We start from the raw sequence: 72,089 nt of genomic DNA, 5'->3' as shown, positions 1-72,089 counted from the left end.
CTGACACACTCCCTCTGGGCAGCGCATGTGACAGCTTTGCAAGCTGTGAGCTACAGTGGCTGCTGAACTCAAGGACACACACACTGCTGAGGCAATGAAACTCAGCTGAGGGATTTCTAAACTGTTTCTTTTTGTAGGCAACAAAGCGATAACAAATCTATGCAAAAGACTGAGGAGTATGGCCCAAGCGTAGTCTGCTGACGAAATGGAGAGGTCGTGCAAGACTGGAGAACAGGATGAAGCATAGGCCCAGTAACCATCCTCAGGTCAAACTGCCCCAGCTGTGTAGATTAAACGAGGCTGTGGCTACGACTGTCACTCCACTCACCTCCAACCACCTCTACCCACCTTATCTATGCCTAACAATGTGTGGACCAGTGCCCATGTCAATGGCCTGAGCTATAATCAGAAGTTGTCAAGGAAAAGAGAATGTGGCAGCTTTGGCAAAACACAGAGCGCATAAAACTACGTGAAGATTAACATATAAACAAACCCTCACATTTTTGGGAATTGAAAACAAGGTCTTAAGGAACCAAAGGAAGTTCCTCTGCTTTGTTGCAAGATCATGTGTTTTTCATATCCTTGCCTATATCTTAGTTTGCATACTTTATAACAGTTCAGTTCCCCCTTGCTTATCATGGCAAACCACACGTATAAAGGGTATTAAAAATCAGGACACTCGAAGACAGCTTTTGGAGACCCCCTCAGCTGGCCTGAGACCTCCCCATTATGCATACGCCCACCCCCCATCCCATTGCCCTTTAGTCACCAGCTCATGACAGACGCATTGACAAGACAGGTTGTATAACCCTTCCTACACTAATTTACCTTGCCCAGAATTTGTATAACCTTACCCAACCTAATTTACCCTTACCTACCCTAATTTAAGCCTCCCCATCTGGGATACCGATTAGATACAGGCTAATACATTGGTTGCTTAAAATACATGTGATCATAGATCATATCTACAACAGCTTGCTCAGAATACGTTTATTAAACTGTTTTGGTGCACCTGATCTGTGTCACTGAAGCATGACTTAGTCACTGTCTTCTCACTGGGCAAAATAAGCCAGGGAATGGGGTGGGACAAAGACCTAGATTCAAATTCCATCTGCAATTTCCTCACCACTCTCATATCTGATGCGTGCCCTTTTGGAATTACAGATATCTCCTCCCAGGCTTTTGTTCCTCTGAAAGAGTCTTCCGCATGTCCAAGGTTATGGCTTGACTTATCTTAGCACTGTGTTCCCTTAACCAAATCTCCTTGGCCAGTCCATACCATCCCGGAAAGTATTTGTGGCAAGGTGGCGGAGAGAAAGGAGCCCACAGGTAGCAGGAGTCAGCACTACACATCAGCAGTCACACTAAGCACACTGCACTGCTGAGCCTCAACCTCAGCAAAGCCCACTTCAACCCTTCATCGTGTCCACTCCCCTCCCAGCTATGAGCACGGCTCTGGCCTCCCAAGAGCTCAGCCACTGCAGCTTTGAAGAATTTTTGTTCTCTCTTATTTTTCAGCTTTTATCCTGCTACAAAGATGGTGAAGGGTCTGGAAGGCAAAGTGTATGAGGAGCGGCTGAGGCCCCTGGCTTGCTCAGCCCAGAGCAGAGGAGCTGAGGGCAGTCCTTCACGGCAGCTGCAGCTCCTCACAGGGAGCAGAGGGGCAGCGCTGAGCTCCGCTCTCTGGTGACAGCTACAGGGCCCGAGGGAACGGCATGGAGCTGTGTCAGGGGAGGGGCAGCTGGGGGCTAGGGACAGGTTCTGCACCAGAGGGCGGTGGGTGTGGAACAGGCTGCCCAGGGCAGCAGGCGCGCCCCGGGTGCCAGAGTTGAAGGAGTGTCTGGACACCACCCTCAGACACAGGGTTTGATTTTGGATGGTCCTGTGTGGAGCCAGGGGTTGGCCTCCATGATCCCTACGGGTCTCTTTCAAGTTGGGATATTCTATGATTTGTCACAAGTGAGAGAAAGCAGGCTTTACACAGGTTGCATCTCCATACCAAGGATCATTAGCAGATGGCCAGGCCTAACAGTGGTGATGTAACCACCCCATGCAGGAGCAGTGTCCAGGCCTCACTCCCCTCTACTTTACTATACACGGAAAAACAAAAAAAGAAAAAACACACACATGCAAAATACTGTTCCCCTTACACTCACAGCAGGATGAAGACCTACCGCAGGAAGTACAGACCTACCTGAACGCATACTGAGTATATACTTCACTGATCCACTAAACAAGTTGTAATTCCTTTAGATAAAAAGAAAGTATTTCCTTGCCCCCATGTCTTCGCGTGAAAGAATAAAAATACCTGAGCAGGTCTACTGAGTGTGTAACTTAAGCTCAGCATGTTCTCATTTAAAACTAACCCATTTAATGACACTAATTAGCAGGCAATGCCTTACCTTTGTAGAAAAACAGATTACAATGTGAACTTGAAGAGACTGACCAGAGTAAGTCTGTATCCCACAATAAATCACATATTTCAGTCTCAAAGGAAGCATGGACAGCAGGTCATAAGAGGTGATTGTCCCCCTCTACTTTGCTCTCATGGGACTCCACCTGGAGTACTGTATTCAGCTCCATGGCCCCAGCACCAGAAGGACGCGGAGCTGTTGGAGTATGTTCAGAGGAGGACCGCTCCTAAGGAGACAGGCTGAGGGAGCCTGGCTTATACAGCCTAGAGAAGATACATCTCTGGGGAGACCTAAATGCAGCCTTCCAGTACCTAAAGGAGCCTACAGGAAAAATGGGGAGGGGCTCTCCATCAGGGAGTACAGCAATAGGACAAAGAGTAATGGCTTTAAAATAAAAGGAAGCAAGTTTAGATTCGACCTTACAAGGAAATTCTTTACTCAGAGGGTGGTGAGGCACTGGCACAGCTGCCCAGATAAGCTGTGGTGCCCCATCCCTGGAGGCGCTCAAGGCCAGGTTGGATGGGGCCCTGGGCAGCCTGAGCTGGTGGGGGGCAGCTCTGCTCATGGCAGGCAGCTGGAACTGGGCTTTAAGGTCCCTTCCAACTCAAATGGTTTCTCAATTCTGTGAAATAAATACCTTTAAAAAAAAAAGCACAACACAATTTAAAAGCGTATTGTCTAGCTTTTTCTATAATGCACTGAATGAAAGGTCTTTAACACATGTCTATTACAGAGCCTTAAATTCCACAGTACTATCCCCAGCCATTTCTTCCTACAGTGTTCTAAGGACATGTCAGAAGCATGTTAAAAGTTCATGCCTCTGTTGCCTTAATATTTAAGGCTAAGAAAAACAAAACAGAAAAACCACAACTTCCTGCCTACTGAATGCCATCCAACAGGCATCAACTGTAGTAACAGAGACGTTTGCCACTTAATCTCAAGTCACAAAAGCAGAAAGTGAAAGAAAACCCTTATATACTCAGAAGCCCTGCAGAATCAGGGACGACACGCACAGGTGCTGCTGCCAGGGACCTGGACAACCAGAACTGTGCTCACCAGAAAGACCAGCCCTGCTGGAAGGCTCCCAGGACATTTCCTCCTTCCCTACAGAGCCCACTTCCACTCCGGACAGAAAGAGAACCCAGCCCGTGTTGCCTCCCGACAGGTGAACGCCCATGAGGCCCATCTCATTACACCACAGGCGGAGGGAAAGTTGGTGCGAGCACTCTTACAAAAGCACTGGCAGAAATACCAGTTATTTTGCTAACGGCAGATGTGGAGGAGTATGCACACGGACACTCATTAAGACAGCTGTTTATCAGGGTAACAGGGCGTGCCACCAAGGGAAGTTAATTAATTCAGCTCACCTCATCAACACCAATATTAAAATAATACCTAAAATAATCCTAGCAGTCTCACATAGGGGAAAGATGAAAACATGGGGGAAAGTCTTAGTCACCATGTCCTCCATCCCCTGTGCCCAGCTCCGGATCTCAGATTGCCACAACCTGGCTTCTGTCACCAGCACCCTCCCACACCTCTGCCCTTCTCGTCCTCCTCCTCCTCCCCGTGAGGTTCCTGGGGCCTCTCACACTTAGGCAAACTTCGTCGAAAGGTTCCGTCTCTTCTTGAGGCCCACAAACACGCGAGGTAAGCAGGTAAGGAGAATCTCCCTGCCACCTGAGGAGCCTTTGTTTTAAACCCTGGGGAATGTGAGCTCCGTTTAGAAGTGACTCAGGGCACTTCAAGAGCGCAGTGACCGGGGCACTCCTGGTACGGACAGCGGTGAGCAACGCGGGGACCGTTACTGCTTGTGGTTGCTCCCCTCCAACCTACCGGCGTGCTGTGCCCCGAGATGAGGATGAATAACCGCGGAACACAACGCACGACATCAGTCAGATCGGTACCGATTCACTTTCCTCCGGCCCGACTCGAGCCCCGGGGTGCAGGCGCTCGGCCTGGGGACAGCTCCGCGCCGAGCCCTCGGCACACGCTCCCGTGCATTACACGCGCTTATACGGGCGGACACACGCACGCCGGCGAGGGGGCAGGCACCGTGCAGGCCGCGCAGCCGCCAGCGCAGCGATGCCCGCTGACCGCCCGTCCCCTTCACGCCGCGCCGCCCCCACCTGCGGGACGGACGCCAACGCTCGCCCCTCGCGGCCGCCCCGAGGCCGGGCCGTCCCGCGGAGCAGCCGCAGCTGCGTCCCCACCCCGCGCGGGCCGGGCCCGGTAGCGGCAACGACACCGTACAGCGCCCGGCGCGGCCCTGACCGCCCCACCGGGCCTGCCCAGGCCCCGCCGCCGCACTCACCGCCCGCCGAGCCGCTTCCGGAGCCGCCGCCGCTCCGCCACCTCGGCCTCCTGCCGCCGCTCCTCCGGCCACCGCCGCTCCGCCCCGAGCAGGTGCCCGGCGAGGAGGCGGGGCGGGTCCCGGCGGCAGCGCCGGCCGCAGCTGCTCCCCACGGGCGCGGCGGAGAGAAAGGGCGGGCGGCCCGGAAGGGGAGGGACGGGACGGGATGGGGCGGGCGGTGCTCCTCCTCGTTCTCCTCCTCCTCCGTCTCCTCCCGTAGCCGCCTCGCGGATCGATTTGCCCTCGGGCATAGCTCTGCTGCCAGAAAGCTCACGGAGGCCTCGCAGGCCGAAGGCGCCGTGACGAAGGTCGTGGAGCCATATTGGTTCCTATGGTGGGGCCGCACGACCTCGGGCTGATGAAGCCTGGATGTGCAGGCACGGAGGTGTCACGGCCATGGCTTGCTTGTCGCATACTGCAAGGCTCGATCCGGGTGCATCCTGTGCCTGCATTCACTCCTCTCTGCTTCTTGGAGTGCCCAAGTGCATGCCCAGCTCTCTGCTTCTCCAGAGAGAGAATCGAGCCCAGCAACATGAGTGCTCTCCTTCCTGGGCTGTCGGGATACACTCCTCATGTTGGTCACAGTCCTGGCTGTCCAAACAGGTTTGGTGTTGGAGCGAGTGCTTCCTTCAGGAGCGGAACACAATGGTGCACACACTGGCATATAAGGAAGCCTTTCAAAATGCAATAACTTCTGTTGATTGTAAAGCACAAAAATAGATTGAACACGGTGCAAAACAATGTGTAAAATGAGATAGCGACATTATCTACTTTAGACTGTTCAGCAACTGAGGCTGTTGGTTGAGGGCTGTGAGTACCATTTTGGTGCACTGTCAGACCTTAACAGAAAATGAATTGAGATCAGGCACAAGCATTAGCCTTATTCTAAGCACAAGGTTGATGCTGTGTTTTGTTTTCCCATGAAAGGTTTTCCCTGCAGGAAGGTGGGCGATACCCGATACAGCCTTGTTACTGCTGCACAGGCAGGTGACATCTGATCTGGTGCAGAGCTCGCCAAAACCAAGCCAGCTTGTCACCATTTTTAAAAAAGAAACAAGGCAGAAAACGAGCCAGAGTTAGTACTCTGTGTTGTGTCCTCCTCACATTTCTGATCCAGCTCAGCCAAGGTACCGTGTTTAACATCAAACCATGGCCTAGCAGTGTGAAGTTACATGTTTGTGTTCCCTGGGTAAAGACATTACTTCCTCTCCATAAGCTCCTGATTAGATGTAGCTCAGAGAAGTGGTCCCAATTCCCTCATGTTCCCAGTACCAGCGTGGACTGCTGACTTTTGCAATCCGTCAACTTTTGGCAGCTGGCTGACATCTTCCTGCCAGCCCCTTACAGGCACAGATCCTTTAGCAGAGTGTTATCTTCATATCCGCATCTTCTTGACCTTGGCAGAATTGCTACTCTTGGGACTGAGGGCTCCCTCTTCACAGCTTCAGTCCTTTATACACCCACTCAAACACAAGGATAGGGGATGACGTGCTGCAGAGGAGCTCTGTGCAGAAGGACCTGGAGGTCCTGGTGGACAGCAGGGTGGGCATGAGCCAGCAGTGTGCCCTCGTGGCGAAGAAGGCCAGTGGTATCTTGGGGTGCCTTAAAAAGAGTGTGGCCAGCAGGTTGAGGGAGGTGATCCTCCCCCTCTATTCTGCCCTGATGAGGCCACATTTAGAATACTGTGTCCAGTTCTGGGTTTCCCAGTTCAAAAAAGACAGAGATCTCCTAGAAGGAGTCCAGTGGAGGGCCACAAAGATGATTAAGCGCCTTGAGCATCTCCCATATGAGGAAAGGCTGAGTAACCTGAGTCTGCTCAGCCTGGGGAAAAGAAGGCTGAGAGGGGATCTGATAAATGTTTACAAATATCTAAAGGGAGTTGGGAAGCAAATGGATGAGGCCAGGCTCTTCTTGGTGGTGTGTAGCAATAGGACAGTAATGGAATGGAACAGAGGAAGTTCTGTACTAACATGCGGAACGACTTCTTTACAGTATAGGTGACAGAGCCCTGGAACAGACTGCCCAGAGAAGTTGTGGAGTCTCCTTCTATGGAGATATTCAAGACCCAGGTGGACACTGACATGTGCCACCTATTGTAGGGTACCTGCTTTAGTAGGGGGGTTGGACTCAATCTCTTGAGATCCCTTCCAACCTCTGCAATTCTGTGCAAACCACATGCAATTCTCATACAAAATAATTTCCTGTATCTTCAACAAAAAGCTTGGAAAATCTCATGTGAAAAGCAGATCGAATTCTTTTTAAATTTACTAGTAGCCTTCCCAATTAAAAAGGATTGCAGATTTACTGAAGCATATGATAAAGAAGTGCAGTCATAAGCCGCACAAAGCAATGCCTGTTTCTAATTAACCTGTTGGTATTTTTGTTAATAGGAGCTTGAGTTGGTCTTAAAATCTTAGAACACAGAACATCCCGAGTTGGAAGAGACCCACAAGGATCATGGAGGCTAACTCCTGGCTCCACACAGCAACACCCAAAATCAAACCTGATGTCTGAGAGCAGTGTCCAGCCGCTCCTTCAACTCCAGCACTCGAGACCGTGCCCAGTGCCCTGGGCAGCCTGTTCCACACCCACCACCCTCTGGTGCAGACTCTTTCCCTAACTCCCAGCTGCCCCTCCCCTGACACAGCTCCATGCCGTTCCCTCGGGCCCTGTCGCTGTCACCAGAGAGCAGAACTCAGCGCTGCCCCTCCGCTCCCTGTGAGGAGCTGCAGCCGCCATGAGGCCTCCCCTCAGCTCCTCTGCTCTGCGCTGAGTGAACACAGGGACCTCAGCCGATCCTCACACGTCTTGCCCTGTAGACCCTTCACCATCTTTGTAGCTCTCCTTTGAATGCTCTCTAATACGTTTATGTCCTCCTTATACTGTGAAGCCCCAAGCTGCACAGAGTGCTTGGGTTGAGGCTGCACCAGCTGGAGAAACTGAGACTGGAGAAAGTGAGACCAGGAAAACAGGACTAACAGAAAAAGAGTTGGTCTTATTTCCAGCTGCAGCTGGTGGAATGGTTTGCCTGTTCCCTACAAGCAGGGAGGCGAGTACTGCCTTGAAACATAAAAGTAAGCAGACACCTCACTTGAAGCAATTTGGTTCAAAGGAATAAGAATAGCCAACCCACCTCTGTGGGCATGTGATAAACTTATCCATCACATACACTAACTGATACTTCACGTTTCTTTGAATTCTGCTCAGTTGCTCTGGAGTCAACACACACTTACCCTGATCGGTAACATGAGGCGTATCCACCAGGGTTTCCATGCACATAGTCTAAGAAAACATAAATTTAAACACACATTACAAATTAAATTAATATTCAAACCAGTGCCTGTTAGTAGTTCCTCAGCTTCATTATTCTCCATCCCCAAAGTGTGAAGACTATTCTATTGCACAAGGCTTGAGAATTACTACTTATTAAGACTAATTATTTTAATCTATTTCCATGTTTTTTCTAATTATGTATCATTAGAATAGAGAATAGCTTTCATATCCCTTTAATGTTTAATTTAGTAAACATTCCCTTCGGAAATAGCATGGCTGTGGTTTGCATGCTAAACATTTGGAAATTATGGATGGAAGCAAGCTAGAATTCAGACAGAAACTGGTATGAGATAGCAGATGGATCTTATCTATCTTTCAAGCAGGCATTTTGTTTTCTACATCAAACATTGCTATTGGAGCTAGACTTTGCTAAACCATGTCGAATTACTTAAAAAAGAAAAAAAAAAAAGGAAATAAAACTTTCCTTGATCCTGGCATGGTCAGGACGAGAAGCATGGACGTTCTGGCACTGTCAGGCTTACCACCACTTCTACATATCTTCTCCACCAAGGTGAACAACGTAAATGAAATTAGAAGCTCTTCGCAGGGAGTGGTTCAGCATGGTTGCCACACACAATTTTATGTGTGTAGACAGAGCCTGCAGATGGTAATAACTGAAGGAGAAAGTACATCAGGGTGGTGAGAGCTCATTGCTAACATCTAGGATGAGAGGTTATGGCCTCAAGTTGCACCTGGGGAGTTTCAGGTGGGATATCAGGAAAAAAATCTTCTCAGAAAGAGTGGTGAAGCATTGGCACAGGCTGCCCAGGGAGGCGGTGGAGTCACCGTCCCTGGAGGCGTTCAAGAACCATGGAAATGTTGCACTGAGGGACATGGTTAGTGGGCATGGTGTCATGGGTTGGGAGTTGGACTAGGTGATCTTAGTGGTCTTTTCCAATCTTAATGATTCTGTGATCTGCAAAAGGCAGACCTATCACCAGGAACTGCTGTCAAAGGGTAACGATGGTTTTATCAGCCACCGTCTCTCAATTCCCCATAGGGAAATGTTTCATTTGTACTTCGCTAGTTTATTATGCTTCCTGATAAGACTTGCATGGCTTCATTAACTTTGATCTCTGCTTTTAGAGGAGTTTCACATTCATGTTTGCTTTTTCACTTCTCATCCACCCCTATATCCCTTAGTGCAACCATTCCTTTTTTTCTTGCACTGTCTCAAAATGTTTTTGCCAAACCACAAATCACGTCTACTGCCTTGAAACAGGAGTGAGCTGCCTAAGTCTTTGCAGGCACACAACACAGTTTCTGCTTTTAATACAAAAAGAAAGTGTTTCTGTCACTCAGTAGAACACAATTAGCCAAACCTCTGAGCCCCCAGTGAAGCAGTGTCAGCTGTTTCTCATTATAAAACCATGAGACACCAGTGCTTAGATGAACTCCTGAGGTTACTTGTCAAAATAACTTTAAATCTGAAACACCTCATCCAGTCATCCAGACAAGGAAGAATTTGGTCCAGAATAAAGTAAAATAAATAAATAAATAAAAAATCAAAGTCGTAAGAGCTTTGGTCAACAGCATTCTTGTAGAACAGTGCTATTTTCTCAGTCGAGGCTCTGGGCAACAGATAACAGCTCCCTCTATAATTGAGGAAATAAGCCCCATGTTATTTAGCCTTGAAATTTAAGGAAAGCTGTAAAGCAATCATTTAATTAAAACCCAGGGGGAGGTGAGAGGCTGATGGAAGGAGCATGCCTGCGCTCCGATAGTATCACCAAATTATGCTTTAAAGAGTCCTTTAGTGAGCCTGCAATCTCCTGATGTACAGATGCCTGTGTGTTTTATGTACAAGGTTATCGTGGCTGTCCTGTCACAACTTGCCGAAGCCGTGCCATTGCCGCTAGGCATATGGCTTCTGTCAGCGGGGTTGGGTTTTTGCAACATAGCAGTGAAAACAGTCTCTGCGTACAAACTAATCCAGGCGTGTGACACAGATGAAGGTAACAGAAGATCCCACTTTCAGCCCTGAACAACACTGGCCCAAGCACAAAAGCGTAAACTAACTTTGTCCAAATTTAGGTTAGAAATGCAACTTTTGTGCCAAAAGGAAAGAAATGCTGACACAGCCTTCACCCAGGGAGGTCTGTCCAATTCTGACCAGGTCTGTATGGCTTCATTGCCTCTCACAGCGTCTTGTTGCTGCCTCAGACACATTGCTGCAGATACTCCATCTCCAAAACCCTCAGATCTTTTCTCTCTCTGCTAGCAATGGTGCGGATGGTCTTTGCCCAAGAACTGCAAGATCAAACTCCCAGCAGGATTTAAGTATTTGAACCGGTAAGAGGTTCAAATCAAGAAAAGGAGGAAAAAGGAAAGTGTGAAAGCTGTTGTTTCATTGATTCCTCACTCTGGGAAAATTGTGAGCAACTCCATAGAATTTATTGTTTTTAAGCCCCCATAGCTCTGCATGTTTACCATACTGATATTTCCAACAACGTTGCCATCTGTATTTTGAGAAGTTATTCTGAAAAAGGATGTGTGACCATTGTTAATATACACCTCTCTTTCAGTAAAGTGAACATCACACACCAATTCTCAGAGTGTTTATTCTGCTCCTGAGAATTGCAGCCTTCAGGTACTCCCAGAGCTCTCTAGTTTTAAAAACTACCTTGGTCTTGAATCATTAGAAATACTATCAAATGTGTACTTAAGCACTACAAACTGGAGAACAAACACGGCAACTGAGGCAAAAACAAGAGCCAAAAATTATTCACATGGTCAATAAAGCATTGTCTTGTAGTTCAGGTTATTATTTTAAGAGCCTAAGTGTCCTTTAGTGTTTCTGCACTGGAACAGGCTGCCCAGGGCAGCGGGCACAGCCCCAAGTACTGGAGTTCAAGGCGCATCTGGACACTGCTCTTGGACACAGGGTTTGATTTTGGGTGGTGCTGTGCAGAGCCAGGGGTTGGCCTCCATGATCCTCATGGGTCCCTTCCAACCCAGGATGTTCTGTGATTCTATGATTTTTCTTAAGATTAAAAAGGAAAACAGAAAATTACAATCACAATATACACTTCCCACATTTTAGCACAGCGGCCCAGCAATAGCAAATTTTTCAGAATTTAATATTAATACTGCAGAACAGTGACCCAAAGTGTCAGGCATCTGCCATTATGTATGTGTATTTACACAGAGGCAGTGCAGGCCAACCTCCGCTCTTCACATTAGCTTTGGAGGCAACCAGCAGCTCAAACAGCATCTTTCTAAAATGAGGGCAAAGGAAGAAAGTTTTTCAGTTTCTGCATTGTTCTTGTGCAGGGCGTCAGATAGGAGAGGGAATAAGATGCACACATTGCTGTGGCAGGAGAGGCAGTGTGTCCCCCTCGTCTGTGCACTCCTTAAAGGACAGCCTCACTCTTGTTTTTCCAGTGCAGCACATGGGTAGTGGCTTAGAGAAAACAAGAGTTAGACCCTACAGAGTAAGTCATCTTTAGCTCTTGAATATTCAACCGTTTGCATTGTTATACCCTGTCAGTGGGTAAGGAAACGAGCAGTTAAGTCACAGGAGTGATGTTACAGCTGCTCATGGAAAATCCTGCTCAATAGACACTGCTGTAAGAGAACAGGGTCCCTCTGCCAACAGAGGCATCTGCTCTCCTGCTGTCCTGAGAAATGCCTGAAACACAAGCCCAGTGGTGGCAGGGGCACCTGGAGCAGTCGGCCACTTGAATGAGCTGTATGCTATAGCAAATAAGCCTGGGAGCTAATGAGCAGGGAGTCCCTTTTTGAAGAGACGGGAGAGATCTGCGCTCCACCAGCCAGAGCAGCAGTCTGTGCTCTTTCTGATACAATCTGTGCAATCACAGGAGAGCGGATATCTTCCCCCTCCCTGGTCCTTTATCTCTCTAGATGAAAATGCAGCCTTGGGGTCCAGATCCACCCATTGCTGATGCTGCTCTTTTTGGAAATGAAGGTGCATGGAAGCTGGAAGGACTGCTTGAGGCCTCTGCGAGGCCTGAGACGAGCTTTGGGTATCACTTCCCAGAGCAACTCCAAGGAAATTGCTGATCCTAATCAGAGTTACCACAATGCCCCATTACCTTACATGCATTATTTATTTGTGCGTTAGAAACTTACTAATAGTTATTCTAGTGATTGAAAATAGATCTGGGAAAAGACGGTAGCAGTGCCAGATTGTTCTTGGTGCTTAAGATAGCTGCATTTGCATTACTCCATTGTGCTGTGTTAGCACTATGTATTACTAGCAAACATTACCCGCTAACCTAACTTTTTTAAGTAATGCAGTTCTCATGTTTTAGTCTGAGTTCTGCTTCCGTCATCCCCTCACTCCTGATCTGCAGTTCACTTTCTAAAAGTAACCTGAAAAAAAAAATCCTTTCACTCACTTATAAAAATCCACTTAAGGATCGTGGCTCCAGTCTGTTTTCCTGCTTTGTCCCACAGCGTGACTCATAAATGCTTTACAACAGAAAAACTCCACCAAGGATGCGTGAATCCCCAGCGATCCTTCACCAGTTTCAGGACCACCAGCAAATGAAAAACAAAGCTCTCTGGGCAGAGTTGAATCACAGCAGCAAACATTAATATTGATGCAGAGCAGTTGTGTCTAAAACAGAAGGTGGAAACGAATGACTCCCTCAACAAACAGCACTTGCTTCAGATATTCAACCAATTTTTTAAGGTTACGTGTGAAAGCAAATGTAAAAGGAAACACGCAAGGTCTTTCCTTACAAATACTGACTTACCCCGTTTCCTTTAATCTTAGTAAATAATTGAGCGGACAGATCACATGAATGATTTAAAAGCTGATAAGAGTGAGATGAACTGTTACCATGGAAAATATTATTATACTTTAAAATAAAATCAGACTTTATATGATTTTTAATTTTCAACAAAGTTATGATTAAAAAAAGGTATTTGCAGAAGATTTTTCCCAACATTTCAGTAGACTACAAATAGCAGCTCTAAGCTAGTTACTTTCTAGATACCGGTATATGCATTTAGCTTGAAGAGAACATCTGTGTTACAGACACCTTTACAGAAGAGACCTCATGCACTCAGTAGAACAGCAACCAATGGTCATGGCTCCCAAGTTCTCTTTCTCATTTTCCTTCCTATATAACAGCTCAGAGAGCTGAAGCTGAGGCTGCAAGCTGTTTCTTGTATCACCAATAGCATTTAGGATGCCATTGATTGGAAGCCCTCAGCTTACAGCTCTTCTGCTGCTGGTCTACATTTCTTCCATGTATAGGCAAGACCTGAGAGAGCAAATTGGAGCGTGGCAAAGGAAGCAACGTGAAATATTTTAAGGGTCTGAAAACCACTCCTTCATTCACTACTGCATATTTCTTCAGAAAAAATCTTGGAATAAATTAACACATTGCTACTTTTAAATTAGTCTTACTAGGAGTAAAAAAAGCTAAGAAACAACAGTTAGATTCATAAATGAAAATGTATTTCACCTTTGTACATGCTATACATGTCATGCAAATAAAGAAATCTACATGTTATACAATGACACCAGAATAAAATATCATGTGACATTTGTCAAACACAATGCACCACAGCAAAACAAACGGTTTGGTTTTGTTTCATTGGTTTATTATTTAAGAAATAAATGTAGGACTAATTTGGAAGACACGGTACCATGCTACAGCTTACTGCACAGTCAAAAGTAATCACTTTTTCTGAAGTACACCAACATAAATAGCCAGATTGCTGTAGGAATGCTTTCTTTATACATCGCATGTGATTTCATTGGTTACTTCCCCATTGCTGGCTTCAAAGAGCACAAGAATGGGTCTACAACTGAGCTCAAGCTACACTTGGAACTCCCCTACGTGTTAAAAAAATAACAACCAAACAAGCCAAGTTTCCACTTTTTTTTTTGTTAGTTTCCGAAGAGAGCAGTATTTATAATTTATTTTTATAAGGAACTGGACAAAAGTGTCCCCAAAGCAGCACATTATCTAGCATATAGTTATCATAGGTTACCAACAGAAATAAAGTTAACACTGTATGGCACGTAATGTTTACACATGATACAGCTCAATGTGGATTTTCCCATACAGATGCTTATAGGATATTAAGTAGGCTAGCAGTGCTCGCTGTGTGTCTCCCAGCCTTTGTATTTCTGCTGCAACTTTCATTACTTATTTTGCTGCTGACTGCATCTTGTTTTGTTGAGCCTGTAAGGAAGACAAAACACTTCTGCACGTGACAGAAAGCCTGCTGGTATTAACCAAGTGTCTGCATCTCCAAAGGTTAGCATGTTACCTGACCCCCTGACATACTCACTTGCATCTACTACAGTTATACTATATATATGAAGGGATTATACTTGGCATTGTGCCTGCATTGCTTACAGGTGTTACACAGGTATGTTTTTAAACACATAATTCATAATCGCTCCAGGACTATTAATATTAACCAGTTAAGTGCCACCAGTGACTAAAACTGTCAACATCACCATAACAAGGTAACTCCACACTCTGCAGTCAATAAGAAGGTTCTTTCACTTGCAGTAATTATCTAGTTTTAAGCCTTTTCAGCTATAGCTTTGAATTATACGCCTGCATAAAAGTTGCCAATAATTCCTTATTAAAAACAAAAGAAAAAGATAGGCACAGAACTAAAGTACAGCATAGTATTTCTTTTCAGTGCACTGTGGGCAAACTTCATAGCTATTTACAATAAAAAGATGGCTAAATAAACGTATGATAAAATTAAGGAGGAATGATCTTAAAATTAAATGCGCAAAATCACAGTGAAGTGTTCAGATGCATTTTAAATTAAAAGGAAAAAAAATAAGTGCTTCGCTAGCAGCTAAAGCTTGAATTCTAATGCATACTCAGTCTTCCCTGAAACCACTGAGGTTCTAGATCACTGTTTTCTACCAAAAGCGGTCAGTTAGTCAACATATTCCCTGGGAAGACAAAGTTTTATTCAGCTCTGATTATTTGAAATCCAGTGTTCAGGACTGCAGAAGCTTTTTCAAGTGCCAAGTTCATATTTTCCCGCCAGCAGTGTCACAAGGACATACATCCTCCACAGACTGCTACCTCTGTCAATTGGAAAAATGAGAGAAGAAAATCAAGTCAGCTACGCAAAGTTAGATGACCTCAAGTTCGTAGTTTAGAAAACACTTTTACTAAAATCAACTATAGCAACAAACTTTGAAAATGTCATGAAAGCCTACTTACCTGCCCCCCACCCCCTCCACCATATTGTTTCTCAGCTTTCCAGAAGTGATTTTACACTATGCTGCAAGTACCTACAGCAGCAGAAGAGAGTAAGCAGCTGCAAAACCCACCATTTTCCAGTTGGGCTCCACTTCTGTTTTCTTTATGTTAATGTACTCCAAAGATGTATAGCAAAGGTATTTTATTACCGAGGAAAACGAGCAGCTCTCTACTCACTGTATTCTGAGTACAGACAGGAAGAGTTTCAATTTACCAGGTACACTCAGTTGCTATGATAGCTCAGTAATACATAAGAGAAGAACTCATTGAGAGCAGCCCTACGGAGAAGGACTTGGGGGACCTGATGAACAAAAAACTGGACGTGAGCCAGCAGGGTGCTCTTGCAGCCCAGAAGGCATCAAAAGGGGTGGCAGCAGGGAGAGGGAGGGGATTTTCCCCCTCGAATCTGTGTCCTCAAGAGGCCTCATCTGGAGTACTGCATCCAGGCCTGGGGTCCCCAAAAGAAAAAAGAAGTGGAGCTGTTGGAGAGGGCCCAGAGGAGAGCCATGAAGATGATGAGAGGGCTGGAGCACCTCTCCTATGATGAAAAGCTGACAGAGCTGGGCTTGTTCAGCCTGGAGAGGAGAAGGCTCCAGGGACACCTCACTGCTTCCTTCCAATACTTGAGGGGAACTTACAAACAGGAGGGAGAGTGACTTTTTACATGGGTAGACAGTGACAGAACAGGGGGAGAATGGCTTTAAACTAAAAGGGGGGAAATTTAGGTTAGATGTTAGGGGGAAATGCTTTACTCATAGGGCGGTGAGGCACTGGCCCAGCTGCCCAGAGAAGCTGTGGTGCCCCATTCCTGAAGGCGCTCAAGGCCAGGTTGGATGGGGCCCTGGGCCCCCTGCGCGCTCCCCAGCTGGCTCCTATCCTCAGCACCACGGGGCACCCACCGGTGCCTGGGCAGCCTGAGGGGGGGGGGGGGGGGCAGCCCCACCCATAGCAGGGGTTGAGGCTGGGTGGGCTTTAGGGTCCCTTCCAAACCAAGCCATTCCGTGACTCTATGATATGATGCCCATTTAAAAAGAGCTGTAAATGTGAAAAATTATGCTACATTTAAATATCTAAGAGATCATATATGAAAAGAAGAAGAAAGCTGCTGTTTACAACGGCTATATTATTCTGGGAAGCTCATGAGTAATCACACATTTTATCACATCTAAAGATATTTATCCCACTACTGTACCTTTATCTGTTCTGCTGAAAAGCGAGGTTGTCAACAGATTGAATTAAGTGTATTTTCCTGTCCTGGGCTGTTAAATCCCTCAATCAAGTTTTTGTTACAGTCATCAATGCTAATAGTATCACTGGACGTCTTGGAATAAGTAGGTGGGCCTGTGAAATCCAACAGATCTTCAAGAGCCTTGGCATTACTTGTCCCATTTTGGTCAAAAGAAACACCAGGCATGAGTTCATTCATGGGTGAATATTCGGGGATGGAGATAAGTTCTTCCTTTGAAACGGGGCTATAAAAAGATATAGGAAAAGAAGATGCAGAATAACGGCTGTGTAAATTTTCATTAACCAACAAATTAATCTTCTGACCATCCAAGAAACAATACTTATCTTAAGACCAATTGCAGCAAGCTTTTACCTGGAATATGTCCCAAACCAAACAAAAAAAAAAGATTGTTCAGGAGGAAGGGTCATACTTAATCTGTATTTCTTAGAAATTAAGGTTTGTGGTACCTCTGTGGCATGAACATTCATCTCCTAAAAACCATATTTCTAATAGTTTATGGAACTGAATTAACTGACTTCCTTCAGCACCTGCACCTCTCCATTATCTAAACACTTAATTGCACCTTACAAATTATTGTCCTGAACCTGCAAGCATATACCTACAGCATTTGCATTTCACAAGTTAAATAAATAAATATTTCTTAATACTTTATGATATACTTCAGACACAGAAATTTAATTTAAGAAGCACTGCAAGCAGCTGATGCTTGCAGGCAAGGATGTTTCAGTTTGGAGAAGAAAAGTCAGAAGGAGATGCACCAAGATTTCTATGACCGTGTGGAGGCTGAGGTGAGTGCAGAACTATTGTGCATCAGCTCCATTAACACTGAACCTTGGTGGTGCACAGTGACACTAGTAAGAGATTGGGGTTAACACAGATCAAAGAATATAATCTATCTCAGAGGGGCTGAGCTGTAGAATCTGCTGCCAGATGAAGTTGTGGAAGCAAATAATATCAAGCAGGTTGAAAAAGGAGTTAGATAAACTCATGGAGAATAGGTCAATCAGCAGATATTAGGCAGGACAAGGCAGACATCTACCTACCAATATCCCTAATAGAACACTTCCGTGTGGTTTTGGAATGCACTAAGTGTTTGGGGGCTCAGGTGCTCTCCTCAACCACTTTTTTCCCACTGATGCTCGCTGAAACAGAACAATGGACTAAAAGAACTTTTGGTCTGTCCCAGTAGTGCTCTTCTTATGTATTTATGCATATTTACTGAAATACTTACACAGTATGAGAAGTTAATAGGTTAATTTGGCTTGTTGATTCAAGAAACGTGGTATAAAAATTCCACGCTTAAAATTCTGAGCTAACTTGCCCACAGCAGCTTTAAATCACCAATTTCCTTCTTTGCTGCAAATCCTTCCATCAAAACCCAACAGTTTTAGTTGGGTGCTAACAGACAGGTTAGTTAAATTTAGTTAAGTGCTTAACAGACAGGACGTTACTTACTGATTTCCATAGAGTTATTCCAGTTAAGCACAATTTTAATGGCCTAATTTTCTTTGTTCTGTTTGTAGGGACAGAAAAAAGCTTGTGCATCATAGCTATGCAGTCTTGGTACAAACAAAAATAAGCGGTGGCATCTGAACAATATCTACAGTAGCTACATCTGTACAATATCTATAGAAGCTATTTTCACAGTAGGGTATTTTGGATTCTGAGAATTATCTGAAAGGTTTGGACAAATTTGTATGGAATCTGTAAGTAAGAACTGTAGGAAGATTTTTAAGTCCCTCCCCCCAAATGTATGAAAGTGAGATGAAGTTCAGGCGATTGTCTGAAACAACCGCTTTGCATCTTGACAGATTCGGAACATACCACCATCGACCCCACATTGGTCCCCACGTGGCGGGGGTTGGGGAGAACTAAAGGAATACCAGCAAATGAAACAGGAAAGTGCGTGTGTCTACTATGAATTTCACAATTTCTATTGGTAGATACAGTCTGTACCTCACATCCATAGACTGAACCTCATCTGTTGAATCTTCCATGCTGTTAGATTTCCCATCTACAGCTTCCAGTTGAACAAGTCCTGGTACTGATTTTAGTCCATTAGCAACCACATCTTGGGAAGGTACTACAGAGGTATCACTCTCTAAGCTTTTACTTTTCAGGCATGTTGCCAGTCCATTGATCTCTATAAAACAAGGTTAGAAATTATGACAGTAGCAATATCTTTATTTAATCATTTTTAAAACAACACAAATGCTTTTAAATTACAGAGTAGAAAGGAGGACTGGCAATGCAGGAAGACTCAGTTTCATCTTTGACTCATTGTATTATACTTTAAATCCTCCTTTCCACTCTCAAACTGTGCTTTACGCTCCATCTTTTGAATTTAATGAAACAGGAGAAGGATGTATCATCTTTTTTGTCATGTGCTAAAAGCCTTAACCTAGGGAAGTAACCAAGGTATAGATAAATACTGCAGATATATTTTTTTAATTCATACTTAAAATACATATGCTGTTTTCATGAAATCAAATTAAATTTTATTTTTATCAAGTGAGATTCAGATCAATGCTATAAAAAGCTTGCAAGCTTGGTTGTGAGCCAAAAAAAATCTTTACCTAAAAACTCAAATGTAGGTTGCAGCAGGCAAGCCAATTAGCAGACTGGAACTTCTCATTTATAGAAATGCTATGTCAGGTACTAAATGGAGGACAATCATTCTTCTGCTTACATGGCAAAATGAAGTCTCTCACTGAGACTTTCACTGAGTCTCTAGTGTCTAATATTTGTGACTGACACAAACCTAACTATTCTTTTTTAGAGAAAAGCTAAGAGCACGGTGCTCTATCTGAGCAAAACTCTGAAAGGAATTAGTTATGAAAAAAGGTACGAAAAATATGGTAAGTTTTACCTGGCTGGTTAAGAACAAGGGCTTTTGGTTGTTTTTCCACATTCAAAGTTGATGGTATCTCCAGTTTTGGCTCTTCCTTCTGCAGACAAGTAACAAATCAAGTATATTGGACAAAGTAGTATAAACTTCATGGAACCGACTGTGCTCAAAATCTGTGGTGCTGCTCACGGCCAGAGCGTGGTCAAAGTTCATCAAGAGCAGCAGAGGATTTCTTTCATTTAATATTAGGCAGATGATTTTTTAATAATTATTTGTATTTTAACTTCAAAAAGAAAACCATCTCCGAAAGTAACTGAAGAAACTATTCAGAAGAAACAACTGCCTTGTTCCCAAAACCTACATTCCTGGTGAGCCTAACAGAGAGAGGTCAGTAACTACGTTCACTGGCTGGTACAAAGCTGAAGATATCACAGCAGCAAACACTACAGCTCTGGTATTCGGTACCACCAACACGGGATGGGCTCCTCGCACCCCACTGGGCATGGAAGCAGGTACACCTACAACAGCTGCATAAAAAGCTGTGTCACTGCTACACAGAGACACAACAATAGCAGCAAGTCATTCTCAGTTCTAAAATGCATCTAAAATCTGGGCGTAGAGAGTACCCAAGTACACCTACTGTAATGGAAAGTGCTAGGGTTTAATTTTCACATGTGAGTTATTAAAATAAAGACAAAGCAAATCCTGAAACCACACACAGTTTCATACCTTTATTTCTGGTGTTTCACTCCTCCTTGTTCTCTTCATTATTTCATCTATTCTCTAGAAATCAAAATAAATTGGAGGATGAGAAGGCAGGCAGAATATTTAACACAAGACTGATAAAGGAGAAAAAAAAAGTCAACAAAAGTCTTGTCATGACCTCACCCCCGTCTGTCCTGAAAAAGGGAGACTAAATAAGAAAGATAAACAAAACAGAAGAAAACAGCTAGGAGCTGGCTTTCACTATCAGCGCTCACAAAACATGACTTTCTCACTAGATGCAATTTACAAACATTTTAAATAAGATGTTGGACGTTTTGAGTTGTGCTCAGCTTTGGTACAAGAGATTTTTTAAAAAGCAACAGCTATTACTTTCATCTAGCTGCCTTTCCTATTTCCAAACAGTTGCTTTAAAAAACAGCTAGTTTTTTTTCGAATGGAGGAGCAGAATGAAGTATCTGAAATTACTCTTGCTGGAATTCTGTAAGGTGTTACCCTAAAATCCTTTTTTTCTTCTTTGTTCATTAAAAAACAACAACAACAAACTGCTCCAATAAGCCCTTGCTTCTTTGCACTACTGTGAAAGGAAACTATTTCACACTTAAAGACATTTTGCTTTGGTATTCCCATCTACAACAGCAACATGTTTCCAGCTCAGTGGTAAACAGTTAAAAATAACACATTGGAATAACATATAGGGAAGGACCTTCTAAAACTAGAAAGAGGCTCAGCAGCTCTGCAGCTGTTCTCTCTCTTGCCACAGAGCTGTAGGTAAAGCTATGCAGTTCCAGCCATTGCCTTGTGCAAAAATTGTGGCAGACAGCTCTGCTGCCTCTGCACAATGTAACCAGAGGCAAGCCAGGTGGGAGGAAACCTGTTTGTTAATCCCATTAACATTCTAAATTAAAAACACTGAGCTTTTGTTGAGTAAGTTTTAAAACAAAGTCACTCATGTTCCTCAAAAGCCTGTGATCTCCTGGGTTTGGTGGCAATGCGTATTTGCCTTGGCATGCCATTCTCTGTTTGTCTCAGGCATTTAACCTTGTGGGTACAGGCGAATTCTGTGTTTGTTCACTGCTGAGCACAAAGTCATTTGCCTTAGGCAGTTCCACTTTGTTACAAATACTGATGTAGATGTTCCCCTAACCTGAAAGAAGCAAATATGAAATTAATCATAAATATCAATTTGTAATCCCTTCAGATTATTATTTCTGGATACTACTAGGTACTTTCTGGGTTTTATATTTAAACAAGAAATGAAATAATCATCTTTAAATGAGACACAAATATCTACCTTCTTCCGCTCCAGTCTTTCTTGCTCAATTTGCTGCATGATTTGTTCCCTTTCAAGACGAAGTTGCTCAGCTGCCTCACGGGCTTTGATTTCTGCTTCTTCCCTCTAATCAGAATGTGTAAAATACAATAGGTCCATTATTTAATTCAGGTTGATTACTATATAGCATAAAATATTTATATGTATATATACATAAACATATACGTTTGTGTTTGAGATGATACCTGTTTCTCAAGTTTGGCTTGGAGCTCTTTTTCTTGCTTTTCTTTCAGCATTTGTTCTTCTTCAGCTTTTCTCTTGGCTTCCTCTTCTGCCTTTTTCCTAGCTGCTTCCTCTTCACGTCTTCTTTCCTCCTCTTTCTTACGAGCCTCTTCTTCGAGACGAAGTCGTTCCTCTTCTGCCTTTCTCTTCTGTTCTTCTCTTTCAAGCCTGCAAAAAGAAAATACCAGTATGTTTAAAAGGTTTCATCTTGTTTAGCATGAATCCTACTGTATGTATGATATACAAGGAGCATTAACTAATAATACATCAGTGCACATTTTCATGAAAAATAGCAAGAATACAACTAAGAGATTGAGCAAATGCCCAGAATTCAGGTTAATATCAAAGTTTTATTCCAATATTTTCTTTATTGCATAAAATACCTCATAGAAATTATACTTTCACTTAAAAAAATCCAATCTAATTTCCAATAGAATATAAACAATATCTGTAAGCTTCAATAAAAAAATATATAAATCCCTCTTCCTCTGTACTTAACTCTCAGAATACTGGAATCTATAAACAAGCATACACTTCTGTCCTTCATTTTAGCTCAAGATAAACAGATTAGATGAGTAGCAGCAAACAGAATCCACAAAACACAGTGATGTGCTCAAAAGAGTGAGTCTACCTATGCCACCTGTGCTGTTCATAGGCCTACTCAGGGACAGCTTCTTCACTATCAGATTCAAGAGCTGTTTTGACAACTGATCATTCTTATCCTTGCATACTGGAGATGTGGGAAAGATTTCCATCAGGCCAAGCTTGCAGACGCTTGTGATTTTTTTCCCCTACATTCTCAGTAAGAACAGACACAGTCCCACTTAGATATGCACAGTCAGTGCTTTAATATTAGGGAATGAAGCCATGATTTGTTGACATATGCAACCAGTGCTCAATATGAAGAACAACCCAAAGGCTTGCTCCTGAAACAGAGCCAGAAATTCACTGTTTAGACACAACAACCTTCAATGCGCCCACACTCTTAAAACCCTCACCTGCCTATGACAGGGTTGGGTAGGGAGAAAAACTTCAGGGTAATTTTTTGAATAATACAAGCCTGGCGGTATAAGACATATACTGTCACTTATATGTGAACCAGTAAAATTAAAACTACCTCATAGTATACTTTTGCAACTACTGCAAGTATACTTTTGCAATGTACTGCATACTGCGGAGTGGACATACCTAAGTATTGGATGGGTGATAGTTTCTTCAGGTTTCTCGAAGGGATGCAACTATTATTTTCAAACTTCCCTAGTCATAAGGACAGCAAATGACACTAATGAACTACGACTACAAATTCAAAGAAATTAACATTTAAGTGTAAGCTCCTGTCTTGATTCTAAAAATATCATTTTCGAGCAGCTTCAGTGATATAGGTTATATTATTAGCTAATAACTTTCACAAATCAATAGAGATACCTCTCCCGCTCTTCTCGTTCCTGTCTCTCCCTTTCCTCTTGTTCTTTTTGCAGGCGGGCCTGCCGTCTTTTTTCAGCTAGAATTTTCGCAGCTTCTTCTGCATCAGTTGTTCCTGCCGTGATCTTTCCTAGGAGAAGATGATCAAGCGTGGAAACTTAGAGAAGGAACTGAGAAAGTGTCCAGCACTTTACTCACTGGCACAGTGGCTAAAACAAGTCTGGTTCATGTTGTTATAGAATCATAGAATCACAGAATTAGCTAGGTTGGAAAAGACCCACAAGATCATCCAGTCCAACTATCCACCTACCATCAATAACCCCACTAAACCATGTCTCTCAACACAAAGTCTAAATGTTTCTTGAACACCTCCAGGGATGGTGACTCAACCACCTCCCTGGGCAGCCCATTCCAGCGCCTGACCACTCTTTCAGAAACGTAGTATTTCCTAATGTCCAGCCTAAATCTCCCCTGGCGCAACTTGAGGCCATTCCCCCTCGTCCTGTCACTAGTTACAAGAGAGAAGACGCCGACCCCCAGCTCACTACAACCTCCCTTCAGGTAGTTATAGAGAGCGATAAGGTCCCCCCTGAGCCTCCTCTTCTCCAGACTGAACAATCCCAGCTCCTTCAGCCGCTCCTCATAAGGCCTGTGCTCCAGACCCCTCACCAGCTTCGTCACCCTCCTCTGAACATGCTCCAGGACCTCAGTGTCTTTCTTGCAGTGAGGGGCCCAAAACTGGACACAGTACTCGAGGTGGGGCCTCACCAGGGCTGAGTACAGAGGGAGAATGACTTCCCTACTCCTCCTGGCAACACTGTTCCTGATACAAGCCAGGATGCCATTGGCCTTCTTGGCCACCTGGGCCCACTGCTGGCTCATGCTCAGCCAAGCATCGACTAATACCCCCAGCATCGACCAGTGCCCCCAAATACCACTTTTGCTTTTCAAATGCATACATCAGCATTTCCAGCAGACAGAAGATGGCATAGGTGAGAGCATCCCTGCACTTCAGTGTTTTCACATTCTGATTAACCAACATTTTTCATACATGGATAATCCAGGTGAAAACCATACATAGCTGCTTCCAGTATGTACTTTCACACATACTCACAAATCCATGGCTAAGGAGCTTCACAAAAAGAACAGTTCTTTGCTGTTTGAAATCCGCATGGGCCCACAATACCTCACAACATGTTCTCTTAGAAAAACTCACCTTCACTACTTTCGGGCTTTCCTGCAGCAGGCACGTGCTTTTCAGAAGCCACCTGGCCTGCCTCTTCGGTGCGTGCTCCTTGGGATTTCTGATGACTGACATTTTCTTTCTCTTTATCTGCTTTCTTTTTAGGAGTTTCCTGGTTGAGATTAGAAGTGGCACGATGCTTCACAGGAGAAGCTGGATACTGTTTGGCATTTTTAGGAGACTGAGGATAAGTCTTCGCAACTGTCCTGATGAGCAAAAACAAAAATGAGAACAGTCTATACACGGTGCAACTTGGAATCAAGTTCCATCTTTACAAATTTCATTCTTCTTCCTTCTTGTGTCTGACTACATTCGAGTATCAGTTTTTTTGCACACTGCTGTATAGCATCTACCCTGATGCAAGCAATCAGAATCTGAAATGCAGGGAACTGGCAAGCAAATTCAAATGATTACTGACTCACTTAATAGGACCAATCCAAGTTGCATGAAAGTAGTCACGGACAACCTAAAAACAATTACTTTCCTAACAGCCATCCCATAATCATCTTGTCGACTCTGCTGTATTCAGTAGCCCATCTCAATATTTAAAGTGAGCTATGACCAATTATCACCACGTACTGAGGTAAAGTTGAGTACTACAAGAGACAGAACTGACCGAACCTTTCCACAGTGCACTCCACTGGTTCAGCTGGTGCTTTCATCAGCACCAGAACAGTGGTCTCAAGTCTCAAAGCTGCGCTAGCGGTGATGGCAGGGCACAGCAGCAGTGCCGCCGACATCTCATTTGGCTCTGCGTACTTTAGATCGAGTGACAACCCTGAAATCAGTTCTGGCACAGTGAAAGGGTAAGGACAGTTGGTAATGTGCAAATATTTTCAGTGAATAAGAGATTACACGGAAACATGAAACCACACACAAACACCATTAATTATTTATATAATACCAGTAACAAGAACTAAATACTTCTAACATTTAGAAGAGCTAAGCCGCATGGCTTAATATTTGGAGGTTAAAGAGATTACGATCTGAAAAAAGTGATTTATGTGAGTCTCATTTGAAGAAACAATCTGACATTAAAGAAAGCATTACACAAGCAGTTTTAACCTTCCTTCTGAATATATAATTATGTAAGTGCATTATTTCTTATCACTTTTTTCATCTGCACACAGTTTCAGATACTATAGCGTATTTTCTGGACTGTACACTCACTCTGGTAGACCACATGCATGAAAAGTATGGACAATGGCTGAAAATTAATGCATGAGAGTGCAAAGTTTTGTTTAGATTATAGTATTGTGCAGCCAGAGACTATTACAACTGGAACATGATTTGCATTACAGAGCAGACAATAAAAATCACAAGTCTTTCAACTCTCTCTCAATTCATGAGTGCGGGAAAATAAAGGGCTCTTTTCCACTATATTAAAAGAGGCTGAGATAACAGAATATAGGGAACTCATTTAAAGGTGCCCAATTGGTGAGGAGGAAAAGTCTGCAGAGCACCGCACCGCCTGTACTCTGTTCCCGTGAAGAGCCCTTGGCCTGGTGGAACCTGTTCCGGGTGCTGTGGGATGGAGCCTAGTGTGTGAGGTCCCTGCTGCCACCAACAGCTCCTGGGTTGCCTTGCCTTGCGAGGCAGCCCGCTCCTGCTGCTCCTTGACAGAGACAGGCTTTGGAAGATAAAGAAAGATGAGTCAGTGTTTCCAGCTCTTGTAATGAATAGCAATGAGAGAAGCTGGTAACACTGGCTGATGTTAGCCTAGTCTGTCTTCATTCTTCTCTTTGGGATACAGATGGATTCTTAAGCTCTCCTAAAGACATAGGCACAGATTTCATAGTCCCTACCTATACGCATACATATAGGTCTCACATATGTACGTCACCATCACACCATTTCATTTCAGAAAAATATAACGCGTAAACAGAAAGCAAACTGCATTTTTTTTATCCTTCTCCAGAGCACAGAGAATGCTTCTTGCCAATCAGACAGGTTCTCAAAGCATAGTTCCTTCTTGTGGCCTTTTACATTCCTGACTTTACCACGTATTTCCTACACTGCTTTTTACTTAACTTGTTGTGAAAGGAAAAGCAAAATAGGCATAACTAAGGCTGACTCATTTTCAGTAGTAGCACAGACAAAATTGTTCTCTAATAAAGACGTGATGATCAAATTAAAGAAGCTGGTAGGAAGGAATCTAGCCACGACAGCTATGAGTCCCAGACTGCATAGGAATTAGAACACCGTACAACTTGCTGGTGGACTAGAAACGTGCTAGATGCATTGAGTAAAATACCTTTGAACTTTAAGACCTACAAGATTTTTTTCTTACAGCTCTTTGGCAATAGGAACAAGTATGACTTGACTTGTTTTAAAGCAAATGGAAGGGAGAAGCATTTAAAGCCAATTTACTGCAAGGACAGCAGCAAAGAAGCATGAAGAGTTAAAAGCTGAGAAAGCCCATTAGGAATAAAAATCTTTTTCTTTTTCCTTCAGAAATTTAATACCATCTACTCAACACCAGTAGAGATAATAAAATGAGCACTGTCTTTCTCCCCTGTATTTAAAAATATTGCCAACTTAACACCTTTAACATTCCCAAACACGGGCATAATTGTTACTGGAAGAAGCTTTCCTTCTACTAATATTCAGATTGATGTTACTTTGTACCAGAAGGGACATACCTGCTTGTGAAGACAAAAAATAGGATAATTAAGGCAAATGGACATACGCTTTTACAGGAGTCTAGTTAGGTTTCAGAAGTATTTTTGCCTCTGGATAAAAACAAGGGGATGTAATTAAATGCTAGAGGAATACAGGAAGCATGCATGATGAAGATTAATTAAAGGAGACTCCTCAAAATCCAAGAAGTGGCAGCACATCAGCTGTCAGAAAGTTAGCTCCTCTAAGTCACCAGATTTTACAGGTAGATACAGAAGAACAGGAAGCCTCTTCCTCCCAGCAAGAATTCTCAGCTTTCTCCTCTCATCCCCATGCTGATGGCAGCAGCTGGTAAGAAGCCATTCACATAATGACCCCTACACGCACTGCACAAATCTCTATTGGGTCTGAGGATCCTCTGGTGCTTAAATTACAGTGGCTTTTATTTCAATTAAAGAGAGGCAGCAGTAGCCCATACAGCAGAAGAATGTCTTAGGAATAGCAGAAGAGAAGTTCAGAGCTTACTTTAGCTAAGCACACAAAGTACACGGAGTACAACACGAGTCAGAAGTCACATCCAATTTTGTCCATAAGCAGCAAGACAGAGAACAGCATGCTTTCTTCAAAAGCCAGGTACGTGACAGGTCACCGGTTACAGCACTTAAGCAGGCTAACTTTAAATTAGAGAGCAGAAGCAATGCACTGCTGCATTTTTTTTCCCCCTATCAACCTATTAATTGACAAAAGCTCTGCTGGAACCATACGGAGGACTTTCATGTTCTCAAACTTCCTGAGATTGCTCTGATCAAAACACCATTCCTGAGTTGTGACGCCTTTGCTCTTTTTATCTGTGATATTTTCTCAAAAGCATTTTATTTTACTCTCAGTTTTCATCTTTTCTAGCCAGGGACAGATTCATTTCTCTTTTAGATTCCTTAAAAGAGCACAAACTCAGAACAGGTCTATTGAATATTGCTATTTTATTTGATAGTTGCATTACCAATGTTTTCAAAACCTCCAACTGTCCCATCCTGTAGGTCAGCTGCTAAACAAGAACTCAGTATAATCCAACATTTTATCATTGTTATCTTCCCAACACAAAACAAAGATTGAGAAAAATAAATGTAGTAGGTATCAAATAAAAATCTAAAGCTAGGTTAGTGGGGGACATAGAAGCTACTTCTACGAGGAGTTCACCACAAAAATACACGTCTTTCCAATAGGCCATTTAAAAAACTTTTAAAAATCTGGGCATTTTTGTTCTAATGTACACACCTATTAATCACTATTCTGTAATTTGATCGCACACATGTGTTTTGAAGTCAAAGCAGCATCCCAATGGCTGCAGTGGAACATTGCCCAAAAGAACCAAGATACGGGTTCAGTTAGTGCAACTGTTAGCAAAGGACAGTGGTACACACTGGGAGCTGGAAACAAATGAGGAGAAGCAGAGCTGCATTCCCATCTCCCTTCCCCCTCTCCCTTTTTCTCCTTCTCACATAAGTGAGATAATGGTTTGGCAAAATAACCTAATGTAGAGACTTGTCAGAGCTTTCAATTTTTATTCACTGTGGCTTATTTGAAGGCACTTAGAACTAAACCCTACTTCCTTGATTCAGTCAAGTCCCATTGATTTCAAAGGGAGTATTTACCCAAAGACACATGAAGGACATAGGCTTTATTGCTTTGCCAATCCATAAGACAGGACACTTACCTATCCCTCTGAGGGATGCTGCAAGAATAAACTGATTAGTGTATGGATCTTTGAAGGTGAAACAATCAGGAAAAAAAAAACCCACACAAAATCCTGGTATTATTGACCGAGTAAAAGCTCTGAAGAACAGAAGCATTTTATACCATCAGTATCCAACAGCAGTTGTTTACAATCAGTTTAATTTTAAAATTAAAGCACATTCTCTATTTTCCCAGCTCTAACCCACTAACAGCCATTATAATCAACTGATCTTTACTGCATTCAAAGCAATAGTTTCACATTTCTTTCTTATGTGGCATTTCTTGATAATAGTCAGATTTCGCTATCATTTCAATTCCTTCCTTGCTTATAAGTATTCCTACTCCTTAACATACGTATTTCTTTCTCTCTCCTTCTGAGGTCAGCATTTGCTTACACATATTTCTTGGATGTTATGTTTTGCACAGATTTTTTTTTTCCATCCTCTCCTCCTTCTTTCTCACTGAAATTTGTACCCTCACAAACATTTCTATTTATGTACTTCTGCAAATGTACCCTGCCACCAGTCACTGTCTCTGCTTAGGTTACAGCCTTATAGTCTTGTTTGAGCCTGTTCCAGTCACTCAACTATGACAAATAAAGCGTTTTAATTAATAAACAATGAACCAAGATATAAAGAAGACATGCAACTACCACTCACAAACCAAGATGACGACTGAAAATAACTAACAACTTAAACAATACCAAGGAAACTGGAATGTCAAGCCATACATTTTTAAGAAGAAAAAATGCATACACAGCTAATTACCACCTAAATCATTGCCCATGCTTGATTCTTTACTCAGCAGCTTTCAAAGTTAAGGCGCTATGCAGGAACACTAACTACTAATAGTGTTGAATACGTATTCTTATTTCTTCCACATGTAATTGCTGGCCACACGATGTGCTGGATGGAGAAAGACTAAACTTGTAAAAGACTGTTAGGTCTGCAATGAGAACGAATATTTGTCTAGATATTTAACTGCACTGAAATTATTCTTCAGCCCCACAGTTAAAGGAGAAGCTAAGGTAATACAATCTAAAAGGAGGTTCCTACATTTAAATCCACTGACCAGCCAGATCATCATCTCTACATAATATTCAAACATGGTGATCAGGATGCTTTTTTATTTTTTTTATTACTATTATTTCTGAGGGAAGTTTGAAGAGTGCTATAGCAGAAGTGTCCTTCTGCAATTGGTAACTAACACGGATTTAAACTCCATTTGCTGTAACTCTTGTAAGGTCAAGGAGGGCCTTCTAATTGGGCCACGTTAAGATTAAATGCTCAGTAATACATTTGTAGCAGTGGTCAGAATCAGATTCTCTTAAGGAGGAGAGGGAGGGGAAAAGGGGATAACTTTCCAGCTTACAATCACAGAGAAACCCATAGCAGGCATCTTAATTCCTCCATACAGCACCTGCTTCCTCCTCTAAAAAGCAGAGTCTATACTCCTTATATGCATGAAAATGTTTTCCTATAAAAAAGTTCACAGAATTTGCATCTCTGGGGGAAAAAAAAAATTGAAAAAGAAAAAACCTAAATCTTTCCCTAACCTTTTATGGAAATTAGCTCTGTAAATTAAGACTAGCCACGCCTTTTTCATGGAGCACTAAGCATCTGTTTATTTGACCACATCCTTTTTCCTCCTCTCCCATGAGGATGTCTCTAGAATGAGCTATGCCAGTGTTTTCAGCAACTGCCCACTGCTTCACCGTCAGCAATCCATTTCCCATCAATCACTTTGTTTTAATTTTACATGTTCTTTGCTATGTCTTTTATACTGGTTGACTGAACTGAAAAATGCATTCTGAACAGGGAACATCAACAACCTACAGAATTATACACATTTGTATAGCTTGAATGTTTCTCTGTACATTTTGGAGTGCCTATTTTATAATGATCTGCTCAAAATTTTAAAGACAAAGCTGACTGTCATTAACCTTCCGTACCATTACATTATTTACAAAATTTACGTAGTTCAGAATGTGATGACATTCTAGACATAATATTGAAAGTTTGAGCACTTGTGGCCCATAACATGAACCAAGAACTGCAATTTCACAGTTGCACACAAGGGGATGCCTAAAACAGAAAGAACACCCGGAGTGAGATTATTTCCCCCAGTTTGCCTCACACCAGAATCACACACAAAATCACTCCTCCATTAAATGACTGTGTACACAGAGCTGAGGCAAAGAAGGAACACTGGCTCGCTTTTGAAGCAGAATAAATTTATCAGAAGGATCAGAGTGGTTCAGAATATAGCCAGGTTCAAATAGAAAATAATACTCATAACCATGCAAAGGAGACCGTTTTCAACACAGGACCCGTGAACAGGGTCTAGAAAAAGAAACCACAGACAACTACTGTAGACAGTAAATACCTTAGAGAACTTCTGCGCTTGAGTCAGACTTAATATCCTGCTTTAAGAAAGCTGAAGAGGCATTTATTTAGACTGTGAGTTGCAAACTGCGGCGCACACACTCAGTTTGCAACTGAGGACTAAGAAAACCGGCTCATTAAGGCCAGTAAGGTCAGCTATGCCATAGGTCCACAATTCTACATGGGGTGGGGTGGGAGGAAGAGGTCTGTAAATGACCAAAGATTAGAACCAATGGTTTAGATGACACAATTAAGTTTACTGATGGATCCAGATGGTAGTACCAGCAATAGGAAATGCATACTTTAAATATTAAAACTTTTTGTCAGTATTCATGTTTCGTGCATTTGTTCAAAACCAAATAAAACGCATGCTTAAAATCAAATTCTAAATAAAATTTCACAGTAACTGAATTGGACAGCAATAATTTCAGAGGGATGAGAAAACAGTGAATGTCTCCAGAGACCACTAATGCAAATTTACATGCATCTCTTCTTCTACTCCTCCCTCCCTATGTGTATAACTAAAATTAACTGGAATTTATACAGCCCTACAAAGGAAGTTCTTCAGGAATCTATGTATCCTTTGTAGATAAAAAGAAGCTCAGAGCATATCAGCTCACTAATCTGAAAGGCATACTTAGGTGTGGCAGGTGAGGCAGATCTTCTGGACATAGCAGCAGGAGAATCAGACCTTCTGAGAGGAGATCCCATACCAGATGATGAACCAGGTGTGGTGGGTCGCTTCTCTTTCTTTATTTTCTCAGTCTAGAAACACCATTCATTTTAGTTTATGTAATTAGGAGCAATATTTCAAAATGTATTTGATAATTTTAGTAACAAAATGACATATAAACAGATTCACGTAACATACATTCTCAGCAATTTTTAAACAGCAGCTCACAAGTGAGGTGCATTGTTTTTTCCATATGCATTAAAAATAAGTCATGTCTTGCATCAATATAGTAAACGAGGAGCAAATAAGTAAAGTCATATCAGAGCATTCCTCTCCAAGGGTTCTTGGTGGAAGGCTGCGGAGAGAATTGGGCGGAGTTTTCTAAACCATCTAGATCTTACAGCACGGCCTCTCAGATACAGTCAGTAGTGCAAGCACGCATCTCACACAAATGCTGCCGGGTGTAACAGTGTGAATCATGCAAAACTTCAGCTCCCAGCTCTGGTCCCGCATCCAATTCAGATGGTACAAAACCCCCTACATTGGTATTAACTTCTGGAAGACACAGGATCTTATAAAACACAATTTCACAGCCCTAACATAAGTTTTCTAGAACTTGTCTTTCATCACGTAGACTGAGTGAAGGTGAACGCCTTCACTCTTCTGGAAACTGCAGTGGATCAATAACATGACTTTTACGCAAACAGTATCTAAAATGTCTACAGAGAGAGTTAAGCAATTTGTATAGAAAACAGGCATTGCCAATAATTTTGGAAAGTTTCCAAAATATGTGAAGCTTGTCGATTAACCAGCAAGACTGGACTGACTTATACGGAAAGATCTTGTTTATCATCCCCCATACCAAGAAGTTATAGTCCAGAAGTATGCACTTCTCAGTTCCCTGAAAATAAAGCTGCTGGTGTTCTAAATACCACTGCTTAACATTGACTTCCAGCAGGAGGAAGATATCAAAATGTTGCAAAGCCAGAGTGGAAAAGCAACAGATGCATGCAAGTCTTACTTTCTTACTGTTTCTTATAAAAGAGATGCTCGTAATAATAAAGTGATGCAAAGTGAAAGGTAACAACAAGAAGTCACATCAGTTTATCCAGAAGTAAAATCAAAAATATTCCAAACTGACCTGAGTCACTTCACCTGCAGCCGCCCCTTTGCCGGCATCAGAAGTGGAGGGTGAAGTCGCCTTCTTCCTGTCTGTGCTTCGGGTGGGGGAAGGCTTGTAGGGAGATTTTAGAGGACTAGCTGGTGCTACACGAGGACAGATATGGAATACTAAAGAGTTATAGCACAATAGCAAGAGCAAAAGGGAGCACAGACAGAGGAAGCAAGGGAGAGGAGAAAACAGCATACTTTTACGTTAAAATGTTCAAAGGTTGTTTTCAAGTTTTCCAATTTTCAAAAAAAGGTCACATGGTGCAATACATTCAGCATGGTCCCATATTTACTAAAAATGCCTCAACTGAAAGTAACATTTTACAGGGTTGTTTTGCTGTTTGTTTTTTAAATCGCCTCTAACACATCGCTTTCTTATCCATGCACTTTTTGAATCACTTCCCTATACTGCAATTCTTTTCTCTTCTGAAAACACTCAGTTCCTTTGCTTATGACAAAAAGAGTAATGATGTAATTCCAGCTAGATAACTTTTTAACAAGTAGTGCAAAACTGGAATGGTGACAGAAGCACAAGGATTGGTTTTGTTTGTTTGTTTTTAAAAAAGCTTAAAAATGGCAAAGCCTTCTAAACACCTCAACTGCTTTTCAGAATAATACCTTGAATTCTTGAAGAAACCCCTAAATAAATGCTGCTGTAGGTATTTCAGTTATTGATATTAGTGGTAGATACAGTTTAAAGGGCAACACTTCCTGGACATTTCTCCTTTATTAGCAATATGAACAGGATTTCAAAAAAAAAAAGGGATATTTCACTCCTGTTTTTTTTGTTGTTGTTGTTCATATTGCTAAAATGAAACTTTCACAAACATATAGAACTATCAACAGAACATATGCTTCATTAATAAGATAGACACAAATTGTAATCGTGTGACAGTGTTTATAGTCCTATTTTATTCAAATGAAGTCAAGAAGGATACTGCCTTGGAAAAATGTTAATTATGCTCAAATTTAATGGAAAGAAATTTATTATTATTACTGTTACTACTGAAGTTGGGAGCAGTGCTGTAAAATCTCTTACGATGCATTTTTGCGTGCATTCAAGTTTAACTGGGCCCATGTTTTCCTTGAATGACTTTCTAGCAACTTGGCAAAAGTTTGCTGAACGTTGAAAAAAATATTCAGAAACCTGACTGCTGCTTAAGGTATTTCTACTTCAACCATAAAAAAAAAAACCACCTGAATTATGAGAGTTCAATAAGAACTGTTTATCTGAATGTCTCGACTTAGAGTTACATTAATAACATGTTGCCTTAGGGAAAGAGCCTAAAGGTGAGGATCCTCGTTTCTAAACCTACAGAACACACAGGAGCAGAGCAATTTTGGCCCAAACACAATCACAAGAGCACATCACGTGATTATGAAAAGGGAGGACCCTGTTCCATGTTCAGGACACTACTTCTACTGAAAGAAGTACACCTCGAGTAAGAGATCCTCCCTCAACCTTTTTGCTGACAACTACTGACAAAACGATCAATGGAAACTCCAATTTCACTTTAGGGAAAAGGTGACCTGCAGGCCAAATGGCATCCCTGTTAGACATGCCAGCGTGCTGGTTTAAAGACCCTGCGATGAAGATGGAGATAAGGCTGTGAGTTTACAGGCAAGATGACCAGGGAAGGACAAAGAAAGTCCCTATTGATTTCTTCAATTTCAATCAAAGACAACACAGAAAGCAACATCTGTAGGTGGTCCTAGCAATTCACCTCAACGTTTTCAACAAAATATATTGATCTAAATTTGAACTGGCTTTTGTTCAGTCGTAGCAGTAGCTGCTCCCTCAACAATAAGTAAACCGGGAATTTTCTCATGGGGAAAGTATTGTGCGGCAACATTTCTGCTTCCTGCAGCTACAAGGGAAGTAATTTCAGAGTGGCTCCAGAACAATGTCCCTATGCACTGCAACAAAGAAGCATTGCACAAAGGAAAGTATCCTTACTGCCTGATTCATTTTTAAAAGGCCTTGCAACAAAGGCACAGATGCAAGACCTGAGCCTACTGCAATCACAACATACGAAAATACTGATCATCAAGATGATCAGTTTTGTACTGTCTGACCAGTTTTGTCTGAAAAAAAAAAAGTTTCCTTTTGCAAACAGGTGTTTGGGTGTTTGTTGTTTTGTTTTTGAACAGAAGCGCAGATAAAGCTACACATTTTTGTACCCATTTCTGCATATACCATGAGCAGGTATAACCTTTTAACCTGGAACTGCTCAAAGTCAGGTCCTTGCCTAAGCATTAGCAGGACTGGAAACATCAGTTTTGTAGTTGTTAATAAAACCCTCATTTTGCAAGACTGCCATTTACTGATAGGATCGGCAATTATCATCTCTATATTTTAGCTTCTTAAGAAGCTAAAAGAGGAATAACTTCTGGAACTGATACCTTCCAAATCAGCGAGTCAATTATTTTACTTTAAGTAAATATCATTTTGTATGTATTTTGTATGTATAGATACACGTGCAAAAAATACACGTACACACAGTTAAAGACAAAAAATGATTTAACAGTAAAGAACTGTAACCCCAGTAAAAATAGTTAAGGCTCAAACGGTACACTGGGAATTTTGTTCTACATTCTACTTGGGTATAAAAGGAGATGACTTGAATGTGTCAGCGAAATCCTTCTATTTTGCACTGAGAGGTGTCACACGCTGCTCTAAAAAACTGTTTCAGAATGAATATATTCAGTTTTCAGCTTATTACCGAAACTGAAACCAGCAGAATTTCTTAAATCATTTCATATATTTTTTTTAATTTTAAATCTGAATAACCACTATGTGTCTATGTTTTCCTTTTCTCCTAATGAGGCATTCAGAACAAGAAAGACAAGATGATGAGCTTTTTCAATACACCGCTATCAAGAACAGTCTATTTTGTGCTACCATACAAATTATCATTTGGTTCACAGTATTCCATTTCCGTAAGCAGCTACTCAAACGCAACCAAAAACATACCTTAATGGTTTCAAAGTGAGTAATTCACATTTTTACCTGGATTATTGTACTGCTCAGAAAGCATTAAGGTACTTCTGCTTCTGGCTAAAGATGACTGTGTGGGAGTCAGCAGTCGAGAAACAATAAAGTTTTCCATTGGACTAAGATGCATGCGGTGAGCTGAAGGATGGGAGCAAATAAAAATAAAATTTAAAATGCAACATAACAAAACTTTACGTTAAAATGAGAGAAACAAAACAATGGAATGACTAAATGAAAGAGCCTTAAGGTGTTTGAGATTTTAAGCATTTTAAGATAATTCTCATTCCCTTTGAAAAATGGTTTCTGGCTCCTTCATCACTTTAAATTAGTTTTCAACCTGTACAATAAATATAGTAAGGTTAAGCCTACGCTGCATTTTGTTCTTACAAAGTAGAATATTCCATTCTGCAAAATGGTGGCTTTCATGACTCAGCATGAGAAATGTTTGCTTTTTTACCTTGACAGAAAAGGTGAAATGTTTGGTCTAACAGCGCAGCTACTCACTAGCGTGCAAACCACGTTGGAACACATTTAAAATGTGCAGTCTCACTGCATTATATAAATCTTATACAATATGCCCGCATTCCCTTCTACTCCATGGAAAAAAAAAAGCATCAGTTATATAAGATATCTATAGATGTTCTTACTGCATGCGAATAAAGCCAGCAATTGCAATAATCTCAAAGCTATTGATGAGTTTTCAGTAAGTAGCTCAGAAATGAAATCAATTTTACTTTCTCTTTTCAGTTTAGAAATAGGCCTTTACTGTCATTTCCTACAGTCAGTATTTTTTTCTCAGTTAAAAAGAAGGTGATGGAAAAAAAAAAAACAAACAAAAAGATCCAAAAGAGTTTACAGTTGGATAAATCCCCCAGCTCCCTCACTAGTGTTCAGTAACCACTAATCCTGCAAGGCAATCATCTTTCGCTGAGCCTCTCATGCATCAGGGTTTCAAATCAAATTAAAGGGCTCAGGAACTCTGGTCACCAGGCTGAGGTCTCCCAAGAGGCTCATGGATGTACTGCTGCCAGTGGCGCAGCTCATACCTACTGTCCAACCATGTCTGCTTTGCTAGGTTTCATTATTTGGCTGGGAGATCACAAGCTGCACTATTACAGGAAATGCTGCAGTCACAGCAAGCACAACCCTGTTTGCTAGAGTGAAAAACCCCACAGCGTTTGTCTCTGACCTAGGATCTCCAGCGAGGCAGCACAGCCTTGGGACAGACTACTCAACTATTTGATTGTATTTCAGATTAATAATTCAACATACAACCCCCTAAATGTTTGATGTCTTTTGAATAATAGACATAAGAGAGTTGCACAGATAGTTGCAGAGAAGGATTGCTTTAAGCAGAAGGAGAGTTTATGCTGGCAGGAGACCAGCGTGTTCACTTGCCTCTGTCGGGGGAATGTGTTATTGCCGCTGTGGAGGAGGAGAGGCGCTTACTGATTGGCGATTCCATTTGCTTTGGCAGGTTCATTGTAGAAGCTGAAAGTTTGTCACATGCTGCAGAGAGACGCATTGAAGATATTTGTATTCGGATCACAGTGTTGATAATCAACTCCTAAAATTAACCTTGCATTTGTACTCATGGCCTTGCCGCTGATCACAGCGCTGAATGAGTAAGGCCTGAGGTACGCGTGTTCTGACTGCCAAAGGACCAGCATTTTGGGACAGACTTTGGAATGTGACTTTTCTGCTTGTGAATTTAACATTTCAGTTATACAACTGCCTATGTTTGACAGTGCCACAGGCAAATAACTGCATACCATGTCTGCTGAATGAAGCCATTCCAACAGAAGATAGTAACAGCACAAGCAGAAAGTTACCTACAAACCCAAACTGCATACATGGGGCGCTCTGATCCTCACCTTCCCTCCTCCACCCACTGCCTACTTTCAGTCTGGAAAAGCTGGGGTAGACTTCAGGTATTACTCTAATACAGAAATGAAATAATCAACATTTGTGCATTCACACAATGAGAACTCACTCACTCTTTTGGTTAGGCTTTTGTACTTGGGGAGAAGAAAAAACAAAAAACTAGCTCTTTGCTGCCACCCCAATTGCTTTCTTTTCTTCCTATTATTTTTTTTCTGAAATACTGTTTGACAGACTGTTTGAGCACAATGCCCATTTGTAATCTTGCCATTTATCCAACAGAATGACAGAAAAATGTTATTGAACTATTACTACAGTGCACCGCCCTATGATGATCACTGCATGATGCTCAGAAGAACAGAAAAGCAGAGGCTTTGTCCTTTGAATTTGAAATCTGTTTCTTTCAGACACAAAAATACTTTCAGCTAAAGGCATGTATGTGGCTCCAGACCTGCAGCCCCATAGCCACTGCATTCACTATGACATCCACAAAAACCTCGCCCCAGTGAGGTCCGCAGGATTTGCCTCCACCTACTACAATCAACAATACAATTCTCTACATTCCCTTTTTTAAAGTACAGGTACAATGTCACTATGATACAACAGCTGCAAATCCAAATCTCTTTGAAATTTTTGTACTAATTGTTGCTTGTGCATAATCTGTTTGCACAGAAAGAATAATTCTGTAAGAGCATGGGCCCAAGAACCAATAGGGTGCATACTGCAGGAGGAATATCCAAGCCCAGCTTCTCCTCCTGGAAGAGGAGGATCCTACTTCTTAAAGCACAGGCTGCATTATTTTTTTAAAATGCCAAGTACATTTGATATCAAAGCTAGAAATCCTACATGCAACTGATTCTTAACCCTGTAACACTCATCTGCTTCACAGTCCTTTTAGGAGAATGAAAAATAATTAGATAATGATAAAACGAAAAACACAAAAGAAAACAAAATATGATGGCCTATGCACAAAGTCAGCTATTTGAGTTTGTTATTAATACCAGCTTGACCAAAATCCACTGCAAGAGGCTGAAAACTCAGCACAGCTGCTTATATTGGGCTTGCTCTTTTTCAAAATATCGCAGAAAAAGGCCCTCAATACAAAAAAAAGGGGGCTGTTCTGATGAAATAGCATCTCTTTAACATATTTTTCTCACAGTGATTTTTTTAAAGAGTGCCTGCAAATGTACATTTCAACTGTAATACGTTTATACACCCATGCAAACACACAAGCAAACACAGAGCGCCCACAGAATTAACAAAAACGAGAATCTGAGTTGTAGAAGTCTACAGTTCGTGAGAAAATCATGAGATGCCTCTACTGTGGAATGAGAGGCATGCACTGCTCCACCATGGCAAAATTAAAAGCAAATTAAGAAGACACTTGGTCCATATCACTAAGGGTAATGATGTCGAGTATCAGACTGAAATAAGAAGAACGCTGTGGTTAGGAAGGACAGGATCAGTGACGATGAACTACAGTGATTAGAACAGTTATAAACGAGACAGGATGGTACTGTGATTCTCTGAAATACCATTGAAGGAATCAGCAGGAGCAGTAGAGGTCACAGGGTCTGGAGGAAGGGTGTTGGCAGCTAAACCTAGAACAGGGGGTGGGGTATTTTCTGATTCACCTACACAGCAGAGAGATCAGAGCAAAAAGAGGTGAAAGAATTACTGAATAAGTTGGGGGAGGTGGAATCAAGCACAAACTGCATCACAAAGACAATCTGGTTTCTTTCTCAATGCATGAAAGACTCCTTTCTTTTTAATCATATATATTTAATTTCCTGCAAAACAGTTTGCCATTTTAGAGTTAAACATATTTACATACTGTTTAAAACAGAGTAACTGTCATATTTTGTTATCACCCAACCACGGATATCTTTTCCTATGACTACAGTTTCTTCAAACCTGACCAATTTAAATAAATTCCATGATTTAAAGCAGAAAACACGCATACTTTTGAAATATAAAAGCAGCACATGACTGATTATGAAATAAAAATTATCTGTTCTGAAGCCAAATCAAAAAGCACGGCAGCACAAAACACGTAGAAGGCAAAAAAAAAAACCCCTCAAAACTATTTTAAACTGCAGATGCTGCATAGCCATGTAGAAATTCCCATCAGGTTTTTAGAAGTACCAAACAATAACAGATCATCTTTTCTAGGTTTGGCCAGCACTTCGCCCTTTGGTGAATATTAAATTTGCTAACCGTGTGCGTGGGAAGACAATGCGGGGGAAGAAAGTAAGGGAGAAAGAGCACGAATTTTGATTTTGGCATCTGTCATCCTCAAAGCAGATTCTGATTAAAACGATCTGCATTCCTGAAGTTAGGAGTGACCTTTCTTCCCAGAAAGTGTTAGAGAGAGGAAGCCTGGCAAGCAATTACAAAGCATCTCTTCACGCCCCAAGGCAGCAGCCCCCGCAGTACCACACTAACTACAAAATGCATCATCCTCACTATCTCCACAACCTCACGCGTTTTGCACTTCAGGATCTGCAATGCAGGCAGCCTCTTTCACTCACCATCTCTCCCTCCTGAGCCTGCAGCCAGTGCTCCTCCCCACGACCATCGCTTCTGCTTCTGTTCCAGCTGCTGGCTGCGTTCAAGGGACCGACGCATCATGGCTTCTAAACGTTCCTGGTTATAACAGTATAAAAGCAGAGAAACTAAACTGAACCGGTTCTTCCAGGGCTTTTTCTATTTTTTAACATACATTTTTTTAACCTTCTAAAACAGTGCTAAAAACAAGCTGTTCCCCTGTTGCTCCACTTAAGATGTTTACAGGAGCCTGCTTCCAATAGAAAAAAAAAGGACTAAATAAAGAATTTATCAGTATGTTACCTACCTCCAGATCTGTGTATCCTTTGTCTGCAAGCCACTGAGGTCACTACAGAGGCCTAAGTAAATAACACAGGTTGCATCACTGCCTAGCATCTGCTCCTGCTGGTGAGGCTGCTGCTGCGCTCTGGACTTAATTTGTATAAGAATAATGCTCGACAAGCATTAACTCCTTCTTGTCTATGCAGACCTCAGGATTTCTTCCATCCCTTTCTGAGTACAGCTAAATTGCTGCAATGCCAGTGGCTCCTCCTAGCCACGCAGATAAATGATCACTTCAAACCCAAAGTAGGTTACTTTGCAGGATGGCTTAGTTAATTATTTATTTTTGGGGAAACTCCCTCCTTTCTTACACTGTGCTCTCTATAGCCTAAGCATCTAAGAGCTTTTTTTTTTTTTCCCCTTCTTCTTGCGCATTTTTCTTAGTACATGCCCAGATCACCCTGTTCTGAGCTATCTTTTTTTTCCCCACCCCCATGCTTTTCTCCATGGCTTGATGAGTTAGAATTTTCTGATGGGGAAGAATAAAAAGAAGATTCCCTCTCTCCAAATACTACCCTACCTTTAACTCACAGCTAGGTCTTCTTGTTTCATTTCCACCACCTCCTTACTTTCATAGATCTCCACTTGGTTTTGTTCCCATCTCCTCCCTCTACGAGTTTATCTACAGTTTATCACTGCAGCAAGGATCTCTGCATGTTTCCTCCTGCTCCTTTCAAACACATAAAAGAACCCGGTTCTTCCCCATCCACCATTCCAACACCTACCACCTTCCTTCGTCCTTTTACATCTGGTAAACTCTTCAGAGCCACAGTTCAGCAGTCCAATCACTACCATAAGAGATGAGCCCACTCTTGCTGCCTCCAATCGCTGCCCCAGTGGTTTTTGATGCTCTTAGTATTCAAAGACCTATTACTTACTACCTTTGCTATGTCCTTCCCATTTAGCACAGAATTCCCACTCCAATCACTTAAAACTGTTGCTCATGTAGGTTTCTCACTCCAGAAGCACTGGTTCTGTGATTACATCAGATCTCCTTCCACTGCTACCAATCCCTTGCACCATCACCGAGATCTTTTGACAGCTCAGCTCAACTGCATTGAAAACCTTTCTGCATATTCTGGCCAGATTATTCCTTTTCACTGAGTCATAGCTTTGGTCTAGCTCCCCTTCCCTGACATATTTTAATCTCCAAAATCTCAGTTTTTGTTCAAGCATGTCTCCTTCAGTCTCTACGTTGATGGTGAGCCTGTCATGTCTAACTAGGCTTTTTCAGAATATCAGACCCGACCACCAGGCACCTCCAAGTAACTACCATGTCAGGAACCTTTATGCAAGTATCTATAAAATTTGTGTTACCTTCTTGTGACTCTGTCTACAGTCATTGGTTTTCATTAACAGCAGTTATCCAGAAGCTGATGAGAGTGTATCTACAATACCTTTTCTCTCTTACAGATCTTTGAAGAATCTCTTCCACTACCATGAATGACTTCCAGCAATTTATTTCTGACCAAGATTCAACCTCATCCAACCCTGCTACCATAAGAGCACATAAGCTCTCTTGATTTTCTTACATATCACTTATACAATAAATTCCATTACATTATGCTCTATGCAAAGAATGAAAAAATGGCACTCAGCTCTTCAGCCTATGTTACCTTTCAGCTGGTTGACTTGCTGCTGTCATCTCCAGGAAGACAACCTTTTAGTCCCATGTTCTGAGCTCACTTTATTTTTGTCTCCCTTCTCTATCTTTAGCTCACAGGTACATCGGGCAAAGACTGCTGAAATCAGGCAGCTGCTTCTCCCTCCCCCATTTTTTTGTTCCCTCTGTGCCATCCATGTCCAGGCAGGCGTGCCATGTAAATGCTTTATCTGCCTTTCCTCCTCCTTTTTTTCCCCACTTAAGTGCACGTGCACAAAGCATTACAAAGCTCAAGCACAGACTTTTCTGTAATAGCACAGGAAAAAAAATGCCACATTTTGGATATCCCATTGCTTCTTGTCCATACTTCGGAAATGAAAAGGTAATCTTGGAAGTAATCTTCCAGTTTTTGGATTCCCTGTAGTTTGCTCCAATCTTTCATTCTTACTATTTGGTGATTAAATTTTCACATTTAAAATCTGTGTGTGCTGGCTCGGTATTTCAAGTTCACATATTCCACTTTTACCTCCACACTTTCCAACATTAATTTCATTCTATTTCAGACTCTCTTCTGTACTTATGCTTTCCAAGCTTGTTATTTCAGCTCCAACTCTCTGCAGTTAGCTTCTTTTCATTACTTTTATCTACTATACTTTTTACTCCAATTTATGTTTCTACTCATACTCAAACGACCCTCCCAATTCTTTTCCACTAAAACACATAATCCTACAGAATTCTTTTTTCTTTCTGTAACCTAATTAACATTCTTACACATTAATAAAAAAATACAGTATGACAGCAGACAAGTTTCATCTGAGTGATTAATGATTTTCTTTAACATTGCTCAGAGCAAGTACTACCAATATTCACTAGTTTGCAAACCACAGAATACACTCACACCACCTACTATAAAAACACTGTTCTAAAAATAAAATGGAATGCATGATTAAATAGTTTAAAGAAAAACTATTTTTCATACATGTGTGAAAGCTCATACCACTCGCATTCTGAGGTTGAAATCTTCAATTGCACAATGTGGAGAGGATCATTTATTTTCATTTGCAAAGAGGCTTTCATTACAGCACTATGGAACAATGATTGAGCTTAATGAAACTGCAGATATAGGTTAGATAAAGAACAATATGAAAGCCCTTTGCACAAAGGAAGGAGTGTTATTAAAAAGCATTTTAAATGAGAACAAAACTGAATTTTAGAAGTAAAAAGCCAAAGAAAATAACAAGGATGCATAGAAGCACAGCATAAACAATGCATACACCAATAATTTTCAACCACGACAAAAACTAAACAGCAAGACAAAGCATTTCTTCATTAGCAAACACCGTGCAGAAACCCTCCTATGTTATAGGCACATTACCTCGTTAAAGACATATCCAAACTAACTGACCCTCATTTTAGGAACTCTAATTGCCGTAGGCAGAAAAATCTCTGCACTGGAGATGCAGTTAACTTCCTCAAAAAAAATATATACTGGACAAGCTTTGCATGTAAGTTAAGTTAAGAACGAGTAACACCATAAAAAGAGAGCCATCTACTGCTAATGTCAAAGGTAAACATGTTACTTTCCAAAATCCATAGTAATTAATGCATGTTTTCCTCAGACTAAACAACAGAACAAACATTTGGAGTGCCTGAATTTTAGAAGAAAAAGCAAAAATTAACAGTGAGCATACAAATAATTTGACTGAAGTACTCCCCTCTGGTCTATGTAAGATATGACACAGACGTGAAAACAAAAAATACATATTTTACAAATGAGTCAAAATAATTTGTGCAAACAATTCTAAAACAATCTCCCTTATACCTACAACACAAACATCTAAAAGAGCCATGTGTAAGATTAGAGAGGAAAAGTCCTTCCTCTTTGCTTTATGTATTCATCAGCACTGTATGTAAGTAGCTGTTTCCTGATATTATCAGTTGGCCTCACTTTTATTACGGTGCCTCTTCCACCTAACAACAAAAGAGCTCTGTTATTTTCTACTTAAAGTATGGATTTTAAAATTTGTAAAGTGTTTTTTATCTACCTCTTCTGAATATAATTTATTCATACTCCCAGCAATTTAAGATTATAGCTGTGTATAAAAATGTATATGGAAAAAGGGTGAGCGCATCAAAGCAAAACAAACAGGCCAAATGAGGGCTCTGTTACTGCACACGGGGAGCTGGGGCAGCAGTTATGGCAGAAGGGGAGCAGAGAGCAGAAGAGAGGATGCTCATTATTAGAAAGAGGACTCAATTCTCTGCGTGCCTACTGCATAGCAATCAATAGACTGCTTTTGCATAGCAATCCCAACCAGTTTGCAGCAACATTTCAGTATTACTTGCATAACTGAACTCCACTCGCTACAAAAATGACTACAAAATGTTTGAAAGATATTTATTAATTCAATATATTACAATTTGAAAAGTAAATAACTGACACTACAACATTCTAAGGTTTTTACATCTTGTGTTTAAGTGTATACTTTTCTCAAATGTAACAAATGATGTATGTACATCAAAACAAAAATCTAACTAAAAAGAATCTTCCCAGCACTGCGAGATGTTCTTTTCCATTTAACATCGAGTTTGCATGCTGGAACACATTTGATTTGTCTACATTTTTACTAGTAGCCATTTATGTAACCATTAGTATATTGGTAGTATCAGTATTATTTTTACCAATTCCCTTCTTAACAAAATCTGATGGTTTTATTAAAAACAAACCTTTAAATAGATGGATGCTATCACTCTTATTTGCACTACTACCCTTGACGTGGCCCGTACAAATGATGGTCAAATTGTGTCGTGGACTATATAAGAAAGAGAAGAACATTGCTACTAAAGAGACTTCCCAATATAGCGTGCATAGTAACACGTTTATCACATTTCCAAAGCACATGGGAGCTTCAAGATGGGAAAAGGAGAAAAGATAATAACAATTTAAGCAAATGAGGACCAGTTGTTCCTTTATCTAGTCGCAACTCCACTGGCTGCTTGCTGTTAAAAGGAACTCATTAATACTCTCTGCTGCTGAACACCACCACACCTCAAGGCCCAGGGACTGCTAATCCTAAAGGAGGGGGCAGCTTTAAAAGGAATATGGAGGGAAGGGCGCTGTTACTGAAGACTTCCCCTGATATGAAAGGTGCAGTCAATGTAGACAGAGCAAGGATGATTTTCTGACACGTTTGTTCAGTTTCTGCCCAAGGAGTCGGAAATACTTCCATCATACTCCACTAGAAGCTCCAGCTGCCCTGGAGAACAAGTCTGTCAGAATACCTCCATTCCCATGAATACAGACTTTAAAAGTACCACATCTTCCCTGGCAGTGGAGCAGAAAAAGCAAGCAAAATAAATTTTGGTTGCTTCCTCTTTGAGAAGTCCTTCACATGCAAAACAGCCAAGCAGAGAAGGCTGTAACGTAGGAAGCAAACAAGTCCCCATGGTTTAATAGCCATTTACCTCTCAAATTCCTACAGACACACAATATTTTTTAGAGTGAGATTTATGCAAACTGTTCCTGTCAAAATTGTGCACTGCCATCTGTTGTGTTAAAAAGCAAGAGAAAAAGACCTAAGGAATATAAAAAGGCCAACCAGTAAAGCAGACTTGCAGCAAGAAAGAAAATCTACGTGGCACTTCAGACACTTGACACACAGGTAAAAATCAGTGCTCCAGTCCGCACCCAGCATATACCAATCTTAAAGTGAGAAATGCCGAGCACACGCTGTAGTATACCAGCTCACTGGCCAGGGTGCAGCACCCACAGGGATGGGAAATATGAGCTCAAGGCTCTTCCAGTAAAGACAGCCTCAAATGTCCAGAATGACTCATGAGAAGTGAGTAACATAAAATGTCCCTAGGGCTGCAACTGCACCACCATCCTCACTCTTCCTACATTCACCTCTCGGCAAATGCAGGAAAGGCTATTACAGGAGACAGGGCAACTCAGTGAAGAGATCTTTGGGTCTGACCTGGAACAGTCTCACTCATGTTTGACAACCCCCATCCTGACTGCTTCAGCACAATTCATGCAGGCAGGCAAAGCAGGTAAGTTGCTCACTTTGCCTACAGCTCTCCCCTACCCTGCGTGCCTCCAGTGCAACTTCTGAGGACACGGATTTTGAAGTGTTTGTACTTGCCACTACCCCCTGCATCTCCCATAAAGAAGATCAATTTTGCTTAGCTGCAAAAGGTTATCACAGCTGGAAGTACTGGGGAAGGAGAACATCTGGTCAGTGATGTTACCACAGAAGGAGTCAGGTCTCCTAAGCTTTTGTTCCTGTTTTTGTCATTCTTCTTAACAAAATTTGAAGTGATCCACATGACAAAACATTTAAAAATGAATTCTCAGCAATTATGCAGAAGCCACAAACAGTATGTTACAGCTGAAAGAATGGCAGGATACAATTTACTTTTCAGGTTTCAGTAAAGCAGTGAAAAAATCAAACACAGGGAGAAAAACAAACAAATATGCTATTCTGATCCCCTGTGGAAATGTCTGATCTCTTTTGCAAAAATATTTTGATAAACTTGGGAGGGGGAAGGAGTTAATAACTGCAGATTTCTATAGCGTTTTCATATAGGAACTAAAGAAATATCTTCTCTTGACATTTTTTTCCTCTCTAAACCACTGTCCCCTTTCACAAAAATCATTCATTCTTTATTAGTTGCAGTAGCAGTGCTGCATGTCATGCTGGGAGACACACACACACATACTGCGTTCAGAAATCTGCATCAGAAATTGGACTCATTAGAGAAAAAAAGAACCTTATATCTCAGTAAAGGGAGTAGGAAAAAGGTGCAATTCTGTATAAACTCTGTTTTGTGCGACAAGTTTAAATCAAGACTAGGTTCTTCGCTGCTTTAAGTAAGAATTTCTGATTTTATGTTACCAACGAAGAAATACAATTTCCTAAGTGTCACTTCAGCTTCACTGACAGTGTAAACAAATCAGCAAGAAAAATCTCACCAGTTTATGAAAAGGCTGATCTGTAAGAGCTACATTCTGGGATGCTATTGCTCTATCACGTGACAGTTGGAGCCCCAGAAACATTAGTATAAGTAGATGACTTTTCTGTGAGATCAGACAAAAAACGGGAGACGAAAAAGCTTTGGAAAATGTTTTTGATGTACAAGCAGTTGTGGAGTATTTATAGTTGTGGTGAGATGTGGTTGCAGCTCCCGAAGTAATGCCCATATGTCTCTGGGCCAAAGAAAGAAATAAACACCTGCAACGCACATCGATATTCAGCTCTGTTAATGCTAACAGACACAGTTGCTCTGCCACATGACTCCCAGTGGACCTTACCTCCTCCTCTTTAAGCTTTTGTCTCCGCTTTTCCTCAACAGCTGCTCTCTTCTGCTCCTCCCTCTGCCTTTGCTCCTCCAGTCTTCTCCATCGTTCCTCCACTTGCTTTTCATATTGAAGTTTTGCTCTTCTCTCCTTCTCCAGTATCTGCTGTTCCCTAGCAGCTTAGGCAGAGGAAAAGGTGTGTTTCAGTTAATGCAAATTTTCTCCTGCTTTAAAATTACTTGATAATGTGACATGATATAGTAAAATAACAAATACAAGTATACAGGTTTTCAGTGCACTAAGATCAAAAGCATAATGCACAGAAATACTGGAATTATTAGCAAGACTAACTGATACACTAATAAATAGGGAGGCCCTTTGTACAGAAAGTGATGGTTTATTTCCCTTCTACCTGTGTAAAAACAGTGTGTAGAATTGTTAACATCAACATAAGAGATTGTTTATATATATATATACATATACAGTATTATATTATATAATATTATTATATAATATATATTATATATCATTATATATAATATTATTATAATATATAATATATTATATAATCATATATTATATTATTAATATAATAATTATATATTACATTATATTATATTACATAATAAATACTATATTAAATATTATAAATATTTATATAAACATTTATATAAATTTATATTATATAAATAATATAATATATATTATATATATTATAATAATATAATATAATATATATGTAATCTCTCCATAGCTTCAAAGGCAAATTCTTTTTTCAGACCCAACGAATGTTCCCACTAGGTTTTAAAATTAATTGTCTATGTATGCTGATTCATAAAAGCCTTTGGAATTTCTTTACAAGCAAAAGCTGTTGGAATTTCTTTAAAATTATGATTCTCTTCACAGGGATGCCTTCAAAATAAATACCAAAAATATATATACACTATACTTTCCGTGAAACTTTGGAAATATATAATTCTGTAATTTGATACTATGCTGTTACACCTTCCAGATAATAAAAAAAAATAACTATTATAGAGAGTTTGTCCAGTTGCCCATTCCAACCGGAATCATAATTTTTGTCATTACCTTGTTGTTACAGAAATTCAGACTGCAACATTACATGCAGGACTGTTGCTACAGGTTTACACCAGGGAAATAAGTAGCAGAAGTTAATTTGACAAATCATGAAGAAAAAAATTATTTCTCGTGCAAATGCACTCCATAAAAAGGCACAAAAAAGGTCAGTAAGCATGCTTACATACACAGAAGCCTGTAACATCATACCAACATACATAGAGCCAATACGAAACAGAGAATATTAACACAGCTGCCAAGCTAAGAACTTGAAAGTTAGAGAAAGCCAGAATTAAGATGGTTTATACAAGAGGCAATCTTTCACTCTCCTCACCTCTTCAGCCCCAGTTTACTTTTCCAGTTGCTGTTTCCCTTGTTCAGCAAATTATTGCCCTGCAAGTGTTCTCTCTTTCAGCTTTTTTCCAGCAGTCCTAGGCTCTTGCCCAGCTATCTCAATTCCCTCTTCACAGATCAGCTTTCTTCCCCCACCTCTTTATCTACAGCTGGGGCCTTCAGTCCCTTCCAGCCTCCCTCTATCTCCAATCTAGAGTCCCCTAGGAGACACAGTCCTTTCCCAGTAGCCACGTTTCTTCTCCTTGAATACTGGATCCTTTGAAGATACTTCCTCGTGTCCAACCTGCTTTACAGAATACCATGTGCCTTACTCTTGTCAGTAGCACAGTTGGTGGTGTCTTCCTCTTTTGCCTACTTTTCTTCTACAGAAGGAAAGGGCAACATGAAAGGTGTGTTAGCGCTGTAGGTGAGTCTGGACTCATCAGAACAAAGACTTGGACTTGTCAATAGATAGTTACCTCAGAGACAGTGGAAGACAGGAGACAAGTCACTAATTGTTGATGACAACTAGCCATATCAGGTAGCACAGGTGAAAACTGCATGCGGGAGTTGAAAATAGGAAAAATAGAGTGAGGTGTCCAGAGATTGAGCTAAAGCTACCTTTTGAATAAGCAGGTTAAACCTGGGACTGATTCTGGACAGAGATGCAAACCATTCTGTCATCAAGACATAAACACAATTTTTGTTTTTTTGATTTAGGGATACTAAACCAAAGGTTAATGAATTTTGGCTTTGAAGAGATTATTCTATATTGCTGCAAAATACCTGCTGGCTGCATAAAGATTCATCTTTCTGGGGAACTCACTGCTTTTTTTCTGAACTTCTGAAATGCATCTCTCATAGACAGATGCTAAGGCCAAAATCCAAAGGTCCTGACTACTGAAGGGGTCTTAACCCTAAAAAAGTACGTTCTCAGAAGGCACGTACAGTGTCTAGAGACAAGAACTGCAACCAACAACTTTCAAACCACCTGGGTTAGCAAATCCCAGATTGTCCAGCTTTCAGTTTTCCTCCCACCCCCTCTTTTGCTCTTCAATCCAAATCCTTTTCACTTGACTCATCACATCACTTTCTCAGGAGCCAGCAAAGAAGGGATAATCAAAATGACACGAAAGGTAGGCTAGACTGAGTACAGCTATGAGATAAAACTCAGGCTGGCACATGCCCCATATGGACAGAATTTCTGGGGAGATTAACTACTAAAAACTTGAGTGCCACTAAGCACATTTCCACAAGAACTACAGCAAGAAATCTTGCTCACCAAGCTCACCACACTAAAAAACATCGCATCTCACATATAGGTTTTGTCAAGATATGGTCAACAGTTTATTTATTGCAAGGAAAACAGTATTTTCTCACAATTCTTTCCACAGGTGTCCACACTGTTTCAGTTAACGTTGCCTCAAAATCAATGGCAAATCTAAATTTTACAAAATCCTAAAATAATGACAAATTATTTTGATATGTATTGTCAGGTAATCACAAGGAACAGTGCTACTGGCCTGTCTGGTTATTGCAATGAGAAAAAATAAGCTTCACTGTTTAAACACTTTCTTTTAAGTTCATAAATATAAACACATTTAAGAGAAGGGAAAAAAAATGTTGAACAGTTCATTTCTCTCTCTTGCAAAATTTCCCTAGCATTTCCTTGGAGATGTTAGCAGACTAAAAACAACTGATCATTATAAAAACTCCAAAATCAATCCTTGTATTGTTCAGGAAATGAATTGATCTTTTTTTTAATTCCCTTGAACAAAGATTGTTTTAAAACTTATAGAAAAATAGTTCACTTTATGCAGGACTTAACAGCTCTGTGGTATTTTTTAATACAGCAAAATTTTAACATGCTAAAATTAAGGCTGTCTTATCAAATAATCCTACCTATTATCATAAATATTATTAAAGGCTTATTTCAAGATTTTTGTTTGTTTGTTTTACAAATATGAATCCTAACAGCACATCACCCTACATTCAAAAGTACATGTATCATAGAAGAAAGGCAACTTGTCACTACAACATATGAAATACTTGAATGGAAATTAAAGCAGGCATCCATTAGTTTTAAAGAAGTAATACAAGTGATAAAGACTAGTAATAGACTAAACGACAGCGTTTAAAACTCAGAACAGAAAAAATGTCATGTAAGTAACTTAAGTCTATTAGCACATATACATAAATAATACAGGCACTTCCCACCATCTTACCAAGATATTTCTCCCTTTCTTCTCTTCGCTCCTTTGCTAGTCTTTGTCTTTCATCAGTTTTTAGAAATCCATCAATGGCTGAAGTGAGAAAGAGAAGAAAAACAAGAGTTAGTAAAACCAAAGAAGCATTAAAAGGAACTCTCCGCTCCCCGCAAATTAAATCTAGCACATGTAACAACTCAGACAACAGAAATGACTTTGCACTTGGTGGAGGGGGTAGGTTAACAATCTCTTACCTACTGCTGAAGTCCAAGCACGGCTCATCAGCCTAAGAACCTGACTCTTCTCAGAGTGAAATGGCACGTTCTTAGTGCTTGTTTTAAAGTTTGTAAGTTTCTTGGGAAACACTGAAAGGATGCAATCAGTATCCATTCAACTTTGTTAGTAAACTTGAAAATAAGGTTTTGGCTAACAAAAAAAAAGGCAGTTCAGGAAAGCAGTAGAAGTAGTATGTAGCTCTCTCATAGCTTAATGCTGTGTGGAGTTCCCTGCCCACAGGAAACCATCAGCACCAGCTCACTGCAACAAGCAGCAATTAGTGCTGGATGAGGCTATGGAGACAGCAGCCCTCCTGCTTCCTTTTCCAGGTATGAAACAGTTCCCTCCCCTAGTCGCCACCTAAAAGCACGTTATTCATCTGGGAGGAGGTTGCCTAAGGATGTTTTGTACCCAGACACCACAACTCTTTGCAAGGCCTGATCCACTGAACAGCATGATTTGGCCCAGCAGGCAGAGCACGACACACAAGGTGGCTGGGAGCCACCTGCCTTTGAGCCCTGTAACAAGCCAATGGCTGGGCCTGCACAGGCTCCTCCATCCCAAACACCACACGTGAGCTCTCCAGGCCTTACTTTCTGTACAGGCCTTAGACCCTGACTTGAGAGAGCAGCTAGCTGACGGCATCCTTCCAGCAGCAGAGCTGCCAGTGCTCTTGTTTCTCCCTTTGCTTTCAGGATCTCCCGAGGTTTCAGCAGGGCCACAGTGCAAACAAGCAGAGGGTTTCACAGCAGCTTATATCTTCTGCCATCATTATTTGGGCTCCCTGCTGAGTTTTCATATAATGGAATCCCCTTCCCCTTTGCACAAAGAACTGCAGTTGCTCTTTTTTTCAGATAAATACGATGGAAAATTGACTTGGATTGTAGTCGTGATTCTCTTCCCCAGTTTGTACAGGGGGGAAGTTCTTAATAGAGAGAGTAGTGAGGTGCTGGAACAAGCTGCCCAGAGAGGCTGTGGATACCCCATCCTTGGAGGTGTTCAAAGCCAGGTTGGATGGGGCCCTGGGCAGCCTGGTCTAGTATCAGATATGGAGGTTGGCAGCCCTGCCTGAGGCAGGGGGGCTGGAACTTGATGATCCTTGAGGTCCCTTCCAACCCAAGCCATTCTATGATTCTATGATACAGAGCGAGGACCTTTCTGTAAAGGGAACTGCTGTGTACCAAGTCTGAAACTCAGCCTCAGTGGCCCCTTGTGGCTAGGGAAAAGTGCCAATGCTCACACAGACAGCAACTGCCCAAAGGCAGCCAGGCCCCTGGCAAATGGTGACAGCTGCTGGCTGGGTAGTTACACCAGGAATGTGTGGGTCAGATCAATATCTACTTATGACCAAAGACTCATCCTACTTCTAAACTAGTCCAGTTGTTAGTTCACTTGGCTGCCATTTATTGTCAGATTTGACAAGCCAGGAGAGCAGCAAGCAACTCAGTACAGCAAATGTGGCAGGGAGTAGTAACTATCAGAAAGGGCCTGCAGAGGGCCTGCAGTTAAGTAGCTAAGAAGGAAAAGCTTGTTGTCAGCATGGTTAAATTACAACTCCAATTAATGGAAAGTTATTCAGAGATCTGAAAGTAAAAACAGCTTGGAAACTATAATTTAGACTAGAAGCAGCAGATACGAAGCCAAATCTGGATGAGGAGCCCAAGGAGGGAAGACTGGGCTTGAAAGCAAGTGGAGGCTTGCAGACAGGGAAGGAAACAAGCAGGGACATGAACTAAGCTCTTCTGAGTGAAGGGACACGGCTAAGAAGTGGCACCTGAAGAATGGAAACCTGGGTGGCACTAAGCTGGAGGGATCAGAGGAGCCTCTGGTTCACGGTCATAAAACACTACTCTGACTTTCACCGCCCTCCTGCTTCCAGCAAGTACCGATGAAATCTACAGGCAAACTTATGTCCCATTACAACTGCCAATAAAATTACAGCAGTCTATCTCTACCATGTTTGCTTTATGAATGCAAGTGGTAGAAGTGGATCTAAAAGCTCTGGCCTTGTCACAGCTGCCACAGCTATCCCAAGGTGAGGTACAGTGAGGTGGGATGAAACTTCTGATTTTTTAGGTTGGCTTTCTCAAGACTACGGATATCTCAGTCCCACCCAGGTAATATTAAAAGACTATCAAGATTGTACAGCCAGATGCTTAAGAAATGAGAATATATAAGAATCAAAACAGTCTGCACAATCCTTATATTGCTTCCTTCCAGACCATATTATTATGTATTTTTTCTTTTTAGGTCCCAAGGCTTATGCAGAACATAGGATGAACTTCCTCAAGGGGTGAACCAAGTTCATAACAAAGGAACTGAAGTTTATGCTTCCTGCTTCGTTTCCTTCTGAAACTGGAAAGCGTTTAGAAAAAGAAAGAGCTATAATTTGAAGGCTGCCCTGGAGAACAGCACTCCACACTTGGCTATGTCACAGAGGAAACAACAAAATACATGGGATGACTGTTCATTAAATGTGCAACTTAACAATGCAGAAACAAACTGTGCAGAGGAAGACAGCATGCAATCTACTGAAGTACAGACATCATAAATGTGTATGCGTGCAGCAAGGGTAGCATTAAAATAGCATAGGCATCCTCAGAACTAGTACTTCTTAACTGAAGTACTTGACTTCATGAGTGAGCTTCTCGATCAAAAAAATCAGAAATTCGCTTGCCTTCAGAAAGTAAACAGAACTTTGAAGGCTGGAATAATATTCCCTGGGTAGTAACTCATATTCTGGCATGATTTTTAAGGCTGAAATAAGCTATTTACTACATGCCTTCATGCAATATACATTATAAATGTAATGGGCATACCAGCTATGTGCGATGAGGAATTTGATTAATGATAGGAATGCAAGTTCTGTTTTGTAAAGCAGACTACAAGCAGCAAGCTAGCACAGACAGCTGTACAATTACAATAACATTACACCATCTCTGTTTTGTAACACAACCAGTAGATGGCAGAAAAAGGTTTAAATGAAAAAACAAAACCCCACAGCAAAAAAGCTTTTACTGTGATGTAGGAAGTGGCCTCAGGTTAATGTTTTGCACACTCAGCTTTATCCTGAGCTTTCCTTGCATTTATAACTAAAGCAGTTTAAAAAGATATGTAACAGTCAGCACAACATTTAAGACGCATAAATATATGGCAACCAGAAAAATGAATACAAAGAGCCACTAGCAGAAAATTTTCCGACAGTCCTTTAGCCCCAGTCTTCCAAAATAAGGAAAATGCCCAATTAACAATGAAGATTCTACAGTAAGGAACCGTTCTCCTCTCCCCTCCCTTCTCCAGGTAAGTCGCTGCTACTTATACTCTATTTCTCAGCCCCACTCCCAAAAAATCCCCTTTTCCAGGGAGTCCCCATTCTTAAAGGCTGCTGTCTGACAGTGTGCCTGACCACTAGGCTAATTCCTCAAGGCTGTGCCTAATTTTTGACTGAAGAGGGCCAGCTGCTCCTCTAGGACTTTGTTACAGCAAGCATTTCTAAAGATCGGAACTTAAAACCAGTTAAAGCGTCAGCAGCCCTGCAGCAGCAACCTGTCATCTGATGCTGACGGACTATTTCAACACTTCGTTACTTTGAAATAAATACTCAGAACTAAAAACTGACGTGTTAATCTGTTTCAACTCTTTTTGATGGGCAACATAAATCTACTTGGACAGATGAAACAGTGCCAGAACATGTAGACATATTCTGCACCATACACCGTTGCATAAACTTCTTGGCTATCACTAAAGACAGAAAGGAAGATTATTGTGTTCTGACAAGACACAAAGCAAGCTCTGTCTTTTGAAACCGATCCCCTGCTTCTGGTTGAGAATACAAGTACTCAAGCAGGACAGTCAGGTTGCTGGAAGCTGAGAGTATGTTTCATTAGGATGAACCAGCTGCCTGGACACTTCCTCTTCTGAAATCTGCGCTGGAGCAGCAGCCAACAGGTATGGCTCCTATTCATAGATTTTCTTGGTTTGTTTTTAAGCCTATGTAGTCTTCTGTGCTCTATAATATCCCATGGTATTTAGTTTCATGTTTATATGTAGCAGATACTCAAGCCTTTGGTAGCAGGCATCTCAGTGAAGAAGTTAACTGGAGATCCAAGCAGTACGTAGCACATTTAGACCTTTGGCCACCCAAGGGTCCCTTTCAAAGCCGTTAGACCTTTGTCCATTCTACACAACAACATTCCACATACTTAGACCTTTGCCACTGCATACGTCACCTAAAGTGACATTGTTTTACTGGTGAAATTCCTAGTTCAAATGCACTTCTGTCAAAGGGAAAGCATTTTTCTTCTGTATCATTTACAGTCTTCAGGGAGGCAATACAGCTGAATGCTCACAGAACAGGCACTTGCCAGCAGGGAAGTGGCCTTGATAGGGATGTGGGGAGCAGGTCTGTAGAGCAGGCCAGACAAATGTACCACTGCACTTATCACCCACCCTTCTGCTGGCAATCTCCATTGTTTCATATTATCTCACCTCAGTCGACAGAATCAAAGTTTTACTCCCTGGAATCTGCTTTTCCTCCTTCAAGACTGTTCTTTGAAATAATAAAAAACACACTTTTCCCCCTGCTGCTGCTTCTCACTGCTAAATGAAGAAATGCTATGCTCTTCAAGTTCATGGTGACTGACTATACTCTGCGGGGAAACAAAGGTTTAAGATGGCATGTAACTGGAGTCATGGAGGACTATTTCCATCAAGAAAAAGCATTTTTTCTAAACTTTATTATAAGATATTGCTGAGAGGCTTTCAGGTAGAGTCTACAGGCAAACTACATATGAGCTTTAGAGGTATATCAATAAAATGCAGTAGAACTACTTCTTGTTTGATAACTGTTTTTTAAAAAGTTAGTTTAAAAAGCCACTTATTGCATCGCACTAAAATAAACTACAAAGAATCAGAAATTTTCAGCTACCTAATTTTATTGTTATATTTGTCAGTACAGACTTCAAATATAACTAGAAAAGAAAAAAGAAAAAAGACATTTTCTATTGTGTCTAAGATAATAGGAAGGTTGTCTGTTATTATAAAGATGTTAAGGGGATGAAGTCATTAAGGGCAGACTCGGTTGCCAAACACAGTGGCATTTCAGACACCCAAGGCTAATTGTCTAAGACATGGCCTGGCAGGTACCAGAGAAAACCTGCCAGGGATCTGCATACTCCAGTTAAACAATGGGGACACAGCATGTCGCAAGATGCCAGCTCCATGTTCCTGACCCCCACACTAAATGTTCAAGGTTTTCAATTGAATCAAGATGTATACCATACTAACGCAAAGATAACAGTACAAAAATATATCCCGCTGGAATGTTCCCTTACACTTAAGGTGAAATTATTCCAAAGCGCTGGCAAAATAACTTATTTTAAAAGATACATAAAGTATGTTTAAGTTGTATGGTGATTCTGTTTAATAACAAAGATATCTTAATTGCTGTACTGGAAAGAAAAAGCTAAATAGAGGCAGACGTTTTCAGTTCTGTGTGGGCCCACAAACACCATATCAGCTCCCTGGGACTGCATGCCCTGCGTATAAGCTGTACGTAGCCATAACAGGACCCCAGGCTCCAGTACCACGCAGACAAAGCAGAAGCATCTCACAGGCCCCTTGGAGAGTGGATAATAGACACTAGCAGAATTTTTGTCATTGATGTAGACGCTAGATTAATGATTTAGTATACTGAACACATCTCTGTTAGACAGCCTAAGATGCAGCGAGCCCATACAAAGCAGCTGCTCTGCATTGATGTGTGTTCCATATTGCTATTTCATCTAAGTGCTTTGGCACCCTCTCTTTCAGGCAAGAGGGAGTCAGATTCAGGCTGAGCTTACCAGTCCCCTTTGCCTGGATATAGTGCACACAAATCTTCATAGCTGCATTTTTCAGACTGCATTAGACCTATCCCTTCAACTCGCTACTACAGGTGGTTACAAAAGTACACAAAAAGGGGGATGAATGGTGAAAGTTCAACCACAGAGCTTAACCATGGTTGTTTGGTTTTTTTCCCCATCTTTATTTTCTTCAGAAAAAAATTCTGTATCATGTTTATGAAGACAAAATTAAATACATAATTTCTAAGTGAATCGTTTTCTTCTAATACTCTGTATTTCTACCACTGTCAATGTAGATACTAATTAACCCTTTCAACCTTACTACAGCTGAAAACTTTTCAAGAAGTCCACATAAACATGAATAGATACTATGCATGAAGATAATTTTATTTGAATAAGTATAAACATTTTAATCTTACATGTGTTTTTGGAAATGTTATCATTCATTAGCAGTGATTTTAACACCAGATCCTGACAATACTTAAACGCACCAACTCCCTTCCAGAACTATTTACTGTATAAATGCAGCTAGTTAGAAAACGCCTGCAGGACTTCTTTACACAGGAAGCTCGAGTGAAGAACCAAACATTCTCAAGCCTTCACAGAGACAGTGTCATTCCTCTGAGAAGTTCATCTTTGTAGCACACTTGAAAACCTACAAACTAAGGCACAGTGGATTTTCATATGCTCCAAACTAAAGCCCATGTAAAGACATTTAGAACTGGTAAATAAAGATAAAAAAAGAACTGCTTTTTCCTATAAATCATGTTGTGTTTCCTTTCTCTACACTTACCTTCCACAATGCTTGGTTAGCAAGGAGGAAGGAGAAAGAAGACAAAAATGAAGGAGGCTCCTTTTGCTTATCATATATCTTTCACCCAGCAATTAGTAACAAATGGGATTCATTTCTCTGCTAGAAGACAAACAGGCAACTACTGTTAATAACGTCATAGAGAACACAAAACATTCCTACATATAAACATTATGTCCACAGCCTTAGCTAATTTTTCTGAATGCCCTAATGAGAGCTTAAAAGCATCTACTGCGCCAGTAGTCATTGATCAAAGCAATCACAGTCCTAGGGTTAGCTACAAGGCAGCCCTGCAGCTGGGGACCTGGCCATAATGTCTTTGTTTTGCTCCTGTTCCCACTGAGACTTTCATCTTTTGTACATGCAGTACTTAGCACCAAGATATTTCTTACAAAAATGTGAGAGTTGACTAAAAATAATGAATTTTGCATAGTTAGATGAGAGCAGAAGGAAAGCAAAAAAAAGTCTGAAGATTCTTATTATGTCTAAGCTTATGAACAACCTTCAGAGATTTTTATTCTAAAAAAAGAGGACTTTATACAGTATTAGAATTGCAAGTTTGAATGCACTTATACTTTATAATAATTTAAGCAGGCTTTTTAAAAAAAAACAGAACTTGATTTTAAGAAGTACATACTTCTTTCCTAGTAAATGTAGACACTTTCAGTGTAAAAGGTTATCGAACTTAAAGAAGCATCGTTTGAGATGTGGAAAAATCAGAGTCTTTAAAATGCACCCAGTCACCATTTTCTCCTTATCATTAAGAAGGTACTATAATTAAAGTTTTTAGGAGTATTAACCAAAAAATAGTAACGAGGTCCTTTTCCTGTTCAGAGACCCAAATGCGTCCAAGCTTATGGTGAGTAGAACAAAAGTAGAGTATCTTCCTGGACTTCTGCAAAGCCTTTGACATGGTCCCTCACCACATCCTTCTCTCTAAATTGGAAAGGTATGGATTTGAAGGATGGACTGCTTGGTGGATTAAGAACTGGTTGGCTGGTCACAGCCAAAGGGTTGCGATTAATGGTTTATGTCAGGGTGAAGGCCAGTCACAAGCGGTGTCCCTCAGGAGTCTGTCTTGGGACCGGTGCCCTTCAACATCTTTATCAATGACATAGATAATGGAATCAAGTGCACCCTCCGCAAGTTTGCAGATGACACCAAGCTGAGCGGTGCAGTTGATGTACTGGAAGGAAGGGAAGTCATCCAGCAGGATCTGGACAGGCTGAAGAAGTGGGCCCACGAGAACCTAATGAGGTTCAACAAGGCCAAATGCAAGGTGCTACACTTGGGCCGGGGCAATCCCAGGTATTTATACAAACTGGGGGAAGAACTCCTCGAGAGCAGCCCTGCGGAGGAGGACTTGGGGGTCCTGGTGGACGAGAAGCTGGACATGAGCCAGTAGTGTGTGCTGGCAGGCCAGAAGGCCAACTATGTTCTGGGCTGCATTAAAAGAGGAGTGGCCAGCAGGGAGAGGGAGGTGATTGTCTCCCTCTACTCGGATCTTGTGAGGCCCCATCTGGAGTACCGCATCCAGGCCTGGGGCCCTCAGCACAAAGAAGATGCAGAGCTCTTGGAACGAGTTCAGAGGAGGGCCACCAAGATGATCAGAGGGCTGGAGCACCTCTCCTAGGAAGAAAGGTTGAGGGAGCTGGGCTTGTTTAGCTTGGAGAAGAGAAGGCTCTGGGGAGACCTCATTGTGGCCTTCCAATACTTGAAGGGAGCGTATAAACAGGAGGGGGTATGACTGTTTACATGGGTGGATAGCGATAGGACAAGGGGGAATGGTTTTAAAATAAGTCAGAGGAGATTTAGGTTGGATATTAGGAGGAAGTTTTTCACACAGAGGGTGGTGACACACTGGAACAGGTTGCCCAAGGAGCTTGTGGATGCCCCGTCCCTGGAGGCACTCAAGGCCAGGCTGGATGTGGCTCTGGGCAGCTTGGTCTAGTGGTTGGCGACCCTGCCCACGGGAGGGGGGTTGAAACTGGATGATCTTTGAGGTCCTTTTCAACCCAGGCCATTCTATGATTCTATGATTCCCAACACTACCTTGATAACAGATTCATGCTATACACGCATTTTGTTCCAGTTATCTAAGAGAAAAGCTGTAGGATCACACACAATTCTTTTTTAATCAACCTCAATGATTTCAACCTGAACAGCATTTTAGGAACATACACAGCAATACAAACAAAATTCAATCTCTTTTCAAAAATTTGAAAAATGTGACCTTTTTTAAAAACAGATATTCATTATTACTCACTGAAACTAACTAAAAACAATAGTTTTGCATCCTCAATGTAGTCCAGGACACTTCAACTCCTCACTAAAAATTTCTTTCTGAACTTGTGGTACACATTCACATATCAGTAGCTGTTGATTGCACATATTTATAATTAGGCATTAGATAACCAAAGCCCAGTGCAAACTAGCATTTCACTGAAATACACTGATCTGTTAAGCAGCAAGTGAGATGAAAACTATCAGCTTCCTCTACCTCCAGTTAGCATATAATTGCCAAGTGCACATAAAAAATGCTTCCTATTCAAGTTAATTGGCTTTGCTGGTATACAGCACTGAACACTGATCTTATTCTTTAACTGTATTACAGCTTTCATTGCTATGCCACACTCTCAATGATAGCTAAAGCCTGTGAAGATAGCAAAAATGAAGGGAGAGCACAGATCTACTACTGCCAGATCCCAATACCGTGAGCTTTAGTGAAGTCCTTACAGGCAGAGCAGTCCTTCACAGCCCCCAGGTGGACAAGGAGCTGATATGCAGCTGGAACTCCATTCCTGCTGTTTCAGTGGGGTGTTTTGTTTTTTTTTTCCTCCCCCTCTGACAATGACAGCTTTCACTCAAACCTTCACAGCAACTTCCAATGCTGTAATTTAAAACCAAGGGGTGCAGAAGCCAGTATTTGCAAAGGTGCTTCTTTGGAGAAGACAGTTTCCACACACCAGCCCTTGGAAAAGTTACAGCATACTGCTGCAAAGAGCTGGTGCCTTCACCCTCAGAAGCATTACCAGCCTGAGTAATATCCTCTATAACACCTCGCAGTGGGGCTGTCCCTGTCTACTAGCCTGACACCCCTGCAGCCCACCACCGCAGTAGCCAGAGCTCCTTGTTAACATCTCAATTCACAGTGAAGAGAGAAGTAGAGATGATTTTCCCACCTCAGCATCAGCCTGGAGCATTGGTCACACTGCCTGGATTAAGATATTCAAGTGCACTGCCAAAGCTCAATATTGCACTGCCCAAGCTACATTCACCTGAAAAGGAACAGCACCTCTACAGAGCAGCTGCAAATCTCCAGGTTCAGGTAGGTCAACCTGGGGGTCAGAAGGACTGCGTTTTGAGTCCCACTCTGAGGAGCCAAGGCAACCTCTTGCATGGTCTCTGCATGCAGGGCTGGAGGGGCAAAGCAGGCTCCTGCGGGTCTCTGCAGGAGAGCAAGTGCTTGCAGATGGGCCAACTGGTAGGGATTAAAGAGAGAGAGAAAAAGGAAAGTCCTAGAATCTAACTCCTGATTAACCTAAATGTCAATGTCCTTATACAAAAGCATGACACAGCAAACCAACCGTTAGCTTGTCAGGCATTCTTCTCAAACCTTGAGTAGAAACGACAACATAGATTTGTCAGTGTTTTTTTTCAATAATTATCTTTAAAAGTCAAAATAATCTTAAAAAGGATAGTCAGTGAAGAAACAATAAAACAGTGTTTCAGTCTGTGGACTGAACATGGGCTTGGTGAAGGAGCAACTCAAGATTGAGACAACTCAATTTGCACAATGTAACACTGACCTTAAGCAACTGAATCCACATACATGTGTAGGGATAACTCTGTAAAATCATTCTGCTAATATTTCATTTCCAGTCTAATTTACTTGAGGCTAGCAGAGCTATCTGTTCTTTGCGATTTGCTATGAGTTTTAGAAAAAGTATATCTAGAGAATCAAGAATATGTACCGGACTTGTAACAATGCATACAAAAATGCTGTTGCCCGTATACCCTTCATGTGTAACATACATCTACATTAGTTTCTCTAGACAACAGAGTTCACTTTTTAATATTAACTTCATTTTTCATAATACCCTGCCCTTCATCAAGTTGGTGATGACTGAAGATGAGGAGAAGACTTCAGAATGTCTTCCGTCTATTCTTTCTGGTGAGCAAAACAAATATAAAGCATTTAACAAAAGCAAAGTAACAAAGCACTGATGACTTACTAACATGGGCTCCCATCAATTACTAATCTAAAAGGCTTCCACTTTCCTATGCCCCAAGCTGGTGCATCACTGAAACTGCCTGCTACTCCACACACACACAAAATACTGGATTCCTGATGAAGGAAATGTATTTTCCCTGTGATTTCACAAAAGCTTCAAAAAAGAAGCAAAGCTGATTAATCCAGAGTGGATATTACCAAGTGAACTTTATCCTCTGTGGGCTTGACCATGATTAGGAGCAGGAATTAAAATGTTTCTCTTACTGGGCTTCACACTAATAATACTTACCATGGACTCATTTAAGGGAAAGGAAGAATAGCCATTGATATATCACGATGAAATTGATGTATTCTAGGAAAAAGCACAGCAAATCCTCAGAGGGAGGAAAAGCTTCTACAATTAGAAGCTTTTCTTTACCCTACTTTCTTGCACTCTGGTAGGTGCTTTAGGCCAAGGTACTTCATAAAGAGAGACACCCAGCCTCACCCACCTTGCCTGCTCCACTCTGATGGACAGACAACGTTGGAGTTTTGTGGAAACAGCCAAAAGCCATTTGATCTAGTAAGTTATTATTCAGAAGAATAATTTTTCAAGACTGGAAGACAGCATGCAGACAAACTGATGCACTAACAAAACTAAGGCTGATCGTTTCTGCATTCCTTGAAAAAGTTAAGTGAACCTATATTCTTAAATACTGATTTCATTCAATTTTTTGCACTTGAAAAGGTGTTAAAAAGATTAATCTACTTTATTACCACTACAAAAGATAAATCTTCATTTAATCTGTAATTTCTCAGAGGATTATTCAGCGAGTTTCCGCTCTAAATCTTCTTATTTGTTTACGTAACTTCAGAACACTAGTCACATTATCTGTGGAGCTCTCAGCCTGCAGAATAAGTAAGGTATTTTATCAAACTTTTCTGCACAAGAGAGATGAATGGATTGTGCTTCCACTGATCTTTCAATTCTTAAGAAGAGGAAAATTTAGTTCAGGGTAAGAATTTGTAACTTTCACTGATGCCCTTATTTGTGAGCGTCACAGCCCAATGAGAAGTTTTGAGCGATGTACACAAGTAAATTGTGTGCAGTTTTCAATCTCATGCCAGGACTGCCTCTGAATGACAGATGATCTTAAAGAAATGCTTGGCACAGAACATAATAAACTCTAAAAGGAAATGAACGTAATTATTTGCACAAGTGAACAGCAGTATAGAGTACTTGATATAGTGGCTGGTGGCAGGGGATGTGGAACTTGATGGACCTTGAGGTCACTTCCAACCCAAGCCATTCTATAATTCTATGATAAACACAATAAGACTGAAAGAGATTGGTGAATTCACACTTATTTTTTTTCCTGTGGGAGAAGCCACACTAAATACATGCTATTCATGCAGCCAATTTTTTTTTTTTGCATCCCAATTCATTTCATGCTATGACATGGCCTAGTAATACATCGCATGGCTGTGCGTGCTGCAATAAAAACAAAGCTCTTCATCAAAGCATGGTGAGTGCAAAAAATTAAAGGTTACATATGCTTGGCAAGTGATATTTTGTTTTAATATATTGGAAAAAAATGAATGGTGATATAGCAATTAAATGATCTACCTATAACACAATGGAACTGGAAGATGAATGCTAGCTAGCTCAACTTCTAATATGCATTTATGTTTTCTCATGAGTCTTCGATGAGCCTATATGTGGGGGTTAAGTGTCACACTCTTGTCAAAATTTACTTTGCGATTTTCTCTTGTTCACTTTTCCTCACTCTTCCCCTCTTTTGATATGTCGCAATTTTGGTTTTACTAAAACAATTTCTTGGTAGAAAATTAAACCTGACTGATTTTGCAAATAAAACAAACAGCTTTATTTGGCACCGCAGTGTAGGTGTTTAAAGCTTAGAATCCACTTTGCACCAAAATGATAGAAAAATAATTCTGTTTTAAGGACTAGAACTATTACTGTGTTGTCATCTTCCTCCACCTGAATGCTGAAGTCTCAAACTATGTTCTAAAATGAGACAGAAATGTCTCATTTTATAAAGTACTTCTGTTATTATGACACCTGTACCAATAAAAATTCCCGTACAGTTGTGCTATAAGTGAGCATCTGTTCACAATTCGTTCCCTATTTTTGTTCTTAATATCTCACTCACGTTTCTGAGACAACCAGCTTGTCCCCTTGCACAGGCTGCCACAGCTCACCTTACAGCTACCACCCAGCAGACACAGATAGGCAACGTTTTTCACACCAACATGTTTCTATATTTCAATCCACAATTCCTACTCTAGATCCTACGAAATGGAACAAGTTTTGGGAAAACAAAACAAAACATCTTCTCAGCTACACTGCAGGCATAAATACAGAAACACAACAACATTCTCAATGCATTTTTTTTTCTTCCAGCAGGCAAACAATTTCACTGAACTAGATTCAAATGAAGATGTCTTTTCATCACATCTTTCCTTTGGTTTTCCACATATATATTATATATACATATTATAATATATATGTTTTATATATATAAAAGATATGTTCTACATCAGAAGCGACTGGGCTCTAGCAGAAAATGAGTTTCATTGGATTGTCTGAAATAATCCTGTATGAATTATGCAATATCAACTAAATTACAAATGATAAAGAATTTAAAAAATATATTTAATATTACTTTGAACCCCTAGTTAAAAACCTGCCCTGTTTACAAGCTACGCAGACACAGGACAACAGAAAGAGCTAATCCGAAGAAATACAGAAGTAAAAAGTGAAACACACTATTTAAAAATGGTCTCTCAGTGGTCTCTACAGGAGACAAGGTCCAAGCACACACAGAGCAAAGACCTAGTGGACAGTACGAGAAGTTTTGGGCAAACACTGCAACCACACTGCACCTGCCTGTCCTTTCTGTTTCACCAGAGAAATCATTTAATAAAAGGCATCTCAGGCACAGAGAAGGGACTAAAGCCACACTGATATTCCTTTAACTTCCTGTTACAAACTAAGGGTTGTGCTCGTTTTTTTTGTTGTTGCTGTTCTAGTAAATTTTAAGTTGAAATACTGATTAAGCATAAGCTCCAAGTGCTCAGCAGTCCTCCACATCTCACAATGTATTCCTCGCCATGCCAAAGCCACTCAGATTGCCCCGAGCAGCCTGGACTATATTATTTGTCAGTTTCTTGTGGAAGAACCATAGAAGTATTCAACTCCATGCCTCTGGTTATCTGCAGCCCAGGGGCTGCTGCAGCTGTGTATGGACAGCATTATTTGTACGTTGCAACCGCATGGCCCTGTAGAGGAGGACGACCAGAAAACAGTCTTTCTCATAGGCTCTTTTTTATTTCTTATCTCTTTTACAGCAGCAAAAACCTGTACAACCTTCTCTACTGTTGGCTTCCAGGAATTGCTAACTGACACCATAAAGTGATTTTTCATAGAATCATGAAAGTTGGAAAAGACCTCAAAGATCATGAAGTCCAACTGTCAGCCCATCACCATCATGCTCACCAACACATGTCTCCAACTGCCACAGCCCCACGTTTCCTTCCAGGAATAGGGTGTTAGCCCACGGGATGGTCCAGCCTATATAACTGAGTAAATAGCTACCTCAAAAGCAACAGCATCCCAAGTCTCAGGCAATCCTTTACTTTTTAATCACAGATGAAGCACATACTGAAGCCCAATTTTTGTAAATCAAATTACAACAAAACAAGTACACATAAATAAATGCAACATATTTAAATATATACACATACATTTATATGTGCATACAAATACACAGTATTATAAAGTGGAAAGTGCACTTGACAAAAAGAATTCAAAACTGGCACTATTACATTCTTTTGCTGCAGTCATAAAAAACCACACACGTCCACTACCTAAACTCAAGATCATTCTGGGACAAATACTTCCATACATAAAAAGTGTTCATAACAAACGATTATATAAACATACAGAAACAACTGCTGATGCACAACTGCCTGTATCAAGCCACATGAGAGACAGCCTACTGCAGACTGCAGCTGTGAACATCAGCAGGAAAATAAAATCATTCTTTTAAAGAATACTGCAAATAATGGTAAAGGTTATTTTCAGACAACATTCTGCAGGGTTGGGTTGGTTTTTTTTTGGAAATAGAGAGCGTAACACAGCTTCCCAGTAAGTCTCACTCATAACAGCTACTGCACTCAGACTGAAGTCACAGAGATTCCCTTATCTGTGTAAAAGAGGAGATTAAGGATATTTCTGACAATTACTGAAGAAGACATCATAGTAATCTCATAAAGACAACACTCCTCGACACTATTTGAAGAGACCATCTTTTTCCTTTTTTTCAGAAATATTAAAAACATAGGTTGCTAAGTCTTTCTATTTCACTCTCAAAATGTCTCCAAAGACACCTGCCAGCTAATTTAAGAAATGGAGCTTCCTTCCTTGCACTTGAAGATCCAGGCTTTTCCTAAGCATTTTCCATCTTTTAACCCTATGAAAAAATTAACAGGCCTACTACCACAACTTACACAAAGCTAGCCTCTACGGGAAGGTTAGTGCACAGAGCTCTATACATACTGTCTTTCTACGCAAAAATATATATACTTTACAGAGTAAAGACATCAATATTTCAAGATTACTCTTCTTGCTGGCAAAGAGTTCAGTTGGAAGCGCTGCCTGTTACATGAACAATCAAAGACTAGATTAGTCCCTATGTTTCTGTGTGTTGGTTGGTTTTGCGTGTTCATCTAAACCGCATTAGACTGATTTACAGCATTAAAAGTAAGCAGTAAGATTTAGGAAAATCAACATTTATATTTAGATATATTCCCCCTCATAAATATATATAGCAGAACAGGGGAGGATAGTAAATGAAAACAAAGAAGTTAAAATGTTTTTATAAGCAGGGTGATAAACAGTATCACCTTTTAAAACACTGGAGATTGAACCACAGGCTCATTGAACTCTTCTGCCCTTAACACCACTCCCAAGCCATAACGCTCACCAATCTGCAAGGTTATCTCAAAGTTCAGCAGGAAAACCTGGTCACACCAAAACCTGTTTCTCCAATACAGCAGCGCCCTGGCACTTTTCACCTCTGGACCAGGATCCGCCTGTGGGAGGCACAGAACACATTACACCACAAAACTCTTCCTGTGGCTGTAAAGGACAGCACACAAATTAAGCTCCACCTAGTGACGGGATGTTACGCAATGTTGACTTTAAAATTCTATTTACTGAAAAAAAAAAAACAAGCTGTATTTATACATACTTGGGGAATATGGGTTTTTGATAACTCTGCCAAGACGACACTTTGATGTGATTATGGTAATTACCTCTTTATTAGCTTAGTGGAATGTTGCTGCAGAGAGTACTAGTACCTCATGCTCTGCTGTTTATCCTGATCTTACGTAGCTCTCCTCACTCATGTTATTTAAAAATAAAAAAAAAACCCAAACAGATAAGAAGGAAAGGTCATGGCACAGGCTGCCCAGAGAAGCTGTGGTGCCCCATCCCTGGAGGGGCTCAAGGCCAGGTTGGATGGGGCCCTAGGCAGCCTGAGCTGGTGGGGGGCAGCCCTGCCCACGGCAGGGGTTGGGTGGGCTTTGAGGTCCCTTTGGGCCGTAACCCACGCATCTCACTCCTACAGCCCCCTACAACTTCAAGAACAGGCATCCTGTGCACCCTTCTCCAGCACAGACAGCCCAAGGAGGCCCCTGAGGTGCCATGGAGCTTCCAGCACATGCAGAACAACACACAGGTTCTATTTATACCATCATATTAGGTCTCATTTAAAAAATTCAGTTGGGGCTGTACCATGGAACGGAGGGGTGAGCACAAATGAGAAGTGAGCCTCATCTTCCTCACAACATGGTGGGCACAGGCCTGCAGCAGGGCCATAGCACACCAGGAACAAGTGGGCAGTCTGACCAAGTGAGCCAAATCATTTGAAGCAAGGCTATGAGTTCCAAGAAATCTGAACTTTTCACGTTTTGTCACGACTGCAAAGCAAAAAAACCACCATGTTTCATTTTTGAAAATCACTATTAAAGCAAGACAGACTTCAAACCAGAGTAAAGAAGAGCATTTACTTCCTTATTGTAGCTGTCTGATTCTTTCCTTCTCATTGACTATTTACAAGTTGCAAGGTTATAAAGCATCATTCAAATAAAACCTCAAGTTACCTGTTCATTTTTAAATGAGTTTAAAAATTACTCAACTTTCCACTTTCTTTCCTGTGAATTATCTGAGTGGTTATTTGGCATAAGCAAATATCCTTGCTAGTGACCTGACCCAAACTATCATGTCAGTAGTTGTTTTTTTTTTTTTTTTTATCTGAAAGGATTCAAGGATACAAGCGCAAGATTAAGTGCTTCCAAACTGATAGGTCTGATAAATGTAATGATATGTGGGGCACTGTTTTTGTTCTGACTAAATTTGGCTCAACTTGTGCTTCTCTTTAGAAGTTTAACTTTTTTGTGTTTTTTTTTTTTTCTGTGACAAGTGTAAAGGTGCATATTTGGTGTAGAGAACTATAACCTCATTTTCAATAGTATTCTCCCAGCCTTGCTCATCCCCACCACTGGCAGAATTCTCAGTTTGGTTTTCACCTATATAATCAGCAATTCCAATATCTATTTTTATGACATGTTCAGTGTATTTCTTTTAATAGAAAAAGCACTGATGTGAATTTCTAGTGTAAACAGAAATTACGGCATCATTCAAGAATACTCAAAGAAGAACAATTAAGTCTGTAAGAAAGAAATACCAAAAAAATCCACCCACACTCTCATCCTTACCTAAAGCTGCTTTGACCTGGCAGACTCAGAACCCCCTGTAAGAATCATTCCTTCCCTTTTTCATCTCACACATACCAGTCTGCAAAGACATTTCCATAAAGCTGCCATTACCAGCTCTCAGACAAATCTCTCTGCTTTAAAGCTTTAAAAACTGATTTGCCCCATTTTAAGTAACAGTATATTGTCATGCTACACAGATAAAACAATCACAATTTCTGTCTGATATACCACTTCAGAGTAAGTCTTTGGGTACCACCGTCACTTCAATGCAACGCTCAGAAAGTGATGGTGAAGTCTGAGAGCAAAAGCTTTGTACAGATGTAAAGAACTTCCAACTGATAAATGGGAAAGAGTGATGGCTTAGAGTCCTTGCAGGCAGGCTGCGGGCACTGCAGGCTTTTCTCGTCAGCTGTGGAAATTCAGCAAGCAGAACAGTTTTGGAAGCTTCTGACTGGTTCGGTGAGCAAAGGGAGCTAACACTGCACAGAGCCCCACATTAGCAGCCAATTAAAAGCTTCACATTGCTGCATCACCTCGCTGAAAGTGATAGGCAGGAACACCGTAACTTTACGGACCTCTTAATAAGTAAGATCAGACAAAAAAAATAAAATAGACACCAGAGTCAGTACAGTTCTGTTCCTGCAGCTATCATTCCAGCACAAACAGACACGCCACTGAGCATCTGTACTCAAAACAAACACCGTTTTTATTTGGTGAATACTGCAATTACCTTAATGTAACTAATTTGGGGTGAGGACCTAAACAATTCTTTCAAAAGAAAATTGCCTATGTGCTAAGTAATGTTTTCATAGTACTAAGTAGTCTACTTCTGTCCAACCTCCCTTTTGCAGTGCCTATGTTCTCATCTATTAAGCTACACTCTCATCTATTAAACATAATTGTAGCAGAGAAGATCACTTGGATGCTAGCACTTCTATACTACAATGGCTCTGAATTCAGTGAGAAAAAAAGAACTCTAATATACGCAGAACATTATTTTCCCATGGTAATAACACAATTAACCTGTGCACATTTATGTACTAATAATCAACAAAGCTACGTGTCTGGTTAGCATCATAGTGGGGTAAGAAGTAGTTGTACCGCAGTCATTTCATGAGGATCCAAACAGGTGGAGAGGAACTGGGCCAGTGTTCAGCAGCTGAGAGAGATGGTATTTTTGCTAACTGCCTTCTGGTGCTGCAGAATCTAATTTCCATCCCGGAAAAAAAAAAAAGATTTTTTGGCAAATTTAGTAAATTTCTACATATGCCTCAGTCAATGAGTTTGATGAAGTGTGGATCACACCTATTTGTCTCATGAGATTTTGAATATTGACTTAGGCAAGCGGAGCTTGTCTTGGACTCTGTAATTAAGAGCTATTACAAGGCTGATCAAATAATACAATTAAAAAAAATAAAAACAAAACATGAAGTCTCCTCCAATCCCTCCATTATCCATTATATCATAAATAAGCAGCTTGACATAAGGTATTCAAGCTGTTAGGGAATTTATTTATTTGTAAATGACAAACCAATCTCCCTGTCAGTCTAACAGCTTTTCCCAGGGAGTCAATTTACTTAAAAATAAATTCAGTCATTATCATACTGAGACAGAATTATTAGATTATGTATGTAGCTGCATTCTGAAGTACCACAGCTATATAAAGAGACTTTCATAGAAAACAAGTTCACTAAATTTAAAATTAAGAGTTACGTTAGAGGCTCTATCAGATTTGCTTCTGGGAGTGGCAGTCATAGTACCATTGAATCATTAAGGTTAGAAAGACCACTAAGATCATCTACTCCAACCACCAGCCCATGCCTGTGACTGCTCTAGATCGCTGCCACATCTAGCCTTTTCTTGAACACCTCCAGGGATGGTGACTCCATCACCTCCCTGGGCAGCCTGTGCCACTGCCTCATCACTCTGAGAAGTTGTTTTTCCTAATATCCAAACGGAATCTCCTCTGGTACAACTTGAGGCCATTCCCTCTTGTCTTATTGCTGTTACCTGGGAGAGGAGGCCAATCCCTACCTCACCACAACCTCCTTTCAGGAGTTATAGAGAACGATAAGGTCTCCACTGAGCCTCCTCTTCTCCATACTGAACAACCCCAGTTCCCTCGGCCAATCTCCATAAGACTTGTGCTCCAGACCTTTCACAATTTCATTGCCCTTCTCTGAACATGCTCCATAGCCTCGACATCTTTCTTGTAGTGAGGGGCCCAGAATTGAGCACAGTACTCAAGGTGCGGCCTCATCAGTGCCCATCAGTGCCAAGTCCAGAGTGGGCACAATCATGTCCCTGCTCCTGCTAACTGCATTATTTCGGATACAAGCCAGGACGTTGTTGGCATCCTTGTCCACCTGAGAACACTGCTGACACATGTTCAGCCAGCTGTCAACTAGCACCCTCAGCTCAATGTCCTGCTGCAATAGTGCTCGCATTAAGATCGCTCCCATGAAACGTATTTATAAGTATTCATCCATTCAATCTAGCATTTCACTACTGGGTACATACAGTACTGGCACCAATGAAATGGAGAACAGAATGAGACATCATAGTCTCTAAGGACGAAGTCCACATATCTAAAAAGACCTACAACTGAATGCTTTGGTGTCAAGTGATGATGTTCTACAGAGAACTGATGTAGATTACTCACCCAGCAAGTCTGTCACACATTCTTTTGAGTAGGTTATTTGAAAACACAATTTTTTTTAAATTACTTTTTTTTTTTTTTTAAGGCTGATCAAGAAAATTTTCATCCTACTCACTTTACCGAAATAGCTTGAAGTAGAAATATTTGGCTCAGGGAAGAGAATTACTAAATTTGTACGTGCATGTTTATGATCCTGATACTCCAAAGTATGCCTAACAAAAACAGCTGAAACCTCCATGCAATAGACAACAAATGGAGATCT

The 72,089-nt window shown here is 41.1% G+C and overlaps 2 protein-coding genes across 4 annotated transcripts in view; both read right to left on the bottom strand.

Annotated features, from left to right (window-relative positions):
- The window catches only part of C1HXorf23 (chromosome 1 CXorf23 homolog), a 34,037-nt gene extending 29,156 nt beyond the window's left edge, over positions 1-4,881 (bottom strand). Inside the window, exon 1 of one of the 3 annotated variants that reach the window (XM_021409049.1) lies at positions 4,729-4,881. The gene's annotated coding sequence lies outside the window, so the exon portion shown is untranslated. Of the gene's footprint in view, positions 723-4,250; positions 4,560-4,728 lie in introns of those variants that run through there. The other 2 variants (XM_021409059.1, XM_021409069.1) reach the window with 2 other exon arrangements.
- On the bottom strand, positions 13,510-52,142 carry MAP7D2 (MAP7 domain containing 2). Its single transcript, XM_021400354.1, has 17 exons — positions 52,091-52,142; positions 51,240-51,317; positions 47,620-47,783; positions 40,345-40,459; positions 37,331-37,441; positions 35,948-36,070; positions 32,909-33,057; positions 31,732-31,859; positions 24,331-24,563; positions 23,118-23,244; positions 21,656-21,860; positions 21,432-21,536; positions 20,144-20,197; positions 19,436-19,514; positions 18,523-18,709; positions 16,510-16,789; positions 13,510-15,139 (listed from the first exon to the last, which is right to left on the bottom strand). The coding sequence occupies exons 1-16, from the start codon at positions 52,140-52,142 to the stop codon at positions 16,540-16,542; spliced, it is 2,160 nt and encodes a 719-aa protein (XP_021256029.1). The 3' UTR covers positions 13,510-15,139; positions 16,510-16,539.

The sequence above is a fragment of the Numida meleagris genome, chromosome 1 (genome assembly GCF_002078875.1).
Source record: "Numida meleagris isolate 19003 breed g44 Domestic line chromosome 1, NumMel1.0, whole genome shotgun sequence".
NCBI lineage: Eukaryota > Metazoa > Chordata > Aves > Galliformes > Numididae > Numida > Numida meleagris.
The sequence above is the reverse complement of the archived record's forward strand: the minus strand, read 5'-3'. Positions and strand labels throughout refer to the sequence as shown.

What these genes read in the sequence shown, in the direction of transcription:
- MAP7D2 (XM_021400354.1), bottom strand. Translation starts at nt 52,142, where the DNA reads ATGCCGTCAGCTAGCTGCTCTCTCAAGTCAGGGTCTAAGGCCTGTACA. An exon ending in AGGCTCAGGAGGGAGAGATG is followed by an intron (nt 37,442 to 40,344) that starts GTGAGTGAAAGA and finishes GTCTCTCTGCAG; the next exon opens with CATGTGACAAACTTTCAGCT. An exon ending in CCTTGTTCTTAACCAGCCAG is followed by an intron (nt 18,710 to 19,435) that starts GTAAAACTTACC and finishes CTTGTTTTATAG; the next exon opens with AGATCAATGGACTGGCAACA.